This window comes from Choloepus didactylus, chromosome 21, assembly GCF_015220235.1.
Source record: "Choloepus didactylus isolate mChoDid1 chromosome 21, mChoDid1.pri, whole genome shotgun sequence".
Classification (NCBI taxonomy): Eukaryota; Metazoa; Chordata; class Mammalia; order Pilosa; family Megalonychidae; genus Choloepus; species Choloepus didactylus.
In genome coordinates, this window is record NC_051327.1 from 9,124,083 (window position 1) to 9,196,171 (window position 72,089).

The 72,089-nt window shown below is 38.7% G+C and overlaps 1 protein-coding gene and 1 pseudogene across 1 annotated transcript; both read right to left on the minus strand.

The window, feature by feature from the left end:
- Nucleotides 1–11,673: 11,673 nt before the first annotated feature.
- On the minus strand, nt 11,674–25,206 carry LOC119518110 (annotated as a pseudogene).
- Nucleotides 25,207–38,526: 13,320 nt separating this feature from the next.
- LOC119517532 (twinfilin-1-like) lies at nt 38,527–39,762 on the minus strand. The gene has a single exon (XM_037814334.1). The coding sequence runs from the start codon at nt 39,760–39,762 to the stop codon at nt 38,608–38,610; it is 1,155 nt and encodes a 384-aa protein (XP_037670262.1). The 3' UTR covers nt 38,527–38,607.
- Between the last annotated feature and the right edge of the window lie 32,327 nt (nt 39,763–72,089).

Here is a 72,089-nt window from a genome sequence, read left to right on the forward strand (position 1 = left end):
ATTTTTTTGGCATCCTTGAGGTACAGTACACAGAAGAATGCTAGGATAATGCTTGATCTTTTCTCTTAATTTAGTTTTTTTCAAAATAATGGATTGGCTCCTTAGCATCCTTCAAAGCTGATGGAGTTATCGAAGTGCCATTATCTATGCATGAATTTTTGTATGCATGATTTAACCCACTACAATTGTTATGTAAATGATGCTAAAATTTTAGCAACAGTGAAAGGTTCCAGTTTGCCTGAGTTCTTAGGAACCAGTCATAGAAGTCTTTGAAATCTTCTTTGATAGGATTCTTTTGTGCATTTACCAAACCTGGTATCAGCCATTACTCTAAAGCATCTTGATTCCTTTACTGGGAAATAATATTTGAAGATTACTACCTGAGAGCTAGGGGTGCTTAATGCTACTGGGTAGGTCAGTGGATCTAGAAAATTCATGTTCTTTTTTTTTTTGAAAGTTAAAATTACCATCAGTTCATGTTTGTCATATTTATACTCCAAATCAAATTCAGTACTACAGGGTTTTTATTGACCTCTTGGACATCTTCTGCATTTGTTTTTCTTTGATGCTAACAATTCTAGTTCCCAATCACACCAACATACATTCTTACTCCTTTATTCCACAATACATGTACAACTCTCTCAGAATAATAATACTAATATTTTACCAGCATTTTCATTACAGAAAACAGTTTAAAATCCTTTTTAAAAATTCTTTAGTACCTAGGGTATGTTACATTTGGAAAATACAGTCCAATTACTGTATTTTAAAGCCATTCAAAATTTATTTCTCTTTTTTGTCAATATGCCATCAACTCTATCATTGGTTCATTATTTCATTTGATTTTCAAGTTTTAAAGTTTGCTTTCATCAACTAAATTTGGTTTTATCATTACATAAAATACTTAACTGGCTCCAATAAAATATCTATACCAAAAGAAAGTATATTCTGAGAGACCTAGCATTCCCTGACCCTCTCTTCCACTCTATTTTGAGAACTACCTTAAACCAAGTTGAAGATCTGTGGTCCATGGGGTTATCAAGTTCCCCACTTTTGGCAGCCCCAGACTTCACTCTTCCTCTATAGCCCCATGAGACTGTCAAGAGCACAGTGAAATCTTGCAATGACTTCCTCCAGGCCCACAAATGTTGCAGAGTAATATTTGTAGACCTTTCCCTGGTGGTGCCTAGATCACTAGTTAGCTCTTTGAAACTCCTAAAATGATTTTTTTATCCACATTTGAGTTTCCTCCACTGGGAAGGCTGGTCTGAATCACTTAGTTCTCCATGCCTGAAGCGGAAGTCACCACTTTGGGCTTCCCTGGTCCCATGTGTTCCTCATGGATGAAGCCTTTGTCCGAAAGTCCTGTGGGCCTTTGGTTACCCCTAATGCCCCAACTTGCAGCTGAGTGCACCCAAAGAAATGCCTGTGACCTACAGGGCATCACAAAGTATAGCTGGCCTAGGAGAGTGACATGGTTCACTGAGTACCAAGTTAGGATTACCTCAGAAGCAGCAGCAACATTAGGTGAGGCTGGTTCAATGGGGCAGCAGTGTGATTATTCTGCAGGTGGGTAGGAGAGTGTCATGGTTCCTGACCTTCACCTTCATCAGGCTGCAGAGTCAGACACCTGCCCCCAAGGCCATCCCTAAGGCCAAGTATCTTCTCAATTTAATGCCTTCTATAGAGACTCTGGAGATGAATTGGGAGTATGGTCATGTGCCAGGTCCCAGGAAGAGACTCTGAGCTATGAGAATCCAACCAGGAAAACAGAAACTAAGTATTTCAGCAGAGAAATTTGTAGTAGGGAATTGCTTACCCAGGTGATGGAAGAGCTGAGGAGCCAAGCAGGGAATGGTGTGATAACCAAGGTTAGATGTAGCAGAAGCCACCATGCCTAAGCTGGCAGACACTTGGAAGAAGTGGTGTTACAGGGGCCCAGGCACTGGGGTCATGTGGTGGTAGATAGACTTCTAGTGGGCCTGTCCAGTGGGTGCTGGAGCCATGGAGGCCATTCAGGAGCTGCCAGAGATGCTGATACATTCAGCATGCAGGATTCAAAGGCACTTTCCCAGCAAAAAACAGTGTTGTTAATTGCTCTATAGCTGATGGTTATCTTATTTTCATTACATCACTTCATTGACTGTTGCAAAGTTTGTGTCTTTTTCAGTTGTACTGGTCTGCTAAAGCTGCCTTTATGCAAAATACCAGTAATGAAATGGCTTTTATGAAGGGACTTTCTTAGTTCATGAATGTCAATAAAACTGTCCAAACTAAGGCATCAATAAGAGGATGCCTTCATGGAAAAAAGGACGATGGCATCCGGAACACCTCTGTCAGCTGGGAAGTCATGTGGCTGACATCAGCTGGTCCTTTGCTCCCAGGATGTGTTTCAAAATGGCTTTTTCCTGAATGTCTCTGGGCTTCTGTCTGTCTTGGCCTCTCTCAGCTCTCTGCTTGGTTCTTCTGGGGAATTTCTCTCTAAGTATCTGGGAGCCCCCTTTTAGCTTCTCCAGGGAAAACTTTGACTTCCTCTCTTAGCTCTTGTGCATATTTGCTTGTTCTCCCAGGGAAAACTCTGGATTTTGTATCTTAGCCTCTCCCCAGAATGTCTCTCTCAGCTTCTCTCAGCTTCTCCTCTCCATGAGCTGCCTTAAAGTACTCCAGTGAACTAGTCACTGGATGGGTGGGGTCACACCTCCATGGAAATTATCTAATCAAAATGTCTCCCCTACATTTGTATGGGTCATGACTCCATGGAAACAACCTAATCAACAGGTTCCACCTAACAGGATTGGATTAAAAGACCATGTCTCTTCAGGGCCGTAAATTTAAAGCCTGCACACCAGTCTACAGATGAACCTTTGGGTTTTTGAAAAGAAGTTGAGTAAGTGTCCCAAGGTCACTCAGCTAGAATCTGAGGCCAGGTCCACCTGAATGCAGGACTTCCTCTCTTCTCTCTATACTAATCAGAGATGGAAAAGTCTATTCAGTTACTTTGGGGTGGCATGAAAAAGGGCATAATTATCACTCTAATGGGATATCCAGTCTTCATGAGCTGTTAATACAAATTAACTGTTCTTTCCTTCTATGAAAAACAATTGCAAAATCCCAAACTTTAATCTTGAAAAACAGTCAATGTCATCTTTTAATAGTTTTTAAAATAATTTCCCTGATTTGTTGGTTTTAAAAGCAAGCTGACATATTCAATGCCACCCTCACATGTGGAATTTTGCTATAATATTTAAAAATTTGTAAATGAAATTCCCTATATTAACAAACTAAAAAAGGAAAAGCAATATGATCATTTCATTAAACATAGAAAATATATTTGAGTAAGTCCACATTCATTCCTGATAAAACTCTAAATATTTACCATACTAAGAGAAAGGTACTTTCTCAAGCTGATAAAGGACAGCTAAGAAAAACCTATGGTTAACATCAGACTTAATGGTGAAAGACCGAATATGCTTTCACCCTGAGATCAGGAAAATGACAAGGATGTATAGGCTTTTGCTACTTCTATTCAACATTGCATTGTAGGTTCTAGCTAAGTGATAGCAGGTGTAAACAAGTAAACAAATGAACAATAAATCAAATACATATAGATTGGAAGGGAAGAAATAAAATTATGCCTTTATGCCAATGACATGCTTATCTATGTAAAAAAATCCAATGGAACCTACAAAAAATCTACAAAATCTAATAGATTAGCAGTTTCTTTTAATATTGAACATATATCAAATATATGTGTGTATGTTAACTGTGCTTAGTTGCATAATATTTATAAGAAATTGATATATATTTTTCATATAGGATATGTATTAGCATATACTGTATAAATCATACACTGTACTCCTAAATATTTCCCAAGGCCCAAGAAAGCATCTATCCATACAAGGTCTTATACACACATCATAGCAACTTTTTATTGTAGCCCATAACTGGAAAGAACTCAAATATCCATCAATCTGAGAACTGATGAACAAAGTTTAGTTTACTTGTTCAATGGAAGGCTGCTCAGCAATAAAAAGTAAAGAAATACTGATACTCACAACATGATAAATCAATCTCAGAATAATTATGCTGATTGTGAAACCTGGATGACAAAATGCATTTTGAATGATAGTGTTAGTACAAAATTGTAGAAAATGTAAACTAATCAATGGGGACAGAAGGAAGGAAGAGAATTTGCCAGGGAATGGGTTTTGGGGGCAGGTTGGGAGGAAGAAATTACGAAGTGAATCTAAGAAATTTTTTTAAAAGACTTCTTATTGTAGTAACATACATACAACTCAAAATTTCCCATTTTAACCACACTCAAGTATACAATACATTGTATTAGTTACATTCACAATATTGTGCTATTATCATGTAAATCCATTATTCCAACTTTTTCATCACCTCAAATAGAAGCTCTGCACCCATTAAGCATTAATTTCTTCTTCCCACTCCGCCCCCTCACCATGTCAGTGGTAACCTATAGTCTACTAGCTCTCTGTATGAAATGTGCCTATTCTAGGTATTTCATTTATGTGAGATCATACAATATATTTGTCTTTGTGTCTTCAAGATTCTTCCATGTTGTAGCATATATTAGAACTTCATTCCTTTTTATGAGTACATAATATTCCATTATGTGTACAAAACAAATTTTCTTACCCATCCATCTGTCAATGGACATTTAGTTAACCTTAGTATTTAATTGGGCTCAGTGCTTGAATGACACTATAATGTTATATCTGCCAAACACTGTTTTTAGCTCTGCATGGTCCCTCTGATACACTTTTATGTCAAATGTTAAAAAACTGTGTTCAACACAGCTAAATGTGTAAATGAAATACAATGGTGTTATATCTGTGAAAAACCCTTTACAGAGCTGTGCTGTGAATCTACTAAACTCTACTGAGAAATGTGGAAATTCTGTGATTAAATGCAGAACTGGATGTGATAAAGCTTCACTATTATGCTAACTATGTCAAACATTATTTTTAGCACTGTTTGGTAAATCCAAAATATTTTCAATTAACAATTATTATTCTTTTTCATTTTTATTGAGATTGTTCAGATACCATACAATTATCCAAAGATCCAAAGTGTACAATCACTTGCCCCTGGGTACCCTCATACATACAGTGCATCCATCACACTTAATTTTTGTTCAATTTTTAGAAACTTTTCATTACTCCAGACAAGAAATAAAGTGAAAGATGAAAAAAGAAAAAAAGAAAAGGAAACTCTAATCCTCCCCTATCCCTAACCAACCCCTCTCAATTGTTGACTCGTAGTATTGATATAGTACATTTGTTACTGTTTATGAAAAAATGTTGAAATACTACTAACAATAGTATATAGTTTGTAATAGGTATATAGTTCTTCCCTATATGCCCCTCTATTATTAACTTCTAATTGTATTGTCATACATTTGTTCTGGTTCATGGAAGCGATTTCTAGTATTTGTACAGTTGATCATGGACATTGCCCACCATAGGATTCAGTTTTATACATTTCCATCTTTTGACCTCCAGCTTTCCTTCTGGTAACATATATGACTCCGAGCTTCCCCTTTCCACCTCATTCACCCACCATTCGGCACTGTTAGTTATTCTCACATCTTGCTACCAACACCGCTGTTCATTTCCAAACATTTAAGTTCATCCTGGCTGAACATTCTGCTCATACTAAGCAACCACTCCCCATTCTTAAGCCTCATCCTATATCTTGGTACCTTATATTTCATGTCTATGAGTTTACATATTATAATTAGTTCCTATCAGTGAGACCCTGCCATAATTGTCCTTATGTGTCTGGCTTATTTCACTCAGTATATTGCCCTCGAGGTTTTGTCATCAACCCATTTTTTTTTAATATGGTTTTGTTCACTCACCATACATTCCATCCCAAGTAAATAATCAATGGTTCTCTGCATGGTCATACATTTATGTGTTCACCACCTTCACCACTATCTATATAAGGGCATCTACATTTCTTCCACAAGGCAGGAGGGAGAGTCAAAGAAGGTAGAGAGGCAAAAGAAAGAGGAAACAAAAAAAAAAATAACAGCTAGGAAACAGCAAAAGGAAAAATAACCTTAAATCAAAGTAGAATAAAGAATCAGACAATACCACCAATGTCAAGTGTCTAACATGCCTCCCCTATCCCCCCCTCTTATCTGCATTTACCTTGGTATATCACCTTTGTTACATTAAAGGAAGCATAATATAATGATTTTATTAGTTACAATCTCTAGTTTATGCTGATTGCATCCCTCCCCCAATGCCTCCCCATTTTTAACACCTTGCAAGGTTGACATTTGCTTGTTCTCCCTTGTAAAAGAATGTATTTGTATATTTTCTCACAATTGTTGAACACTCTAGATTTCACCAAGTTACACAGTCCCAGTCTTTATCTTTCCTCCTTTCTTCTGGTGTCTCACATGCTCCCAACCTTCCTCTCTCATCCATATTCATAGTTACCTTTTTTCAGTGTACTTACATTTTTGTGCTACCATCTCCCAAAATTGTGTTCCAAACCACGCACTCCTGTCTTCTATCACCCTGTAGTGTTCCCTTTAGTATTTCCTGTAGGGCTTGTTCACAAAGTCTCTCATTGTCTGTTTGTCAGAAAATATTTTGAGCTCTCTCTCATATTTGAAGGACAGCTTTGCTGGATATAGGATTCTTGGTTGGCGGTTTTTCTCTTTCAGTATCTTAAATATATCACACCACTTCCTTCTTGCCTCCATGGTTTCTGCTGAGAGATCCGCACATAGTCTTATTAAGCTTCCTTTGTATGTGATGGATTGCTTTTCTCTTGCTGCTTTCAGAATTCTCTCTTTGTCTTTGACATTTGATAATCTGATTATTAAGTGTCTTGGCGTAGGCCTATTCATATCTCTTCTGTTTGGAGTACGCTGCGCTTCTTGGATCTGTAATTTTATGTCTTCCATAAGAGATGGGAAATTTTCATTAATTATTTCCTGTATTATTGCTTCTGCCCCCTTTCCCTTCTCTTCTCCTTCTGGGACACCAATGATACGTACATTTTTGTACTTTGTTTCATCCTTGAGTTCCAGGAGACATTGCTCATATTTTTTCATTCTTTTCTCCATCTGCTCCTTTGCATGTAGGCTTTCAGGTGTTTTGTTCTCCAGTTCTTGAGTGTTTTCTTCTGCCTCTTGAGATCTGCTGTTGTATGTTCCCATTGTGTCTTTCATCTCTTGTGTTGTGCTTTTCATTTCCATAGATTCTACTAGTAGTTTTTTTGAACTTTTGATTTCTGCCGTATATATGCCCAGTGTTTTCTTTATAGCCTCTATCTCTTTTGCAATATCTTGTCTAAACTTTTTGAATTGATTTAGCATTAGTTGTTTAAATTCCTGTATCTCAGTTGAAGTGTACGTTTGTTCCTTTGACTGGGCCATAACTTTGTTTTTCTTAGTGTAGGTTGTAATTTTCTGTTGCCTAATCATGGTTTCCTTGGTTATCCAAATCAGGTTTTCCCAGACCAGAACAGGCTCAGGTCCCAGAGGGAAGAAATATTCAGTATCTGGTTTCCCTGTGGGTGTGTCTTAGAAAATTGCTCCACCCTTTGATGCCTCAGGTCACTGTGCTTTTCTACCCAGCAAGTGATGCCTGTTAGCCTATAATTTTTGACTGGTGTGAGGAGGTATGGCTGTGTTTCCCCAGGCTCTGGGGTCTGGTTCTGAATGGAAAGGGCCCAACCCCTTTCCTCCTAGAGAAGACAGATCCCCCAGGTGGAGGTCATTAGTATTTCAGTGGTCTCGCTCTCTGCTTGTGCTGTCTCCACCCTTCCCCAAGTCACAGCCCTAGAAACTGAAAATGACTGGGGCTTTCTCCATTGAGCCAAAAAAGAAACAGATAGTCCCCTTCAGACCCAGTCCAAGGCAACCCTCCGGCTCTCCAAGGTCAGTCGTCACCCAAAGCTTCTGTCTGTTTTTGGGGGATGCATACCTGTAGTGAGCAGTTCACACTCGCTACTTAAAACCCCAGTTGGAGCTCAGCTGAGCTATATTCGCTTGCTGGGAGAGAGCTTCTCTCTGGCACCACGAGGCTTTGCAGCTCAGGCTATGGGGGAGGGGGTCTTGCAACTTGGATCCGCAGGTTTTACTTACAGATTTTATGCTGTGTTCTTGGGCATTCCTCCCAATTCAGGTTGGTGTATGATGAGTGGACAGTCTCGTTTGTCCCTGTCCTAGTTTGCTAATGCTGCAGAATGCAAAACACCAGAGATGGACAGGCCTCTATAAAACAGGGGTTTATTTCACTACACAGTTACAGTCTTAAGGCCACAAAGCGTCCAAGGTAACACCTCAGCAATCGGGTACCTTCACCGGAGGATGGCCAATGGCATCCGGAAAACCATTGTTAGCTGGGAAGGCAGCTGGCGTCTGCTCCAAAGCTCCGGCCTCAAAATGGCTTTCTCCCAGGACGTTCCTCTGTAGCAAGCTTGCTCCTCTTCAAAACATCACTCCCAGCTGCACTTGTTTCCTCCCCCTGAGTCAGCTCATTTATGTAGCTCCACTGATCAAGGCCCACCCCGAATGGGCGGGGCCACGCCTCCATGGGAACATCTCATCAAAATTATCTCCCACAGCTGGGTGGGGCACACTCCAAGCAAATCTAACCAACACCCAAGCGTCTGCCCCACACAAGACCACAAAGATAATGGCATTTGGGGGACACAATACACTCAAACCGGCACAGTCCCCCTCCCCCGCAGTTATTCTGGATTATTTCCTAGTAGTTTCTGTTTTTTTGTAGTTGTTCCAGGGGGACTACTTAGCTTCCACTCCTCTCTATGCTGCCATCTTGCCCCACCTCCTCTGGACTTCAATTAACAATTATTTAAATAGTGTGTTTAGCAGATGAAACTGTGTGAATAAAACACTATAGTGTTATCTCTGCCAAGCATTCTCTTTAACACTGTGATGTGCGTGTGATAATTTCTATAGTGAGCAATGTTGAAAAACTGTGTTTAACAGACCCAGTCATGAGATTGATTCACTATAGAGCAACCAACACACTACCTAGTGTTAAGAGCTAATATGTGTTTAACAGAGTTAATTGCAAAGCTGATTCACTAAGATGTGAAATGTGATAAACCCTAAATTTAGCCATAAATTGAGTATATTCTAAACTTGGTGGTAAAAATTTTGAGAATTCTCTTTTTAACAGTGCTTCTTTAAAGAATAACATTAAAGTCTTAACTGTCAATTACCCTGTTCAGGTATGCTCTGAACTCTTGTGAGTAATTTGGAAATTCTCTGTCTAATTGAGCTGGTTGCAAGTGTGAATCACTAGAGTGTTATCTGTCAAACACTCTGTTAACACTGCTTCAGGCATGTAATACACAATTCTTGAATTATCCATTCACACGACTATTTATTGATGGGCTTTCACTACCCAAAGATGGGACAAATTTGATAATAATAATAATTATATACAATAACTTCAGTAGATTGAAATACATTAAAAACTTCCAAAGTCATGGAGTCATATCAACACTCAAAAGCAAAAAAGAGCTAATTAGGCACCATTAAAGGATGCTGACCAAGTCTCATTCCAGACCATTTAATTTGAAAACTGATAAATTAAGGGAAAGAATCAAACACCTTTGTAGCATTTTCTATAAATCTGTATTAAAGTTAATAAGGTTAAGTTATGCATTGTGAAAACATACCAGTCAATAAATGAAGAAAGAATTTTAGAATTTGAGTACTAATATATTTTATGGCCACAGAAATGGCAGCTGATATCATAAAAATAGAAACCTCCTGACATTATATGCTTCCTACTGCAAGAATATCTCACTATTAAGTGGTTTTCTACAAATTGGACTGAACTTTAGACAAAACTACCACTTGACAGAAAAGACAGAGGACCGTATGAAAGACTCCATGGGAATGTAATCACCAAAATTGAAGGCAATTCATCCAGTTTCTACAATAAAAACATACAGTAAAGGTGATAAGAAATGAAACTATAGATGAAAATAACTCAAGGAGTATATCAACTGATTTCATCATGAACACCTTATTGGGATCACAATTCAAACAAACTAGAAAATTTTAGACAATTATGGAAGTCTGAACTTTGGATATTTGAAAATATTAAGTAACTAATGTTACATTTTGGGTTTTATAACTGTATGTTGGGGGTGTCTTTTAAAAAGAAACATAGGAGTTACCCTGCTGGGAATAATGGGGTAGCTCCTATCACTCCAACCATTCAGAAGAGAACTATAATTCTAGCAAAAATATTAATTATTAACAGCATGAGAAAATGAACAAAAGCAGACAGACACAGGAAGGAAGTCAAAACTTGGATGAAGGTAAAGGCACTGGGTAAATATTCAGATTTTACAACTTTTGGCCTGAGGGCAGACCCCAGTTGCTGCCATGTGATGGAGTGGCTAAAATTCAGACAGCAGCTCATCAGCATGTTGGTTTGAAGAAGTAGAGGAGAGAACACCTCAGCAGATGGAAAATGAGGGAAATACTACATGTAGATATATGTGTATTTATAGTATATGCATTACACAAACATATACAATTAATTTTTTGAGAACTTTACAATATAAATCCAATTACTCTTCTACAGAGAAACTTCTTAAAGCATGGACATGATTTTAAGAAGATTGAGAAAACACATCAATAGTTTTCATAAAACTTCAATAAATACTCCAAAGCACTCCAAAACAGCCTATTCATTAAAATATCACAGTGTTTTACTTTTGGAGGTGCCAGTGTGCTATACTTGCAGTGGGAGGACACGTAATGCATCCCTAGTTAAAAGCACCATGTGTCAAGTTCAGTAGTTCGCCTTCCATTTACTCAGAATGCACCAACCATCCATATAAGAGTGAACAGTTCAAGTACTACATTTCCCTCATCTTTACCTTTTGCTATTTGATAAGTCAGCACTGAGACACTTTTGCCTGTAGGTCAGCAGAATATTTTGAAAGAGGCAAGACTGCTCGGACTATGGTCTTGAAATAATACAGAACCCTTCTACAAGTGCTCATGGGACACTTAAATAAAAGTTAAAAAAGGGAATAAAGAGAAATTTTGTAGTAATGTAAAACTGACTAATAGGCTAAAATACTTTGTAAATAATGTCAAAAATTGCCAAGATTATTGATACACATTTTGGTAAGGAAGAAAATCACTATATTAGCAAGGATATTTGTGTGAAATATACCATTTCAGATGACTAATGGAAGAAAATCCACAGCAAAGGAAGCATTTAAGGAAGTTCATCAAAAAGGAAAATTTAGTAGTGTTATGATACTTCAACACACTTTTCCACAGAAATATTTCATTTTTTAAGATACAGTGCTTTAATATACTTCTATTCACAACCCAATCTAAGGAGGCTTAGAAAAAAGACCTATCCAACAACATGCTGTGTTTCTACTGTAGGAGTGAATTAAATAATAGTTCTGTAAGAAGGACCTGAATCACCTCAGCTTCAGTTTAACAAACAGACTTTTTCTTTTATATGGGAACTCATAATTTGAAGACTTGTCCCTTCACAAATAAGGCAGGAAAGGAAACAAGCTGACTGGTCAAACCAAGAAACAATGTTTTGATAAACCACAGTCACTCAGCTCATGGATGCTCAATAATCCGTAGAAAAGTTGCTTGACTTTTTATTGCATTCTTCCCATCTGTAGTGGAGTCCTATACAATAACTTTTCTTTATCAGCTTTAAGCTGCGTAGAGGCAAAGAGATCAAAAACTGCTGGGAGGCCATAACTATCTGGGGAAAGTTATGTTCCTCCAGCAGGGGAGAAGTAAGGAATACTTCCTGGGCCTTCTTTCAAAGTAACCACTTGTCTTCTCCAGAGCACTGGCTAAGATTTCCTGTATTCTTTCCTGGCAAGACCCAGTCAACTGTATTAAAAGGATACCAGGAAGAAGCTGTGGGGATCACAAACATTTGTTTGCTTGGGGATACCACTTCCTAGGCAGCTCTCTCCTGAGTCCTAGACACTTCCCTGAGACTTTCTTCTTTGTAAGAAGATCTGATGAGCCCTTCTGACAAGGGACTGTTCCTTATAACTTGGAAGGAATCAGCAATTCTAAAAGGTTTTGTGCTGGTTTGGATGTAATATGTCCCCCCAAATGCCATGTTCTTTAATGCAGTCTTGGGGGGGGGGCAGACATATTAGTTTTGAATCCCTGGATTGGGTTGTTTCCATGGAAATGTGACCCACCCAACTGTGGGTAATACCTTTGGTTAGATTATTTCCATGGAGGTATGGCCCTGCCCATTCAGTATGTGCCTTGATTAGTTTACTAGATCCCTATAAAAGCTCAGACAGAAGGAGCTTGCTGCAGCAGCCACAGCTTAGAGAGACATTTTGGAGAACACCATTTTGAAATGCAACTAGGAGCAAGCAGACATCAGCCATGTGGCTTCCCAGCTAACAGAAGTTTTTTGGACACCATTGGTGGATATATGAGACTTTACTCTGCTTGCCAAGATGCTGACAGTAATTGTCAAGGTTAAAAAGAATTTGGAGATTAAGGTTTCTGCTTTCTATCCAGGTTGATTGTGGCCATGCAGAATTGTAATAGAAAATGAGCCTAATGATGGTAAGGACTAAGGAGAAATTCCAGCTTTTAAGCTTAGGAACAATTGAGATGGCATCCCCCTTCAGAGTTCCTAAGCTACAGTACAGTGATGGAGGAGTGGATAGTGGCATCCCACTGTCCTACTCACTTCTAGGGTCCCAGACCCAGTTGGGGCAGCTCCCACCTAGTGCTAGTATTCCCAGGAATGTTGTCCTGGATAAAACAGAGAGTGCCAGAGAGAGAGAAAGTGCTTTCTCCTTACCTGGAGGTGATATGCCAGTGTTGGTGCTGAAGTCAGGCAAGTGGGTTCTGATTCTTTTTTTTTTTTTTTTTTTTTTTTTTTTTTTTTAAACATCATTTTATTGAGATATATTCACATACCACGCAGTCATACAAAACAAATTGTACTTTCGATTGTTTACAGTACCATTACATAGTTGTACATTCATCACCTAAATCAATCCCTGACACCTTCATTAGCACACACACAAAAATAACAAGAATAATAATTAGAGTGAAAAAGAGCAATTGAAGTAAAAAAGAACACTAGGTACCTTTGTCTGTTTGTTTGCTTCCCCTACTTTTCTACACATCGATCCATAAACTAGACAAAGTGGAGTTTGGTCCTTATGGCATTCCCAATCCCACTGTCACCCCTCATAAGCTACATTTTTATACAACTGTCTTCGAGATTCATGGGTTCTGGGTTGTAGTTTAATAGTTTCAGGTATCCACCACCAGCTACCCCAATTCTTTAGAACCTAAAAAAGGTTGTCTAAAGTGTGCGTAAGAGTGCCCACCAGAGTGATCTCTCGGCTCGTTTTGGAATCTTTCTGCCACTGAAGCTTATTTCATTTCCTTTCACATCCCCCTTTTGGTCAAGAAGATGTTCTCCATCCCACGATGCCGGGTCTACATTCCTCCCCGGGAGTCATATTCCACGTTGCCAGGGAGATTCACTTCCCTGGGTGTCTGATCCCACGTAGGGGGGAGGGCAGTGATTTCACCTTTCAAGTTGGCTTAGCCAGAGAGAGAGGGCCACATCTGAGCAACAAAGAGGCATTCAGGAGGAGACTCTTAGGCACAAATACAGGGAGGCCTAGCCTCTCCTTTGCAGCAACCGTCTTCCCAAGGGTAAAACTTATGGTAGAGGGCTCAACCCATCAAACCACCAGTCCCCTATGTCTGTGGTCATGTTAGCAACCATGGGGGTGGGGTAGGCGAATACCCCTGCATTCTCCACAGGCTCCTCAAGGGGGCACAACACCGTTTTTTTTTTTTTTTTTTTTTTTTTTTCCTTGTTTGTCTTTTTTCTTTTTTTTTTTTTTAACTTTCCCTTCTTTTTTCAAATCAACTGTATGAAAAAAAAAAAGTTAAAAAGAAAACAAAAAAAAACAAACATACAATAAAAGAACATTTCAAAGAGACCATAGCAAGGGAGTAAGAAAAAGACAACTAACCTAAGATAACTGCTTAACTTCCAACATGTTCCTACTTTACCCCAAGAAAGTTACATACTATAGCAACATTTCAGTGAACTTGTTCCTACTACATCCATCAGAAATTAACAGACCATAGTCATTTCTGGGCATCCCCAGAACGTTAAATAGCTTATCTGTTCTTCTTGGATTATTGTTCCCCCTTCCTTAATTGCTCTCTACTGCTAGTTCCCCTACATTCTACATTATAAACCATTTGTTTTACATTTTTCAAAGTTCACATTAGTGGTAGCATATAATATTTCTCTTTTTGTGCCTGGCTTATTTCGCTCAGCATTATGTCTTCAAGGTTCATCCATGTTGTCATATGTTTCACCAGATCATTCCTTCTTACTGCCGCGTAGTATTCCATCGTGTGTATATACCACATTTTATTTATCCACTCATCTGTTGATGGACATTTGGGTTGTTTCCATCTCTTGGCAATTGTGAATAATGCTGCTATGAACATTGGCGTGCAGATATCTGTTCGTGTCACTGCTTTCCGATCTTCCGGGTATATCCCGAGAAGTGCAATCGCTGGATCGAATGGTAGCTCTATCTCTAGTTTTCTAAGGAACTGCCAGACTGACTTCCAGAGTGGCTGAACCATTATACAGTCCCACCAACAATGAATAAGAGTTCCAATTTCTCCACATCCCCTCCAGCATTTGTAGTTTCCTGTTTGTTTAATGGCAGCCATTCTAACCGGTGTTAGATGGTATCTCATTGTGGTCTTAATTTGCATCTCTCTAATAGCTAGTGAAGCTGAACATTTTTTCATGTGTTTCTTGGCCATTTGTATTTCCTCTTCAGAGAACTGTCTTTTCATATCTTTTGCCCATTTTATAATTGGGCCGACTGTACTATTGTCATTGAGTTGTAGGATTTCTTTGTATATGCAAGATATCAGTCTTTTGTCAGATACATGGTTTCCAAAAATTTTTTCCCATTGAGTTGGCTGCCTCTTTACCTTTTTGAGAAATTCCTTTGAGGTGCAGAAACTTCTAAGCTTGAGGAGTTCCCATTTATCTATTTTCTCTTTTGTTGCTTGTGCTTTGGGTGTAAAGTCTAGGAAGTGGCCTCCTAATACAAGGTCTTGAAGATGTTTTCCTACATTATCTTCTAGGAGTTTAATGGTACTTTCTTTTATATTGAGATCTTTGGTCCATTTTGAGTTAATTTTTGTGTAGGGGGTGAGGTAGGGGTCCTCTTTCATTCTTTTGGATATGGATATCCAACTCTCCCAGCCCCATTTGTTGAAAAGACCATTATGGCTCAGTTCGGTGACTTTGGGGGCCTTATCAAAGATCAGTCGGCCATAGATCTGAGGGTCTATCTCTGAATTCTCAATTCGATTCCATTGATCTATATGTCTATCTTTGTGCCAGTACCATGCTGTTTTGGCAACTGTGGCTTTATAATAAGCTTCAAAGTCAGGGAGTGTAAGTCCTCCCACTTCGTTTTTCTTTTTTAGAGTGTCTTTAGCAATTCGAGGCATCTTCCCTTTCCAAATAAATTTGATAACTAGCTTTTCCAAGTCTGCAAAGTAGGTTGTTGGAATTTTGATTGGGATTGCATTGAATCTGTAGATGAGTTTGGGTAGAATTGACATCTTAATGACATTTAGCCTTCCTATCCATGAACATGGAATATTTTTCCATCTTTTAAGGTCCACTTCTATTTCTTTTAGTAGAGTTATGTAGTTTTCTTTGTATAGGTCTTTTACATCTTTGGTTAAGTTTATTCCTAGGTACTTGATTTTTTTAGTTGCTATTGAAAATGGTATCTTTTTCTTGAGTGTCTCTTCAGTTTGTTCATTTCTAGCATATAGAAACATTACTGACTTATGTGCATTAATCTTGTATCCCGCTACTTTGCTAAATTTGTTTATTAGCTCTAGTAGGTGTATCGTTGATTTCTCAGGGTTTTCTAGATATAAGATCATATCATCTGCAAACAATGACAGTTTTACTTCTTCTTTTCCAATTTGGATGCCTTTTATTTCTTTGTCTTGCCGGATTGCCCTGGCTAGCACTTCCAGCACAATGTTGAATAACAGTGGTGACAGCGGGCATCCTTGTCTTGTTCCTAATCTTAGAGGGAAGGCTTTCAGTCTCTCACCATTGAGTACTATGCTGGCTGTGGGTTTTTCATATATGCTCTTTATCATGTTGAGGAAGTTTCCTTCAATTCCTACCTTTTGAAGTGTTTTTATCAAAAACGGATGTTGGATTTTGTCAAATGCTTTTTCAGCATCTATTGAGATGATCAATTGATTTTTCCCTTTCGAGTTTTTAATGTGTTGTAATACATTGATTGTTTTTCTTATGTTGAACCATCCTTGCATGCCTGGAATGAACCCCACTTGGTCATGGTGTATGATTTTTTTAATGTGTCTTTGGATTCGATTTGCAAGTATTTTGTTGAGGATTTTTGCATCTATATTCATTAGGGAGATTGGCCGGTAGTTTTCCTTTTTTGTAGCATCTTTGCCTGGTTTTGGTATTAGATTGATGTTAGCTTCATAAAATGAATTAGGTAGTGTTCCATTTTTTTCAATGTTTTGAAAGAGTTTGAGTAAGATTGGTGTCAGTTCTTTCTGGAAAGTTGGTAGAATTCCCCTGTGAAGCCATCTGGCCCTGGGCATTTATTTGTGGGAAGATTTTTGATGACTGATTGGATCTCTTTGCTTGTGATGGGTTGGTTGAGGTCTTCTATTTCTTCTCTGGTCAGTCTAGGTTGTTCATATGTTTCCAGGAAATTGTCCATTTCTTCTACATTATCCAGTTTGTTGCCATACAGTTGTTCATAATATCCTCTTATAATTTTTTTAATTTCTTCAGGATCTGCAGTTATGTCACCTTTTTCATTCATTATTTTGTTTATATGGGTCTTCTCTCTTTTTGATTTTGTCAGTCTAGCTAGGGGCTTGTCAATCTTGTTGATCTTCTCAAAGAACCAACTTTTGGTGATATTTATCCTTTCTATTGTTTTTTTGTTCTCTATGTCATTTATTTCTGCTTTAATCCTTGTTATTTCTTTTCTTGTACTTGGTTTAGGATTGGTTTGCTGTTCATTTTCTAGCTTCTTCAGTTGATCCATTAGTTCTTTGATTTTGGCTCTTTCTTCCTTTTTAATATATGCGTTTAGTGCTATAAATTTCCCCCTTAGCACTGCTTTTGCTGCATCCCATAGGTTTTGGTATGTTGTGTTCTCATTTTCATTCGTCTCTATATATTTAGCAATTTCTCTTGCTATTTCTTCTTTAACCCACTGATTGTTTAGGAGTGTGTTGTTTAACCTCCAGGTATTTGTGAATTTTCTAAGTCTCTGATGGTTATTGACTTCTAATTGTATTCCATTGTGGTCAGAGAATGTGCTTTGAATAATTTCAATCTTTTTAAATTTATTGAGGCTTGTTTTATGTCCCAGCATATGATCTATTCTGGAGAAAGTTCCGTGAGCACTAGAAAAGTATGTGTATCCTGTTGATTTGGGATGTAATGTCCTGTAGATGTCTGTTAAATCTAATTCATTTATCAGGTTGTTTAGGTTTTCAATTTCCTTATTGGTCTTCTGTCTGGTTGATCTATCTATAGGAGAGAGTGTTGTGTTGAAGTCTCCCACAATTATTGTGGAAACATCAATTGCTTCCTTTAGTTTTGCCAATGTTTCTCTCATGTATTTTGTGGCACCTTGATTGGGTGCATAGACATTTACGATTGTTATTTCTTCTTGCTGAATTGCCCCTTTTATTAGTATGTAGTGGCCTTCTTTGTCTCTCAAAACATCCCTGCATTTGAAGTCTATTTTATCTGAGATTAATATTGCTACACCTGCTTTCTTTTGGCTGTAGCTTGCATGAAATATTTTTTTCCATCCTTTCACTTTCAGTTTCTTTGTGTCCCTGTGTCTAAGATGAGTCTCTTGTATGCAACATATTGATGGTTCATTTTTTTTGATCCATTCTGCGAATCTATATCTTTTAATTGGGGAGTTTAATCCGTTTACATTCAACGTTAAAACCGTGAAGGCATTTCTTGAATCGGCCATCTTATCCTTTGGATTATGATTGCCATATTTTTCCCTCTCTCTATTAATATCCTTTATTGTACCCATACCGAATCTCTTTAGTACTGAACCTTTCTCCAAGTCTCTCTGTCCTGTCTTTGTTTCTCTGTCTGTAGGGCTCCCTTTAGTATCTCCAGTAGGGCAGGTCTCTTGTTAGCAAATTCTCTCAGCATTTCTTTGTCTGTGAAAAATTTAAGCTCTCCCTCAAATTTGAAGGAGAGCTTTGCTGGATAAAGTATTCTTGGCTGGAAATTCCTCTCACTCAGAATTTTAAATATATCGTGCCACTGCCTTCTCGCCTCCATGGTGGCTGCTGAGTAGTCACTACTTAGTCTTATGCTGTTTCCTTTGTATGTGGTGAATTGCTTTTCTCTTGCTGCTTTCAGAACTTGCTCCTTCTCTTCTATGTTTGACAGTGTGATCAGTATATGTCTCGGAGTGTGTTTTTTTGGATTTATTCTATTTGGAGTTCGCTGAGCATTTATGATTTGTGTATTTATGTTGTTTAGAAGATTTGGGAAGTTTTCCCCAACAATTTCTTTGAATACTCTTCCTAGACCTTTACCCTTTTCTTCCCCTTCTGGGACACCAATGAGTCTTATATTCGGACGTTTCATATTATCTATCATATCCCTGAGGTCCATTTCGAGTTTTTCAATTTTTTTCCCCATTCTTTCTTTTATGTTTTCATTTTCCATTCTGTCATCTTCCAGGTCACTGATTCGTTGTTCAACTTCCTCTAGTCTTGTACTATGAGTGTCCAGAATCTTTTTAATTTGGTCAACAGTTTCTTTAATTTCCATAAGATCATCCATTTTTTTATTTATTCTTGCAATGTCTTCTTTATGCTCTTCTAGGGTCTTCTTGATTTCCTTCATATCCCGTACTAGGGTCTCATTGTTCATCTTTAGTTCTTTGAGTAGCTGCTCTAGGTGTGTCTCTTCTGGTCTTTTGATTTGGGTGCTTGGGCTTGGGTTATCCATATCGTCTGGTTTTTTCATATGCTTTATAATTTTCTGTTGTTTTTGGCCTCGTGGCATTTGCTGACCTTGATAGGGTTCTTTTAGGGTTTGTAGACCAGTTGAAGTCCTTATCTCTAATTTATCAGATCTACAGCTTCGTGGAGTACACTTTCTCTAACTAACCAGCAGGTGGCGTCCACGAGCCACCTGTTCTCCACAAGCCAGATCTCCCCTGCTTAGCCTTTTTGGTGAGTGGGGGAGTGAGTCTTGTGGGGCCCAATTGGTGTCCCAAGCTTGCGTGTGTAGTTGGTGTTGCCTGCCCTGTATGTGGGGCGTGTTTCTGGGCAGTCGGGGAGGGGGGGTGGCCCTAACAATCAAATCTCCCTGATGATCCTAGAGTTTTAAAGCTACTGCAATAGTCTAATCCTTCAGTTCAGTCCTGCCGCAGTTTGTCTCTGCCACTGACCCACAAGTCTTTGGTATTGGCGTATGGCTCCTGAGACTTGCAAGTGGGCCCCTCTTCCAGGCTGTGCACCCCGGGTCCTCTGTTGAGGGATGACTGTGCTATGTCGCAGGTGAGTGCCGTCCCCCCAGGGCAGTTCTGGGCTGCTGGGCTGTGTTGGGAGGCTCCCAGTCTGCTCAAATGATGGCTGAATGGGGCTCTGTTAATTCACACTGCTCCCCCTTCCCAGCTCTGGGACATTCAGCTGAGGTTGCAGGGAAGGCTAATGTCCACGCCCAGTTTTGTGGTGTGTGCCTGTTATTTGATGCACTTCCGTCACACTGGGTTGTCTGGGGCAGCTCTGGGCTATGGGGCTGGCGATGGGCAGGAGTGTTTCCTGTCCACCAGGATGGTGGCTGTGAGCGGACACCCCCCTTTTCTTGGGAAGTTGTGTTGTTTAGTGAATTTTCTCAGCCACTGGATTATTGCCTTTTGTCTCAGAGCTCTCTTAGTTCTGCTCTTGACTTGACGTGCCCAAATTTCAATTCTTTGAAGCTTTCTGTATTGAGCTTGTTAGAGTAATTGTTTTAGAATAAGCAAAAAGGATTTAAAAAAAAAAAAAAAAACGGCCCTCCTCAGAGATCTAATGGGTTATTGAAATGCTAATAGACAAAGCAACCAGGGCCATTAAGGAAAAGTGCCCAGGGCAGAGAGATCAGCCTTGCTTCGGGATTTGCATATGCGCCTCAAGGCCTGATCTCCGCCCTTCCCCTTTCTGTGTTCACCAGAACTCCAAAAATCCTCTGTTTTTATTTTGGAGTTTTTCGTGTTGTTTTTTTTCTATGCCTGTCTCCTCTCTGCTGGGCTGGCTGCTCTCAGAGTCTCTGGTGTCTGGCCTCAGTCTATCTATGGTTGGAGTTTGAATCAGTAGAATGAGTTTCCGGTAAGAGCAGCCACTGCAATTCTCCCTTCTCCTTCCTGGAGCTGACAGCCCCTCCTCCCCCGGGACTGAGCCTGGCAGGGAGGGGCGCGGGTCCCCTGGCCGCAAAAACTTACAGATTTCGCTGATCTCAGCAGTTCCACGTTTTCATGAGTGTTGTATGAAGTATGCCCAAAGACAGATTGCTCTGTGGTGTCCAGTCCACGCAGTTCCTGGCTTTTTACCTACTTTCCTGGAGGAGTAACTAAAACATACAGCTCACCAGTCTACCATCTTGCCCCTCCTCTCGGTTCTGATTCTTTTGATGGAAATTTTGTCTTCTCTCATGATTCCAGTTTTCGACATCAAAATGTTAGGTTTTTCCACTGGGAAGAGAAGAGATTAAAGGAGCTCTATTAAAGAAGCTACATTATGTGCCTGTGTGCAGGCAGGCCGGAGACTAAGGTGGCAACAGCCCAGAACAAAGGTGTGAGTACAGTTTTATAGCTTTTGGGAGGGGGTTTGGGGTAAGATAAAGAAGTAAGGAGTTGTACAACCCAGAACCCATGAATCTCGAAGACAGTTGTATAAAAATGTAGCTTATGAGGGGTGACAATGGGATTGGGAAAGCCATAAGGACCAAACACCACTTTGTCTAGTTTATGGATGGATGTGTAGAAAAGTAGGGGAAGGAAACAAACAGACAAAGGTACCCAGTGTTCTTTTTTACTTCAATTGCTCTTTTTCACTCTAATTATTATTCTTGTTATTTTTGTGTGTGTGCTAATGAAGGTGTCAGGGATTGATTTAGGTGATGAATGTACAACTATGTAATGGTACTGTAAACAATCGAAAGTACAATTTGTTTTGTATGACTGCGTGGTATGTGAATATATCTCAATAAAATGATGATTAAAAAAAAAAAAAAAAAAAAAAAGAAGTAAGGAGTTGACATCAGGGGATTGGTTTGCTCAGGGTAAGATGAGATGACATCAGAGTTAAGATGAGATGATGTCAGGGGTGTTTAGGGTAAGATAAATGGGAATTATGATGGGGGTGGGAAGTTTTGCATAACAATACCCTACTGTTGATGCCTTTGGACATTTGCATCACCATAAGACTGTAACTTTGTCACCAAATAAACTATGTTTATAAAAGCCAACCATATCTGCTGTTTTACAAAACAGTGGCATTAGCAAAGTGGAACAGGTTCCATTGTCTTTGGTGCCTTAGCCTTTCTGTTGCCTCTTTTCTGCAAAGACAGAGTCACATATTCAGGGAATCTTTAAGCTTCTCAGGCTCAGGTTTTGTATCCACAGGCATCCCATTTTTATCCTTTTTTTCTTTCTTCAGAATCTACTTACACAGAGCTTCCTTCCCACAATTCTCATAAAACACACATTCTGAAATACTTGGGCAGGGCTCATTGGCTTTGCATACCTCCTCTACTTTATATGGTTCTGGATGCATCTGGACAAGCCAATCCTCAGTAATCTTGCTGGGGATAGATAGTGGTTTCTTGGCCTTTAAGTGGTCATTCAGGCACTTCAGATTGCCCAAGTTTTCAATCTTCACACCTTTGGTCTGGATGCCCCAACAATTAGTATAGGAATTGGGCTCGACAAGACAATCACTCACACTGTATGATTCCTGGAAAATCTTGAACAAGAGCTTAGACTTCTTACTGGTTTCACAATTGCCACTCTCAGGCTTCTCAGCTTACAGGGTTCCTGGAGAGTCATTAGCCAATCAGAAAGATCCATCTCTTCTTCCTCAAGAAGCTCTAGGTCACTGACTGTGCCAGTCTGAATGTATTATGTTCCCCAAAATGCCATTATCTTTGATGCAATTTTGTGGGGGCAGATGTGTCAGTGTTGATTAGATTATAATTCTTCGAGTGTTTCCATGGAGATATGCCCCACCCAACTGTGGGTGATGACTCTGATTGGATATTTCCATGGAGGTGTGGCCCCACCCATTCAGCATGGGCCTTGATGAGTTTACTGGAGCTGTATATAAGCTCAGACAGAAGGAGCAAACTTGCTACAGCCAAGAGGGACACTTTGAAGAATGCACAGGAGCTGAGAGAGGAACTGCAGTTTACAGAGACATTTTGGAGACAGTCTTTGAAAGCAGACTTTTGCTCTAGAGAAGCTAAGAGGGGACAAATGCTCCAAGAGCAATTGAGAGTGACATTTTGGAGAGAAGCTGAAGCCTAGAGAGGAACATCCTGGGAGAAAGCCATTTTGAAATAAGAACTCTGGATCAGATGCCAGCCACATGCCTTCCCAGCTAACAAAGATTTTCAGGACACCACTGGCCATCCTCCAGTGAAGGTACCCAATTGTTGACACTTTATGGCCTTAAGATTGTAACTGTGTAACCAAATAAACCCCCTTTTATAAAAGCCAATCCATTTCTGGTGTTTTGCATCCCAGCAGCATTAGCAAACTAGAACACTGACCTTTTCAATTTCAATAGAGAAAGAACTAGCAGTCAAATAGATGTTACACTTTGGTTACTTGTTTTTTCAGGAACTTCTTGCTGCTGACTCCTGAGCCAGTTTTCCAAATTCTTTAGGTTGCACCAGATGTTACTGAAGAAATTGCAGGCTCTGGGGGGCAGTTTGGCTATTCTTTCATGTCTACTTTGGGGAAAGCCAGTCCTGGGATGGATACTGGGCATGTGAAGAGCCTGGTGACCATTGGTGCATTTGATTCCAAGGAGCCACTCACCCAGGGGGACAACTGTGGTGCAGACTAATGACTTCTTTTCTGGCATTGGGATATAACCACTTTTCTACAGGAAGGGCCAGCTATTGATGAACTAGCATGATTCATCAGGTACTCAGGGATTTGGATGGTCTTCAAATGTGGTGATGGTCTGATGCAGAGCAGTTATATTTGTGTCAAAGAGCAGGACAGTGGAATCTTCAGATTTGAGGGTCAAACTGCCCAGTCTCTCCAAACACGCAGAGACTTGGATGGCTAGCTCTTTGTAGTTGATGAATAAGACAACTGAACTGATACAATAGCCAGTAGAGCTGTTGGGCTTGCTGCTGAAGTGTCTCCTCTTTAGGTTGATAGATGAGATCTAACTGTTCATAAAACCACACATCATGGCTTTGAAGGCATTCCAGGTGATGGCTTATGCAACTGTGAATCTGAGCTTTACCCAACAAGATCTTTCTTCTCGCATACTGGTCATGCCACACACATCTGTCACCAAGCAGGGGGCCCCTTTATCCTTTGCCTTGGCACTGAGGTTGCCTGGAGCCAACTGGCAATGCCCTGCACCACCCCAGCTGCCCAGTGCATCACACACCTGCCACCAGCCATGAATTCTTTAAAATATTCAAAGAGGAAAAAATACCAATCCTACACAAACTTTTCCAGCATATCTTCTGAAGCCAGTTCAACTCTGATAGTGAAGACCTTCAAGCAAAAAAATTACACAACAATATCCTTTAGCAAGTTTGTTAATTTGCTATTTCCATTATTCTTTTTACCTTCATTTCTTGGTAATCTCCCGTACAAAAGGAATTTCTCCTCTCTCAACCTCCTATTTAAACATTTCTTTATGGGTATGGGTGACTCCTGGATACTTTTATTTATTAGCATTCAATGTGTTATAAGCCATTCCTGCCATGTTTCATTTTGATGCTCAGATTGTCCTGATTGGGTCAGTGGCAGCCCCTTCAAGCTGGCTCCTGCCTCCTTTTGATATATCCCAGTCAGCTCTTGAGTTCCTCACTCTCCAGTAAGGTCAGAAGTTCAGACTTGGAAATGAGAGGAAGACTCTGAGCAGAGGCAAGACATGACCACATGTTTATGCTAGAACAGTCACAGGGGCTACAGGAGTCCATTTACTTAGGGGATCCAACCAAGGGGTTTCATTGATCTTTGAAGTTGACTGTTAACCTCAGCAGATACTACAGTGTGGAGCAACTGCCTCTGGGTAAATGCAAATTTCACTGTAGCTAACCTTTCCTGGGGTGGCTGTTTTGATTTTTATACTTGGGAACTCTCCAGTGGAAACTTAGCAGAAAGACTGACTTTGGAAACATGGGTGGAAAACAAGGGAATTCAGTAGAGGAAGGAGTGATCCATCAAGCTGGAGGTATGGGCTGGGTGGACGGAATGAGCTGGGCTGGGAAGGACCAGAAGTCAGAAGGCTGGAAAGGCTCCAGAGAGGAGCTATCATTGGGATGGTGTGTGGTGGGGATCAGGTGGAGGTGGGGGAGGGGGCTTTCTAAGAATGCGGTTGTGTGGGGGAGACAGCAGATAATTGGATGAAGGAGAGGGTTTAAAAAGCCACGTTGCCAAGGAAGCCATCAAACAGGAGAAGACTCAGAGGAAGATGGAGCTATTGTCCTCCTCCTACTCCTGTGAGTCCCTCTTTCCTGCTACTTGAGCTCTGCTGACCTGTTAGGAAGTGCTGAGCTTCTAACCTGCTGACTTATCTCTGAACCCACTTCCATCCTCTCCAGCATCTCCACTTCATCTCATTCCTTCCCAGATCCCCACCCCCAATTCTGCCCCACCCTCCACCCCCCTCCCCCTCCTCCAGCCCCCTTCCCCTGCCATTGCCCCTCCTCTGTCTGGCCTCCACCTCCAGCCCAGAGTCCTGGTGGCCCCGACATGGGGGCCCTGGGGCAGCTCTTCTGGCTGCTCCTGCTCAGGTTGCTCTGGCAGGTGCAGGGACACCCAACTGCCGGTGTGAGTAAACATTGCACAAGCCTAAGGCCCTTCTTTATCATTGAGCTGTTTATATACTGTGTTTTAGGAATTTGGTTTTTCTAGAGGTTTTGGGGTTCTAGGTCCTCCCTTGCATGTCTAGGACCTCAGCGCAGTTTTCCTAACCAGCCTGAACTGCTGTCCACATCTAGCTAGGGGTCCTGCCTGCTTGTTCCAGGCACAGGAAAGGTTGAAATGGTGAAAACATGAAAAGTTTAATCCTGGCTTCAAAAAGTAAGGTACTTTATTTACTAGGAAACATGGGCAGTAACTTCTTGCTCCTGGAAGCTCTGGGCAAGATCTTGCTTCAGGCTCATCCAGTTTAGACTTCATCCCATGTGTACTTTGCTTTTTTTCTAGAAGTAGATTATTCCTGAAAGTGTGGTATCCCTAGGAATGGTGATACTTCATCACGGGTGTTACTGCTTGTCTATTAAACAAAGCCAAATGTCCATCTGTACTCCACATTTTCTTATTTTTTTGTTGGCTTTTAACAACTTCTGAGTCATCACTTTCCTTCTGCTCCTTCAGATGACCTTTGTTGCTGCAAATTTCCCACAGGGGATAAGTGTCAACTGGTTTGATGGGAGCCCTGAGAATTCCATCAGATGTGGAGATAAGTAGCTGTAGCCTGGTTGGATGTTTATAATAAGGAGAAAGGGGCACTGATTGGGAGGGGGAGGAGTTGATGTTCTTTCTTAAGTAAAATGTGTCATATGCAGACTGCTGATTTACCCAAAGTAGAAGTCTTTCCTTAATGTCCTTAGGTGGTTTGTCCAAACAGAGAAATACCTAGTTACAACTGTAAAAGTTTCACTCTTTAAAAAACTAGCATACCCTTTACAAAAACAAACAAAAACAAACAAACAAGCAAAGGGATTTGGAGAAACCACACAAGGAGAAGTAGATATTGTTTTTTGGACTGGCATGTCCCAGATTCCCAGGTGGGGATCTAGAGAGACCCAACAGAGAGTTACCTATAGGTAGAATCACACATGAATCACTACCTGCTAAGAAGAATCTGATTTCTGTGGAGCCTACCAATGGAGGAGATTTCTTGACTATCTCTTGGAATTTTTATTGGTGGGGGGAGGGGGCTACCTATGCTTCATTTTTCACAGAGAGGTTAAACTCTCTCTCCCTAACCTATCTTTGAGCTTCTGGATAAATTCACCTGTCTTGCATTTCCCACCATCACCCTTGTTTATGGCCATGTCACCTCTACAATCCCAGTGGCTGATTTGAGGTCAACTCTTGTCCCCAATTTTAGGAAGTGCATCCTCCAGGACAAGCCACAGGAATCCTTATTCTAAAACTGTTTCCAAGGTGCTTTGCTGGCACTGCTTAGAAGGCTATTGTTTTTACTGCCTTGCTTTCCTATTAGTTTGTTCACCTGGCTTTGCCTCCCCTTGAAAGTCATGAGCTCTGTAAGGCCTTGTCCACTCTCTTCCCTTCCAGGACCATTTCTTTACAATGTAGAAGTGATTCTTATTTACAAGTATCCTGTAATTGCTTATACAGAATTTGTTCAGTTGAAGCAATGTGATACTTGCTTTTTCAAATCAAATAAATGACTCCTTGGCAGAGATAATATAAGGAGATAAAACCAAGCATTGGAGAGGTGGTTGGACATCAAGATTATTTCCATTCCCATGATCTCAGGGAATAAGTCTGAACAGAGGTGAGCATCTTTGCTGTCTTCACATATCTCTGATTTCTTTTCCTTTCCTGGATTCTCTCATTTAGATTTTCCCCAGAAGGAAAAAGTCTATTTTCCCTCAATTTCCTCTCTCATTTTCAAGTCTTTTACATGGGAAACTTAAAGTTCCCTTTCTTAGCTCTCAAAATGATTCTTATTTCTGTGTCTTCTTTTGAATTCTGCACAATTTATTGATTTCTAATGGTCCTGGATATGAACCATCTTTACTGAAGCTTTTAGTGGCCTGTAAGGTCTAATTGCACTCATGGTCCACTTCTGATACTGGCTGTCCAGACAGGAAGCAGACAGAAGGAGAAGGCCCATGGCTGGGATATTTTACCAGTATGTGACTAAAATGGCAGTTTTCCCTTTTATTCTTTTGACTCACATCTTTAGTGATCACACTGAGAGCTGTCATTCCCTCTCTGACCTTGGCTACCAAAGCCAGTGTGTGTTTTCCAAGAGTGCTCTCTTTCCACCCCTCAGCTGCGGGGCTGAAGATGACAGTGTTATGTGGCTCAGAGGGTACTTTCTAGAGTGGTTTTAATTCATGTGGAACTGAAGCTTGGTGTGTGGATTATTATGAATACACTAAATGTTTATTTTCTCCAAGAATATTTGTAAAATGTAGTTTTTGAAAAAATGCTTTCTTTGCCTTTTTTTTTTTGTGTTGATCATACATTCAAGAAAGTTAAAGGTAAATTCTTGCCAGTGGTTATTTGGAATTAGGCTTCTAACCAGATTGGGTTCTGATAGTTTTAATCACACAATAGATAATAGTCCCCTGTTTTGCAGCTCTTTTGTTTTCTTAAAAAATCTGATATAATGTGTCCTGTGTTCAGAATGAAGCTGAATGCTGAAAGGAAACTTCAATCATTTTCTCTTAATATTCTGTACTTGATTTCATTGCAATAATTAAATAGTTATGTAATTATAAGGGCATCCATCTTGCCTCTCAACCATGTCAATATTGACCTGTCTTACATGTCTCCTCACTGGTCTGCATTCTGTCATGTCTATCTGTTGTACAGAATTGTAATTTTGCTTTTTCCCTTTTACCCATCCTTTCTATAGGTTGGGTACATTTTTAGCTATTTTTCAACAGATTTGACCCAAGCAGTTTATGAGTTCACTCAAGGAAAGCTAGACTTACTGACTGATGTAAGTTCTGGATTTCTCTTTTTTATTCCCAAATATAATCTGGCATATAAGTTCATAAGTTGAATTCTAACAATTTTTGGAAGTCTCTGAGTGTTTATTTGATCACTGATTTTTCTACTGCTCTATTTGCCTCCAAGTAATACATACAAAATGCATCTATTTAAGTTGTACAATTTACTGAATTTTGACATATGTATCTACCCATGAAAATATCTTTTCGGTCAAGATAGTGAACATAGCCATCACCCCCAAATGTTTCCTTGAGATCCTTTGTAATCTATCCTGCCATCCCCTCCCCTCCCCCTCACTGTCCCACACGAACCTCATCATTTACTAATTCAGTGGCATTGGATACATTTACAATGTTTTTTAACCATCACCATCACCACCATCTATTACCAAAACTTTACACCCATAACAGAAACTCTTTAACCTTGAAGCAATAACTCCCAATTCTACCCCCACCCCTACTCTCCCACCCACTCAGCTTCTGGTAACCCATGTCTACTTTTAATCTCTGTGAATTTACTTGTTCTAAATAATTTCATATAAATGGAATCATACAATATTTGTCCTTTTTTGCCTGGCTTATTTCACTTAGCATGATGTTTTCAATGTACATCCATATTATAGCATGTATCAGAGATTCATTCCATTTATGACTGAATAATACGCCATTCTACATATATATCACATTTAGTTTATCCATTCATCTGTGAATGGACACCTGGGTTGTTTCCCTTTTTGGCTAGCATGAATAATACTGCTATGATCATTGTTGTACAAATATCTGTTTGAGTCCCTGCTTCCAATGTTTTTGGGTATATACCTATGAGTGGAATTGATGGGTTGTATGATAATTGTATATTTAGCTTTCTGAAGAACCACCAAACTCTTTTCCACCTGTAAGACAGGACAATATGGCTGCAACATTTTACACTCACACCAGGAATGCACAAGTGTTTCGATTCTCCATATCATTGTCCACACTGGTTATTTTCTGACTTTTTATTAATAGTCATTTAGTGGGTTTGAAATGGTATCTCACTGGTGTTTTTGAATTCCATTTCCCTAATGGCTAATGATGTTGAATGTCTTTTCATGTCGTTATTGCCCATTTGTTCGGAGCTGCCTACTCAGCCTTCCTGCTCTCAATATCCCCCATTATTAGAATTATTGAAACCAAGGTCAAAGAATTGTTGTCTTGCAGTCCTAAATGACCTCCATGTTGCCACAACTGGGACTTTTGAAGCAAAGCTGAGGTCATCTGAATCCCAAGTGGAGGAACAGCTGAGATAGCAAATGGCCTGGCTTTGACAGGAAACTCTAGCATAATTGTTTTGAGATTTATCCATGATCTTTATTGTATTAAAATTTATTTCTTTTCATTGCTGAGTAGTAATGCCACAACTCATTTATCCTTTACCTTGAAAAGATAGTGAAGCTGGTTTTCCCATATGGCCATAACCATATTACATAAACCCCCAAAGCAGCTTCTCTTTGGGATTGTTCCAGCATTTACTTGTAGTTTGTAATACCATGATACAATGTTTTGGAATAAAAATGCATTTAGGATTGTGACTAAAATTGTACAAACATCTAGTCCAATAATAGCAGTCATTTTTGGAACAACTACTACTGTCGTTCAAAAGAATTGCCATTTACACAGTATTTTGATTTTGCTTAATATCAACATTTTCAAACACAATGAGGTTGAATGTTTAACAGTTTATATGTGTGCTTAATCACAAACCTGTCTGTTCATGCCTCCATCCATCCATCCACCCATCCATCCACCCATCAATCCATCTTATTTTTCATGCTTTTCAAACTAAATTTCAGAGATCTGTGCACACTTCCCCCTAATACTATGGCAATCCTTATAAATTACAAAATTTCTTATAAATGGAACCATGCCATTTGTACTATGTTATGTCTTGCTTCCTCTGCTTAGAATAGTATTTTTTAGATTAACTCGTCAAGTTGTATGCTCCCTAATTTGTTCCTTTCCACTGTTGTCATATTCTGCTGAAAGAGTTTCACTATTTCATGCTGTCTTCCAAGAAACATTTGGTGTTAAGGTATCAAATTTTGAAGAACATACAGTTAAATCCAAACTAGTCTATCTAGATCAGTTATCAGGAGCAGTTTGAACTTAGAGGAAGTCTTTGTCTTCATTCACGTAAGAGTGTACTAGAATGAAAATGAAGAATTTGGAGAAATCACACTTTATTAGTGTCCTCTTAATATGATCATATTGATTCTATCTACAGACTTGACAGCTGATTATGTCTAAATCAAGTCATCTCTCTATTGCATTAAATTTTTTTTCTTATGCTGATCTTTAAGTGATAACAATAAGCTTATCCCAGAAAAAATGTCATTCAGACAGATTCCAGTATAGAGTTAGACATAGAACCAGGTAGGACCCAATCAAACTAGAAACTGTTTCCTACTTAAAGATTCCCGGTTTTGCAATATATAACATCACAGTGACCAAACACACAAGCACATACACAAAAGCTGCCAACTTCAAATTTTTCTTCAGTAGCACAATCCCTTGGAGAGTATTTCAGGGGTGTAGTTATTGCTTGGGAGCAGATTTAGAGTATCTATCAATGATGCATTGTGTCTCCTATATTCTATATTTCTTTAGGCTTCTCACTATTTCAAATATTATAATTTCAGCTAATTGATGTTCTGCCTTACAATCTTCTATCGGGAACTGATGTTTATGGAATTTCTCTGAACATCTCTGCCTCCATAGGAATTATCTCAGTGGCCATTTTATTGTGGAGAGTCATTCTAATTGTGAATATATTAAATTAACATATAGGCACACTGTAAGTTATAAAAAGCAGCACTTTGATAGTCATGGTTCCTTTGTTTCCTTTTAGATTAATAATGTGAATACACATTAATGTTTGAAATTGAAGCTAACCTTGTAAAATAGCTGTTTTATTGAAGAACACAAGCAACAAGACACCTGTGTACTCTATGGGAAAACTTCAATATAATTTTTTTTATCCAAAGCTATGTATTAAATATTAAGCAGGCACTTTCATACACTGTAGACTTTTAAGTTCTTACAACCATCCTGAATAACAGTTTCATAAATTATCTTAAACCTTAAAAAAGTTTATATCTTTTTATTCATTATAAGACCACTTCTAGAAATCTAGATTGAAGAACTAGTCAGACATGCATTCAAAGGCCTTGTGTGTGGATATTTAATGGAAGAGTATGTGTTAGAGTGAAAATGTGGCAAAACCCAATATGCACAATGGTTCGGGAATTGCTAAAATAATATACCTATCCAGGTAGTCACATAAACACATCTGTTTTTGACTTATAGAAGAAGTAATAAATCACTTTGCAATGAAAGCATTTATAGTGTTTATTATGCAGTACAATGGTATAAAACTCAAAGTCCTGGTTAACAGACAGAGCCTAACTGTAGGGCCAAGTTAGTTGAAATTTATAACTCACCTTTATGGAATGAAGTGATTTTAGATTCCAGTTAAAAGTAGTGTCTTCTGTTCATGTTCTGTCATATTGACTTATCTTTCTACCACATTCAACAGAGAGGTGACTTTGGACTCGGTGTATACTTTAGGTTCTTTTTATTATTTTAATTGAAGAGGGAGTAAGTCCTTAGTATAGCTGATGATGGCCCTAGTGCCTCAGATTTACAATACAGTTAGGAACAAATGATTCTGCATAAAATGAGCTTTGCAGATGACTGAAGCTTACAGTTAAAATGGCCAGGAGCTTTAGACACAGATCTTTCTTAACTTGAGTGTGCTTTTCCTGTTTTCTTTATCATAATGGCCCTTTCATGGTAAATGAATTTTATTCCTTGTACGTTGTTTGGAAAATTCCTTGGAAAGCAAAGGTCTTTCCCCTCACTTTCTGAAGGGTCCATTTTCCCTTTGCTGTCCATGGGGATTTCCTTCAGAGGAAGGAAAAGGTCAGAGTCAAAAGGAGAATGAATAATAGGAAGGGGAGAGCATTTCCTATTTCCCACTCTTATTTTCATGGGGCTCTTCTGTCTTTGTTTTGAGCTTACTCCCTGGCTGCAGTGCTTGGTTCCTGGAACCCTTGTCCTTTCTCTCAGCTGCCTGTCCATCACCCCTCCTTATCTTCCTTGCATGTTTGGGTACTGTGAGATGTGGAAAAAGATGACCATCTCCTGAATGCATTCCCCTACAGCCCCATTATTATAAATTGCATTTAGATACACAATAATATTACAACACCTCAGCAAGTGTTTTGGACTAGCCTTAGCATCTCACCACCATTTGTAACATTTGAATGAGGAACTATGTTCCAGATGACAAGGATGTTTATCTTTACATGGTATTAAATGGGATCCTGCCTGGATTTATTGAACTCTAATGTAGTGATGTCTTCAGGGGATTATTGCAGTTTTAGAAGCAATTTTGTCCATTCAGGAAGATGTTAGCTGATGCTTCTGTGGTGGTTTGTGCATTTTCCATAGCACATGGTTTGATGACATCTGATTTCAGTGGTCTGGGAAAACCATAGGAACTGGCTGGTGGAATTGTTTGTCAATTCAGCATTTGCCAATTCTGATTTAGATGTCTATGTTGCTTTCTGTTTAGATAAAGAGGTGTATCTCAATCCAAAGATTTATATTCATTTTGTTGTGTGGAGCATTTTGAAACAATTCCTAGTTCTGGATCTCATTGTGGCTGAGTTGAGAAATAAGTGATCAGGTAACTGAAGCTTTAGCATTTTTATTTTACGTTTTCCTACATTTCCATTATGAAAGATAAATAGATTTGTGCTTGTTTAAGGGATGAGTAAACAGATTTGTTATAGGATAACATCACAAGAGGTGCAGGTCTTAACAAAATCCTGGATGACATAAGTCAACCTACGCATCTGTCCTCAGAATCTAAGGGACATCAAAATGTCAAAAATTCAGACTTGGTAAGAGTTTTGCTGCTGTCACCATAATTTGGCTTTAGAGTCTTCTGTTCATTGGGTTATTTGTTCCCTACATTTTCCCATACCATTGATAGCAGTCATAGTGGGAGTTTGGTAAACTCAACCTTCTGAATCTAGAACTTCCAGTACTAATACCACAATGGCTTTTTTTTTAAATAAAATTTAATTTTTTTTGAGATTGGTCAACATACCATACAGTCATCCAAAGTGCACAATCAATTGCCCATGGTACCATTATACAGCTGTGCAACCATCACCACAATTAATTGCTTTTCAATTTTTAGAACATTTTCATTACTCCAGAAAAGAAGTAAAAACACAAAAGTAAACTCAAATCCTCCCATTCCCCTAACAAGCCCCTGCATTATTGACTCACAGTATTGGCATGGTGCACTGGTTACTGTTGATGAAAGAATGTTAAAATACTACTAAGTGTAGTACATAGCTTGCAATATGTACATTTTCCCTATATACCCCTCTATTATTAACTTCTAGTTATAGTGTTGTACATTTGTTCTAGTTCATGAAAGAGATTTCTAATATTTGTACAGTTAATCACAGACATTTTCCACCACAAGGTTCACTGTTTTATACATTCCCATATTTTAACCTCCAACTTTCCTTCTGGTGACATATGTGGGTTTAAGCTTCCCCTTTCCACCACATTCACACAACATTCAGCACTGTTGTTATTCTCACAATAACATGCTGCCATCTTCTTTGTCCATTTCCAAACACTTAAGTTCAGCCTAGTTAAACATTCTGCTCATAAGAAGCAACTGCTTCCCATGTTTTAGCCTCGTTCTATGTCCTGTTAACATATATTTCATATCTATGGATTTACATGTTATAAATAGTTCATATCAGTGAGACCATACAATATTTGTCCTTTTGTGTCTGAATTCTTTCACTCAATATAGTGCCCTCAAGGTTTCTTCATCAACCCCCTGCTGTTTATAGATGGTTTTGTTCACCCACCATACATTCCATCTTAAGTGAACAATTGGTTCCCTGTATAATCACATATTTATGCATTCACCACCATCACCACTGTCTATATGAGGACATCTCCATTTCTTCCACAAAAAGGAGGAAGAGTCAAAGAAGGTAGAGAGAGAAAAGAAAAAGAAAAAAATGACAGTTAAAAGGCAACAAGAGGAAAGATACAATTAAATTAAGTACAATAAGAGAGTCAGACAGCATCACCAATGCCCAGACTCTCATTTCCCTCCCTTATATCCCCTTCCTATTGGCATTTAGTTTTGGTATATTGCCTTTGTTACATTGAAGGATGCATAATAAAATGTTTCTGTTAACTGCAGTCTCTAGTTTGCATTGTTGTATTTGTTTTTTTACCAAAAACCGCCCCATTTTTAACAGCTTGCAAGTTTGACATTCATTTGTTGTCCCTCATGTTAAAACATATTTGTACATTTTATCGCAACTGTTGAACACTGTAGGTTTCACTAGTTATACAGTCCCAGTTTTTATCTTTCCTCTTTCCTTCTGGGGTCCCATATGCTCCTAACCTTCTTCTTTCAACCATATTCACAGTCATCTTTTCTCAGTGTACTTACATTGTTGTGCTACCATCACCCAAAAATTATGTTCCACACCTCTCACTCCTGTCTTTTTCTATCTGTTTGTAGTGCCCCCTTTAGTATTTCCTGTAGAGAAGGTATCTTGTTCTCAAACTCTCTCACTGTCTGTTTGTCAGAGAATAGTTTAAACTCTCCCTCATATTTGAAGGATTGTTATGCTAGATATAAGATTCTTGGCTGGCAGTTTTTCTCTTTCAGCATCTTAAATATATCACACTACATACTTCTTGCCTCTATGGTTTCTACTGAGAAGTCCACACATAGTCTTATCAAGTTTCCTTTGTACATGATGCATTGCTTTGCTCTTGCTGCTTCCAGGATTCTCTCTTTGCCTTTGACATTTGATAATCTTATTGTTAAGTGTCTTTGTGTGGGCCTATTCAGATCTATTCTGTTTGGGTTATGCTGTGCTTCTTGGATGTGTAATTTTATATGTTTCATAAGAGATGGGAAATTTTCATTGACTACATCCTCTATAATTTCTTCTGCCCCTTTTCCCTTCTCTTCTCCTTCTGGGACACCCTTGACACATGCATTCATGTGTTTCATGTTGCCATTCTGTTTTCTGAGACATTACTCATATTTTTCCATTCTTTTCCCTATCTGTTCTTTTGTGTGTAGGATTTCAGGTGCCTTATTCTCCAGTTCCTGAGTGTTTTTTTCTGCCTCTTGAGATCTGCTGTTGTATGTCTCCACTATGTTTTTCATCTCTTGTGTTGTGCCTTCCATTTCCATAGATGCTGCCAGCTGTGTTTTCAAACTTTTGATTTCTACCTCATGTTCACCCAGTGTTTTCATTATACTCTTCATCTCTTTTGCTACATCTTCCCTAAACTTTTTAAATTGATTTGTCATTAGTTGTTTCAATTCCTCTGTCTCAGTTGAACTATAAGTTTGTTCCTTTGATTGGGCCATATCTTCATTTTCCTTATTGTAGGTTGTATTTTCTGTTGTCTAGGCAACTGGTTTCCTTGGTTACCCCAATCAAGTTTTCCCAGACCAGAACAAGTTCAGGTCACAGAATGGTGCTATATTCAGTGTCAAGTCTCCCTGAGGGTGTGTCTTAGAGTTTGACAGTTTCCTGTGAGGTCTCTACCTGCTGTCCTTTTCCTAACCTGCCCAGCAGGTGGTGCCTGTCAGCCTGTCACTCCCAACTGGTGTAAAGAGATGTGGCCCCTTTAATTGTTTCTGTTTGACTACTTTCCCCAAGGCCCTGGGGTCTGAGTTCTGAAGGGAGGTCCAGCATGAGAGCTGGACCCTACCTCCTTCCTCTTAGGGGAGCTACACTTCCTAGAGAGCTATCGTCTGCATTTGAATTACTCCTTTGTCTCTCTGACTGTGTTAAAACAACCCCTGTCTGGGTCAGAGCACTGCAAACTGAAAATGGCTGAGGCTGTCTCCACTGACCCACTCAGGTTGAGAGAGAAAAAGGGAAAAAAAGCCCCCTTTCAGAGCTAGTCCATGACCCCCCAGTTTTGCCCATCAGTCAGAGAGAGCACTCAGTCTTCTGGGCTTCCTTTCCTGGGGCACAGGCATTTTCTGGCTCTCTCAGGCCAGTCATCTTTAAAACCTTCTCTATTTTTCCTTCTTTTTTTATTTTTTTATTTTTTCCATCAGTCCCCCCTCATCTCCACTGCAGGCAACCTCAGGGTACTTTGCTGCATATTACGGGTTTGTCTGTGTTTGTAGCTTGTATTCAGCAGCCCACATTTGTTAATTAAAACCCCAGTTGGAGCCAGTCTGAGCTATATTCACATGCTCCAGGGATGCTGCTTTCTCCCACAGTGACGACTTACAGCTCAGCATGCCATGGAAGGAAGGGGCTCCCAGTGCAGTCCCACAGATTTTACTTACAGATTTTATGCTGCGATCTCAGCCATTACACCCAATCCAGGTTTATGTACAATGTGTGGACAGTCATGGTTGTCCCTCAGCAGTTGTTCCAAATTATTTACTAGTTGTTCCTGGTTGTTTATTGGTTGTTCCAGGGGACTCACTAAATTCCACACCTCTCTATGCTGCCATTTCCCCCCTCCAACCACAATAGCTTTTTTTTTTTTTTTTTTTCCAAAGAGAAAAATCTTTATTGTAATATAAAATGCACTTATAAAATGTCCACAGAAGGCATGTAATTCTTTACTGCTATCTAAATTTATCTGGAATACTTTATTCACCATCTAGATTTAGATGATGCCACCTAAAACATTCTGTAAACAATCAGTTATAATCTATAACAAATGCATCACTGATTTTCAGCAATCATTGGCTTAATAATAATTAGTTTAAGACTGTATGATCACATCTATATTCTGGAATGTCCATTTACCTTCTTGTAGTGTAGTGGAATTTAAAAGTATAATTGCACATGGATGGTGCAGAACATTCACTACTGAATTATTTTATACCCTCATGACAGGTAATATTCTTCCTGACTGCAAATAACAGCTGCAGCTATGGTCTGCAACATAGCTTCAGGCTTCTCAATGCAATAATTTGTGCATATGTCACGTCTAATGAGTGTACCCATGGAACAACTTAAAGTGTTTATCTTGAGTAAAAAAGTGCAACATTACTGTGGATTATTTTGCATGTTTAAATATTATAGTCTGATTATTTGTAAACAAACAAAACCCCACACAAGTAGTTATTTCTACTTTTAAAAAAATCTGTCAACCCATAATTATTCTAATACGCTTTTTTACTTGAACACACATTGAATGTCAGAAAGGTGCATAAACCTTAGATAATAAGGTTTAGAAATGAGTGCTTCATATTTTATACTATGAAATGTACATGTCTGATATTCATTTTATGCAGCATAAGGTTTAGATAAAGAATTTCCAAATCCTGGATCCCTCAGTTCATTTAGAAAACAACTCTTCAAAATTATGGCTCTTGGAGCAGGTTTAGCAGATTAAACATGAAGTGTCTTAGTTCCCTCTATTTCAAGTATCAAAGAAAAATGAGGCTCAACATGTCTCTAGAGTTAAAACTGAAAATGCAATGATATTAAAAAAAACAGTTGTGTGTTTTGAAATAAGATCTAAATTGAATTAAAACAAAATTCTTAAACCAAATTTATAATCTTTGTTAGGATGATAAGTACTTAAACCTTAAAATGATTCTATTAAATCTGAATATTTGTTCTAAAGTGATAAAGAACACATTGTGCCTATAAATATATGGTTTCAGAGGAAAAAGTCAATCTTGATATTTAAAACTTTTTCAACATTTTTGGCTTTAGTTTTGTTTGCTTTAAACATTAAATTTCTATCTGAACATAAATATTTGGTCTCATGGTACTTAAAATTAAGTGACTTTAGATATGGAAAATTTTTAATGCACTATAAAGAGAATTTACTAAGGCTGTTTAAACGTTGTCTTTCAATATCAGAAAATCTGCAGTATAGAAAATATATGGGACCCTTAAGGTTTCAGAGTGAGCTGATCTGACATTTCAATGCCATTTAAAAAAATGTCAAATAGAAAAGACAGCTGCAATAGAGCACTATGTTTTTAAAAACTGCAGACATGATCCCACAATCTGAAAGTTAGCACTGCTCCTCAGAATAAGCAACTTTCCACCTTTTCCTAGGCACAGGAAATTCTGAGCTTAGAAAATAATCTAATCTGGTCCTTAACATATTCACTAAACAGTATGAATATTTTAAGGTATTTCTCGTTTAAGAATTACATGAATCATGTGAAAGTGTTGAATCATCACTCTATGAAAAGTGTGCCAAAATTAAATACTACTATGTTGAACCATTTTCTGGCTTTAACTCAAAAATAGAAATCATTGAATCTTCTATAACATTAATTTTAAAAACACAGAAGTGAAAAGTGCTATTTTTTAAAAATTACAATTTTTCCCTACTTTATATCAACATGGAATGATTTCAGGTATCCTGTACTAAAAGCTAGACTTTTATAAAACTAGTAATGTTTAATATAATGATTTCAATCAGTAGTTGCTTCAGTTTCAGCTGGACCGCGAATTAGTCTTCGAATTCCTCTTTTTCCTGCAGGACCTTTTGGTTTCGCAAAACTTTGCTTATGAGCATGTTGCTTGGGGTGTACTTCTTCATAAAGGAAGTCTGCAGTCAATTCATCCCCATTATCTATCTCAATCTTTCCAATTACATCCATTTGTAGTTGTCGTTCTACAATTTCTAGCAGAGGGCTCTTGCAGCTAGAATACAACATCCGTTCTCTTATACTACATGTATATCCAGGCATTGAATAAATAAAAACTATGGACTCCAAATAGTCTCCTTCATGGGAATGTTTATACAGAAAGAAGTGATAACGTGCTGAATCTCTGGGAATCCTCTTTGGCAAATCTTTTAGTTCTGTATTTGTTGTGTTGGCCAAAATTATAATTTCATTTTTTATATCTATTTCCAACTGCACATAGTTGAGCTGTCTGTTATTCAATTTTTCCAAAGCCTGAAAAGCTTCCTGAGAAATAGGAAATGCTACCCCTTGTAGTGTTTGATGCTTAGTGTCCACACTCACATCAGTTTGTACCTCATTAATTTTAATTTGTCGTAATTCTTCCTCTGCTGCAGTCAACGGGGCAGGGGAAGATTGTGATAGCAAATATTTTTTATATCCATGTAATGATACATCTTCCTTTACTGTTCCAAATACTTCATCTTTAATGTGGCCACCTCCAAACTCCTTCTTTAGAGTTGCTCTTGTTGCTGCATACAACATTTTCTGACGAACATGAGAATGATCTGGAGACCATGCAATGAATATCCATTCATATCCCTGGGCATTCTGGGAATCTAATCTGAATAATATATAGCATGGTTGTTTGTCCTCCAGGAGGGGTAGAACAAAGGAATCATAATCCTTATCCCAGGAATCTGAAGGTTGACTACATGACCCAATCACAAGTTGCTCATTTTCAATAGATATTTTCAGAAGTCTGTATTTTCCATTTCTTGCTCTGGCAAAGATATCTTTAACATCTTCACTAGCTTGGATGCCGGTCTGGTGGGACATGGCGGCAGCCGCGGGCTCCGGGATCCGCCACTGACTGCAGCCAGCGGCCCCGGCCGAGGGTTCCAGGAAGTGGAGGCTCCTCTGCCGGCCTCCGCGCGTCATCTCCACAATAGCTTTTTATATTTAAAGGCTTAGGAAGTAATTTTTTCCACAACCATGGATAATTTTCACATCACTCAGCACTGTTCTCCTAGAAATGCTCAAGATTTCAAAAACTATAAGAGAGAAGCTTTCTGGTTAGGAAAAGAAGTGTATCATAATGCAAATATTTTACCTTTATTTTGTAATTTAGATCCTATTTAAACAATTCCTAGTTGGATCTCATTATGGCTGAGTTGAGAAATAAGTGATCAGGTAACTGAAGCTTTAGCATTTTTATTTTACATTTTCCCACATTTCCATCATGAAAGAGAAGTAGATTTGTGCATGTTTAAGGGATGAGTAAACAGATCTTCAGTTCCAAAACAAGACATTTGCCTTAATTCACCATGCTAAAATTAGAAGTAAATGTAATGATTAATTCTTACAGAACTCAATATGATTTGTTGTAGGATAATATCATGACAGCTGTAGGGCTTAACCAAATCCTAGATGACATAAGTCAACCTATGCATCTATCCTCAGAATCTGATATATGTCAAAGTGTCAAAAATCTGGGCTTGGTAAGGGTTTTGTTGCTATGTATTATCATAATTTGGCTTTAGTCCCTTTTTCTTCATTGGGTCATTTGAGCCCTATATTATCCCTTCCTGTCAACAGCAGTAAGAGTAGAGGTCTGGGAAGCTCAACCTTCTTCTGAATCTAGAACTTCCAATATTAATACCACAATGGCTTTTTATATTTAAGAGCTTAGGAAGTAATTTTTTCCAAAACTGTAGTTAATTTTCACATTACTCAGCACTGCTCTTCTAGAAATGGACAAGATTTAAGAAACTATAAGAGAGATGATTCTTGGGAGTTCTTTCCAAGTTGAACAGTCCTAGCCCTCTTAATGAAGAAGGGAGAATTTTATAAGTGAATTTACAATGTTTTCAATCTGCCATTTAAAAAATTCAGTTGTGCTGTTTTAATTGAAAAAAATTGCTACCTTCTTTCCTTTCTGTACATCATCTATTCAGCTAGCACCCTGCCTTAGAAGGAGGAAGGCTGAGGATGCCGTGAAATATGTATGCCTTCAATTGAAGTTGACCCTGTAAAATAACTGTATTAGTAAGGAACAGAAGGTACAAGGAAACAGTATTAACTGAGAAAAAGTCTATGTATAAATTCTATTTATCAAAAACTATATTTTAAGTATTTGGTAGGCACTTTAATGCACTTTAGAATGGTGAGTTCTTACAAACATCCTGAATACCAGTTTCATATTATGTATCTGAAACATTAAAAATGTTCATAACTTTATAATCACTGTAAGTCCAGTTCTAGAAATCTAGATTGAAGAACTGGTCAGACATGCATTCAAATGCCTTGTTAGTGGCTATTTAATGGAGCAGTATTTGTTAGAGTGAAAATGTGGCAACAACCAATATGCACAATGGTAGAGAAATTAAGTTAATATACTTATCCATGTAATCATATAAACCCATGTGTTTTTGACCTATAGAAGAAGTAAGAAATCACTTTGCAATGAAAGCATTTTTAATGTTTATTATGCAATACAACAGTATAAAGCCTGAAATCTTGCTTAACAGACAGAGCCCAACTGTTGGGGCAAGTTAGTTGATATTCATAAATCATCCTAGGGTGTGAAGTGATTTTAGATTCCCAGTAAAAGCAGTATCTTCTGTCATGTTCTTTCATATTCACTCATCTTTCCACCACACTCAATGGAGAGGCGACTTTGGACTTGGTGTATAATTTAGTTTCTTTTTTTATGTTAATTGAAGAGAGAGTAAGATCTTAGTGTACTTGGTGATGGCCCTAATGCCTCCATTTTATAATATAATTTGGAGCAAATAATTTTGCATAAAATGAACTTTGCACATGACAATCTTACCAGTTAAAATGGCTGGAAGCTTTGCACACAAATCTTTCTAAACTTGGGTGTGGTTTTCCTGTTTTGTTTTTTGTAATGGCCCTATCATGGTAAATGAATTTTTTTCCTTGCATATTGATTGAAATATTCCTTGGAAAGCAAATGTCTTTCTCTGTTGCTTTCTGCAGTGTCTGTTTTCCCTTTGCTGCCCATGGGGATTTCCTTCAGGGGGAGGAAAAGTCAGACTCAAAAGTGGAATGTATAGGAAGAAGGGGAAAGCATTTCCTATTTCCCATTGTCTTTCTCTCATTTCAAACACCCAATCAAGGTTCATATTTTCATGGGGCTCTGCTTTCTGAGTCTTGAGCCTGCTTCTCAGCTGCAGTGCTTGGCTCCTGGAACCCTTGTCCTTACCCTTAGCTGCCTGTCCATTGCACCTCCTTCTCTTCCTTGCCTGTTTGGGTAGTGTGAGATGGGGAAAAGGAAGATCACCATCTCCTGGATGCATTTCCTTATAGCACCATTATTATAAATGGTGTTTATGAATACAATAATAATCCATCATCTCAGCAAAATTTGGACTAGCCTCAGCATCTGATCACCATTTATAATATTTGAGTGAGGAACTCTGTTCAAGATGACAAGGATGTTTGTCTTTTTATGGTATTACATGGGTCTTGTCTTGCCTGGATTTTATTGAGCTGTAATGCAGTGATCTCTTCAGGAGATGATTCGATTTTTAGAAGCACTTTTGTCTGTCCTGGAAGATATTGGTTGACATTTCTGTGGTTGATTATGCATTTTCTCTAGCACATGATTTGATGACCTCTGATTTCAGTGATCTGGAAAATCTGTTGAAGCTGGTTGGTTGGAATTGTTTGTCAATTCACTATTTGCCAAATCTGAGTAAAAGTTCTATGATGCTTTCTGGTTAGGGATAAGGTGTATCATAATGCAAATATTTTACATTTACTTTGTTATTTAGAGCCTATTTAAATGATTCCTAGTTGGATCTCATTATGGGTGAGTTGAGAAATAAGAGATTTCAGGTAACTGAAGCGTTAGCATTTTTATTTTACATTGTCCCACATTGCCATCAAGAAAAATAAGTAGATTTTTGCATGTTTAAGGGATGAATAAACAGATCTTTAGTTCTAAAATAAGACAGTTGTCTTAGTTCACCATGATAAAATTAGAAGTAAATGTAATGATTAATTCTTAAAGAACTCAATATGATTTGTCATTGGATATCATCACAACAGCTGTAGGACTTAAGAAAGTATTGGATGATATAAGTCAACCTATGCATTTGTCCATGGAATCTGAGAGACAACATAATGTCAGATATCTGGACTTGGTAAGAGTTTTGCTGCTAAGTGTTACCAGAATTTGGCCTTTGAGCCTCTTTGTTTATCGTGTTATTTGAGTCCCATGTTTTCCCATGCTGTCTAGAGGAGTAAGAGTGGGAGTCTGGGAGGCTCAGCCTTCTTCTGAATCTAGAACTTCCAGTAATAATACCACAATGACTTTTTATCTTTAAGGGCTTAGGAAGATTTTTTTTTCCACAACCATATTTAATTTTCACATCACTCAGCACTGCCCTCCTAGAAATTTATAGGAGCTAAAAGTATAAGAGAGATGATTTTGAGAGTTCTCCCAGGTTGAACAGTCCTTCCCCTCTTAGTGAAGAAGGGAGAATTTATAAGTAAAATTAGTGATGTCATTTAAGAAATTCATTTGTGCTGTTTTACTTGAAAAAATTTCCATCTTCTTTGCCTTCCCCTTGTCATCTGTTCATCTAGCACTCTGTCTTGTAAGCAGAAAGGCTAGGATGCATGAAATATTTATGCCTTCAAGTATTTCCTTCATTGCTTATTTCTTTATGCACTTCACTTTTCTCCTAGGTCCAAGCTGGGTAAATTGCATTTACTTGAAATTTAGGGGTTAGGAATGGGGTATGAATTGATGCTTCTTCTTTTTAGTCTATCACTCCATGTTTCCTTTGAAATTCTAATATATATATTCTGTCTATCCTATATGCAATTGTTGGAAAAAGTAAAAATTAGAGAGAAATTACAAGATATTCATTCAACAAATTGCTTCAAATTTGCACAGGCAAAGTTGCCTATACTTCTTGCAGAAATTTCATCATATGCCTTTGCTTTCCTCAGGAAGAAGTGTTTGGTGTCTTATAATATGAAACCTGCATGATGTCTTGTTGGAATAATGCACAATGTTTGTTATACTTCCTGGGAATTAATAGGAATTTTTGTTTTAATTTAAAAGTACCCTTTGTGAATCTCATGGTAGTGAAACAAAGATGAAACTTGAAGCACATGGGCTCAGAAAGAAAGTGTTCACCTTAAGATTGAGAAGGACCAGATAAAGAAAATTAATTCCATAGATTATATAAATCAGAGTCCTGAAAAGCATACCATCTTTTCTCAAATCTATTTAGTCAGATGATATAAGTGCAAGATTCTGATTCAGATCAGCAGATTAGCAAAGTTTGAAATGTGACCCCAGGATCAGGGCATGTGCACATTGCTTAACTCTTCTGCATTTCTTGTGCAAAATTTCTTGTAGTCTTCAGTCATACACCATGTACTATCCTAAGTAGCCATCAGGTGGTGATGCACAGGCTAAATAGGCCAATGAATCAGGTGTCTGTTGGACCTCCTTGAACAGGTACTGCTTCAATGACCAGATGGTGTGTCATCATGTGATGTTATAGGCCTGGCACAGATTCTTTGTTTTTTTTTTTGTTTTATTTTGTTTTTGTTTGTTTGTTTGTTTGTTTAGCACAGATTCTTAATGGGAGACACTTACAGACCCCTCTACTCACACTGGAAGATAATCATGTGAATTTCCTGTTTGTTAAACAATTACTTGTGCACAATAGCATTTTCTGAAGATATTCTAAACTGTCCCCATTTTGCTAAATAATTGTTATGGATTGAATTGTGTCCTGCAAAATGATATGTTGAAGTCCTAATCCCCAGTACTTCAGATGTAACCTTATTTGGAAACAAGGTATTTACCAATGGATGTAGGCAAGTTTAAATAAGATCACACTGGAGAAGGTTGGGACTGGTGTCCTTAGAAGAAGAGGAAGTTTGGGTCCAGAGAGAGGGGTGTAACACCATGGGATGACTGAGGCAAAGAATGCCATGGATTGTCAGCAAACCACCAGAAGCTAGAAGAGACATGGAACAGATTCTTCCCTGTGGACTTGGAAGGAAGCTGGTCCATGCCAACATCATGATTTTGGACTTTCAGCCCCAGAACACTGAGATGATAAATTTGTTTTAAGCCACCCAGTTGGTTGTATTTTGTAAGAGCAGCCATAGCAAACTGGGACAGTTTTTGGTACCAGGAAGTGGGTTGCTGTTGTAACAAATAACTAAAATTTTGGAAGTGACTTTGTAATTGGGTAGTGGTTAGAGGCCAGAAGAATTTTGAGGAGCTTGATAGTAAAAGTCTAGATTGCCTTGTAGAGACTCTTAGTAGAAACATGGATGCTAAAGGTGATTCTGGGAATGGCTCAATAGTTAGGAGAGCTGGGGAAAGGTTGTACTGTCTTCAAGAATATGTAGATCATCATGAACAGAATGCAGCTGGAAATATGAATGTTAATGGTGCTAATGGTGAGCGCTTAGAAAAAAATGATCAAGGTATTGTTGGGAATTGGAGGAAAGGCATTCCTTTGTATAAAGTGTCAGAGAACTTGGAAGAATTGTGTTCTGATGTTGGAAGGAAAGCAGAACTTGTAAGCAATGAGCTTAGATGTTCATTTAAGATGTGCAAGCAAAGTGTGGAAGGTATAGCCTGGTTTCTCCTTACTGCTTGCAGTAAAATGTGAATGGAAAGAGATAAATTGAAACATTAACTTTCAAGCAAAAAGGAGTCAGCAATTGATTTGGAAAATTCTCAGCCTATCTATATACCTTACTCTGAAAACAGATCCATGGATGTGGTTGGACAACCATTTATTTGCTAAGAAGATTATTTGTGTCTGATTTGTGGATCCAACCAACCATATCTACAGAAACCAGGAATGAGACACAGTTATCCAGGAAATATCTGTGGAGTATGCTCTCATCTAATGGCTTAGACCCTGCCAGTATGACAGTAGATCAACAAGGTTTTTGAGAATTTTGTATCAGCAGAAACACTGCCATCCTGGATTGAAAGGGACAGAGATGGGGTGAAATAAAGGAAGAGATGCCAAAGGCAGAACCAGGAATGCAGAGGTCTGGGATGAAGGCAGATCCTTGGCTGGAAAGGAAAGGTCCTCTGCTCTAGTATCTGAAGTCTGGACTTGTTTTCAGAGAAAGTGTGGCTGTTGTCCCAGGGTGCCCAGAGGATTGAGCATCAAGCTACGGAATATTGTCCTGAGGCCTTGAAATTTAATGAGTTTCAGACTTGCCTAGGACCTGTGATCCCTTTTTCCCTTCCAGTTTCTCTTTTTGGTATGGGAATGCCTGTCCTACATCTGCCCCACCATTTTATTCTTGAAACAGAGGACTTGTTCTTTAGGTTTCACACCCATCCTAATTAGATGTGGGGTTGCACTTAGAGTTGATGCTGATGCTGATGCTGGATGCTGGATTGTTTACACTTTTTCTGATTTTACACAGATGGGGTGATTTATTTTACATGTATGAATGATATGAAATTTGGGGGCCAGAGGGCAGAATGTTATGGATTAAATTATGTCCTCCAAAAAGCTATTTTGAAGTCCTAAACTCTAGTACCTCAGAACATAACTTTATTTAGATATAGGGTCATTACCAATGGAGGGAGGCAAGTTAAAATAAGCTCATAATGGAGGAAGTTGGACCGTTAATCCAGGATGACTGGTGTCCTTATAATAAGATGACACCATGGCACGACAGAGGCAGAGAACACCATGGATTGCTCACAAACCACCAAAAGTTAGAAGTGGGATGAAACAGTCTTCTCTGTAGACTTGGAAGGAAGCTTGGCCCTGCTAACATTTTGATTTTAGACTTCTAGTCTCCAGAAATTTGAGACAGTTTCTGTTGTTTAAATCCATCTAGCTTGTGATTCTTTGTTATGGCAGCCACAGCAAACTAAGGCAACAACTTCTTCTTGGGCTGAAAACACCCATTTCTGTCCCCACTCCAGTGCTACAGTGTGATGGTTAGGTTTATGTGTCAATTTGGCCAGGTGATGGTGCCCAGGTGTCTGGTCAAACAAGCACTGGCCTAACCATTACTGCAAGGACATTTATGGCTGGTTAACAAACCAGATCAGTCAATTGACTGCACCTAGGGCTGATTACATCAATGTCTTCCACAATGAGAGGATTCAATCAGTTGGATTTCATCCAATCAGTTGAAGACTTTTAAGGGAGAAGAGAGAGAACTTTCACTTCTTCTTCAGCTAGACAGAGTCTCCTGAATAGTTCACTGGACATCTTATTTAGAGTTGACAGTTTGCTACCTGCCTTACAGAATTTGGGTTCATGCATCCCACCCTAGGGAATTTGAACTCACGCATCCCCATGGTTGCATGAGACACTTTTATAAAATCTTATATTTACAGATATCTTTTGTTGGTTCTGTTTCCCTAGAGAACCCTAACTAGTACAGCTTGATACTTGGAGTAGTTCTTGAGAAACAGAATCTTAAAATGTTGTTTTTTTTTAATTTTATTGAGATTGTTCAAATACCATACAATTATCCAAACATCCAAAATACACAATCAATTGTCCATGGTACCATCATACAGCTGTGCATCTATCACCACAGTTAATTTTTTTCCAATTTTTAGATCATAGTATTGGTATAGTACATTTGTTTCTGTTGATGAAAGAATTTTAATACTGTTAACTGTAGTACATAGTTTGCAATAGGTATACTTTTCCCTATATACCCCTCTATTATTAGCTTCTAGTTATAGTGCCATACATTTGTTCTAGTTCATGAAAGAGATTTCTAATATTTGTACAGTTAATCATGGACATTGTCCACCATAAGGTTCAATGTTTTATACATTCCAGTCTTTTAACCTCCAACTTTCCTTCTGGTGATATATGTGACTCTGAGCTTACCCTTTCCATCACATTTACAGACCATTCAGCACTGTTAGTTATTCTCACAATAGCATGCTACCATCACCTCTGTCCACTTCCAAAAACTTAGGTTCAACGTAGTTGAACTTCTGTTCATAATAATCAACTGCTCCCCATTCTTTAGCCTTGTTCTATATCCTGTTAACTTATATTTCATGTCTATGTGTTTACATGTTATGATTAGTTCATATCAGTGAGACCATGCAATATTTGTCCCTGTGTGTCTGGCTTATTTCACTCAGTATATTGCCCTCAAGATTTCTTCATCAACCTGTTTTTTTAAAGATGTTTTTGTTCACCTACCATACTTTCCATCCTAAGTAAACAATCAGTGGTTCCCTGTATAGTTACATATTTATGTATTCACCACCATCACCAGTATCTGTATAAGGACATCTCCATTTCTTCCACCAAGAAGGATGAAGAGTCAAAGAAGGTAGAGAGAGAAAGGAAAAAGAAAAAGAAAGAAGAAAAATGACAGCTAAAAAGCAATGAAATGAAAGATAGAATTAAAATAAAGTAGAATAAAAAGGTCAGACCACATCACCAATGCCAAGAGTCCCATACCCCTTGCCTATAATCCCCTCCCACAGGCAGTTAGCTTTGATACACTGGCTCTGCTACATCCAAGACAAAGTTTCTGTTAACTATAGTCTCCAGCTTGCATTGATTGCATTTTTCCCCAATACCACCCCATTTTCAACACCCTGCAAGGTTGACATTCATTTGTTCTCCCTCATGTGAAAACATATTTATACATTTTATCACAATTGTTGAACATGCTAGGTTTCACTGAGTGACACAGTTCCAGTCTTCATCTTTCCTCTTTCCTTCTGGTGTCCCACATGCTCCTGACCTTCCTCTTTCAATCATATTCATAGTCATCTTTGTTCGATGTACTTAAATTGCTATGCTACCATAACCCAAAATTATTTTCCAAACCTCTCATTCCTGTCTTTCACTATTTGTCTGTAGTGCTCCCTTTAGTGTTTCCTGTACAACAGGCATCTTGTTCACAAATTCTCTCATTGCCTGTTTGTCAGAGAATATTTTAAACTCCCTCTCATATTAAAAAGTGTTTTTACCATTGGTTTTCTACTCTGATTAGATTCAAAGGCACTAATGACTCCATTTTCAATAATCAAGATGGCACTGACAGGAGGGGATGAGCAGTGCCTCATAGGCAGATTGGCAAATAATCTGATTCCTCTCAGAGCTTCTGTTCCCTAAAATTTACAGCAGGATGGTCATCCTTGTCTTGCTGAGTTCTGAAAATCAGAGACAAGGCATGATAAGATACATGAAAGGTTTCTGAAGAGTATCTAAAAATCCCATGGACATTTCCTTTCTTTCTCTGGGTTGTTCATAAGTCAACAACCATTTGTGTGGTGCTGGTAAAGGGATGGCTGGGAACATTCTGAAAATGATACCTGTCTGCATGGAATACACTTTTGTATTATATGTGGACTTCCTCTACAAATCCTCTAGGCATGCCCTTTGTCCTGGGTTACTTTGCAGGCACAGGCTTAGCCATGTATGGTGGTGTCCATCCACTGCCCTAAGCTGACAGTGGAACTAATGGGGGGAGCATGGTTTCTGGCAGTGATTCTTCTCTTTTGGAAAATGATGGTGGGGTTGGTGGTGGGTTTGTGGATCCTCACACCTGCTTCAGTGTGTTTTGGCTTTTGGGGGTGATGGTGCTTTTGTCTGTGACATCAAAGTATTTCAAAACTTTAACCGCTTCTATTGTGCAGAACAAAATGGATGCAGGAGGATTTCCATTTTTTCCAGGATTCCCCCAACTGCACTACCCTGTGGGAGGCCCTCTCTCACCACTGTTGCAATATGGGCCACCTCCTCCACCCTGGCAGCCTTTAGGGCCTCACCCAACACATCCACCTCCACCAACTGGTGAGAAAGATCTGGACTGCATGAATGGACTTGTAATGTGTACCCATCCTTTCTCTCATCCATTCCACAGACTTTGCAATGAAGGGGTGAACCTGGTTGAGGACACTGTGACTCTCCTAAGGTTTTTAGGACACACACTGGGCTTCATCATCTCCCCACACTGAGCTGGACAGCAGGTTTCTCTTCTAGACAAGGAAAGAGTTTGTTTATAGAAAGCCAGAAATGTCAGTTTTGCAGATGTGCATTGAACATCTTGTGGGTGCCCAGTTTGGAAGGGATATGACAAGCCCCTAACTTCAAGAGCTTAATATGTCCTAGAAGAGAAATACATACATTAAATGGCACAAGGCTCATGATCACTAGCAATGCAAGCACCAGAGAAGGGCTCCAGTGTACAATAGAGAAAGAATTTCTGTAAAGCCTACTAAGACCCACAGTTTTGTTGTCTAAGAAACATGTATGACATCGGTTATATGAGGTCATTGTAAGGATTAAAAGTCAGAGTAAATAGAGAAAGTATCTGACAAAATGTCTGGGTTGGGTAATCAGTCTTCTCACAGTTTAAATAAATATGTTTGCACACAGATTATCCAAAGATGTTCACCGAACTACATTAAACTAAACTAAGGTTATATACAGTGTAGATCCAGAGATTTGCAATCAGTGTTTCAAAAGATAAGGGAAAGTCTTCCTCTTTTATTAAAATTCAGCTTCCACCAGTTAAATAAAGGATAACTGTACACAGTTAATTAAATTCAGAGATCTTTATCAGAGGTCTGAAGACAAGTTTGTTTTCATTACATAGAGACACATAGAAGCAGGCAACAGTAATACATTCATGAGGGGCCCTGGAAATATCATAGAGGAGAAAATGTATATAAGAAAAAATATGATCAGATTGAAATAAATGAGATGTTTTTGCTTTACAGGACAATCAGCTTGAGATGAGGAGTGGACCTTGTTAAGCAAATCTCAGACAATAAATAAAATTTAAATTCTCAGGCAATACATAAATATTTTTTCACATAAATGAAATCATTCAATATGTGGTCTTTTGCAACTAGGTTCCTTCACTTAGCATAATGTTTACAAATTCCATTCATGGCATAGCATGTATCAGTACTTCATTCTTTTGCTGAACCATATCCCATTGTGTGGATACACCATATTTTTAAGTCATTTCATTAGCTGATGGACAGCCACATGCTTTTTTGGCTTGCTTTCTATCCATTGACCCTTTCTCTACACCTTGGACCATATCACCCATAACATAGTCCCCATAAATTCCCAATTTTATTCATTTCAGTCTTGGATCACTGCCTCCCGTTTTTTTTTAGATCACTTACTCTACTGTCCCCACCATTGAAATTCTTTTCTTAAGAGACTGCCAACACAAAGTTCTCCCCAACTTCCTCACTCTGCCTGTGTGCTCTGGTATCTTCATTTCTCCCCATACATAGACTCCATATTCCACCATCAGCACTCCCATTCAAATAGCCTCAAACTGTTTTTTCTTCTCTCTCACTCTCCACTCTCCTTGCTTCTTAAAATATAGCAAGCTGGGTGAGTTATAAGAATTTACTGCTTAGGAGTCTGTACTTAAACAGCAAAATATCATACACCAATGGATTCCTATCCACATAAAACCAAGATCACCCATATCAAATGGGCACTCAATACTTTCTATCCATTATTACCAGCTCCTGATTCTGCCTAGGAAGAGTCCTCTCTCAGGAAACTGACTACCTAATGGAAAGAGACCTAGCACCATTCAGTGAAAAATTTGGTTTTCCTCCAGTAAAGTTCACCAGCTGACAAGGCTGCTCTTAGAGGTTCTATTCAGCTTTTTTATTGCCTAATGTGCCAGTTTGAATGTATTGTGTCCCCCAAATGCCATTATCTTTGTGGTCTTGTGGAACAGACGTTTTGGTGCTGGTTAGATTTGCTTGGAATGTGCCCCACCCAGCTGTGGGTGGTGACTTTGGTGGGATACTCCCATGGAGGCGTGACCCCACCCATTCAGGGTGGGCTTTGATCAGTGGAGCCATATAAAGCATGCTGACTCAAAGAGACTGAACGCAGTGCAGCTGTGAGTGATGTTATTTGAAGAGGAGCAAGTTTGCTAGAGGGGAATGTCCTGGGAGAAGCCATTTTGAAACCAGAACTTTGGAGCAGACGCCAGCCATGTGCCTTCCCAGCTAAGAGAGGTTTTCCGGACGCCATTGGCCGTCTCCAGTGAAGGTACCCGATTACTGATGTGTTACCTTGGACGTTTTGTGGCCTTAAGACTGTAACTGTATAGCCAAATAAACCCCCATTTTATAAAAGCCTATCCATCTCTGGTGTTTTGCATTCTGCAGCATTAGCAAACTAGGACAGATTTTGGTACCGAGAGTGGGGTGTTGGTGCTGCTGAGTTTGCAAATACCAAACATGTTGGAACAGCTTTTTAAATGGATAAGGGGAGGACTATGGAAGAATTGTGAGGAGCTTGATAGAAAAGGCCAAAACTGCTTTAAAGAGACTGTTTGTGGAAATATGGACTCTAAAGATACTTCTGATGAGGCCTTGAACAGAGATGATCAATGTGTTGTTGTGAACTGGAAGAAAGGCAAACCTTGTTTTAAAGTGGCAGAGAATTTGGCAAAATTGAGTCCTGGTATCAGATGGAAGGAAGAATTTAAAAGTGACAAACTGGAATACTTAGCTGAGGAGATCTCCAGACTACCTGTGGAGGATATACCCTGGCTTCTCCTTGCAGCTTATAGTAAAATGCGAGCAGAAAGAGATAAACTTAGAACTGTACTCTTGGGTTCAAAGAGACCAGAAGCTGAAAATTACGAGCTTCCAGGGGGTGGAATCCCAGAAGCTACAGACCAACATGAGGATGTAACCAAACATGGAACCCAGCCGCCATTTCAGTACAAGCCAAGATTGGAAAAGGAGTTAAGCAGAAAGGATTTGTGGAAAGTCCTATTGTCTGATGGCTTTGACCCCTGCGTGCTTCATGCAAAGCCAACAGAATTTTTGCAAGATCCTTATAGACAGAGGCATTGCCAGTCTGGACTGGAGGAGACAGACAAGGAAAAAATTAAAGGAAAAATTTCTTCAAAGACAGAGCCATGGAGGTTGAGGTCTGGAGTCAGGAGGTCTCGGGCTGGGAGAGCGGAGGAGCCCACATCCATAGAAAGGGTGAGTTTGCCCTGGAGGTTGAGGGTGGGCTTTCCGCCTCGATGCTCTGGAAGAGTTTTGCCACCTCAGGTCACAAAGAGGTTGGAGCACATTCCCCGGGAATTGGGGAGAGCCTGGCTGCCACCCCACTGTTCTGAAGGGGTTGAGCGTGTACCCCGGAGATGGAAGGGAATCCGGGAGCTGCCCCGATGTTTGAGGAGGGTGGGGCCAAGAAGGTGGTCTCCCCAATGTGTGGATATGTTGGAGTACTCACCTAAGCGTTTGGAGAGGAAAGGGCTGCCGAAAAGGCCCTTAGGAAGGGTTAGGCTCCCGCTCTCTCAAGCCCCAAGGATGCAACGTTGTTCTGTTAATGACTCTCAGACTTTGAAATCTAATGGAGTTTGTCCTGCAGGTTTTAGGAACTGTTTTGGTCCTGTTAACCCTGTTTTCCTTACTGTTTCTCCTTATGGCAATGGAAATGTTTATCCTATGAATGTCCCTCCTTTGTATATTGGAAGCATATAACTTGTTCTAAGTCCACAGATCCAAAGCTAAAGGAAAAGTATGCCTTAGGACTGACCACGCCTATATTTGATTTTGATGGGATCTTGTACTTAACTATTGTTACTGAAATGACTTAAGTTTTTGTGATATTGTGATGAAATGAATGTATTTTGTATTTGGAAAGATAATGTCATTTTGGGGTCCAGGGGGTGGAATGTGCCAGTTTGAATGTATTGTGTCCCCCAAATGCCATTATCTTTGTGGTCTTGTGGAACAGACGTTTTGGTGCTGGTTAGATTTGCTTGGAATGTGCCCCACCCAGCTGTGGGTGGTGACTTTGGTGGGATACTCCCATGGAGGCGTGACCCCACCCATTCAGGGTGGGCTTTGATCAGTGGAGCCATATAAAGCATGCTGACTCAAAGAGACTGAACGCAGTGCAGCTGTGAGTGATGTTATTTGAAGAGGAGCAAGTTTGCTAGAGGGGAATGTCCTGGGAGAAGCCATTTTGAAACCAGAACTTTGGAGCAGACGCCAGCCATGTGCCTTCCCAGCTAAGAGAGGTTTTCCGGACGCCATTGGCCGTCTCCAGTGAAGGTACCCGATTACTGATGTGTTACCTTGGACGTTTTGTGGCCTTAAGACTGTAACTGTATAGCCAAATAAACCCCCATTTTATAAAAGCCTATCCATCTCTGGTGTTTTGCATTCTGCAGCATTAGCAAACTAGGACACCTTACTATTATTTTTCTTTTTTAATGTAATTTTATTGAACTATACTCAAATACCAAATAATCCATCCAATGTATACAATAAAAGGCTGGTTTCTTTGAAACCAAGAGCTCATTTCTCAGCTTATCTCTGTCCTCTCGCATTTTACTGTAAGCTGCAAGGAGAAGCCAGGGTACATCCTCCACATTTAGTCTGGAGATCTCCTCAGCTAAGTAATCCAGGTTTTCGCTTTCAAATTCTTCCTTCCATCTGACACCAGGACTCAATTTTGCCAAATTCTCTGCCACTTAAAAATAAGGATCTCCTCTTTTCCAGTTCACAACACATTCATCATTTCTGTTCAAGGCCTCATCAGAAGTATCTTTAGAGTCCATATTTCCGTAAACAGTCTCTTCAAAGCAGTTTAGGTCTTTTCTATCAAGCTCCTCACAATTCTTCCAGAATATTCCCCTTATCCATTTAAAAAGCTGTTCCAACATATGTGGTATTTGCAAACCCAGCAGCAAAAGCAACCCACTTCCCTGGTACCAAAATCTGTTCTAGTTTGCTAATGCTGCTGGAATGCGAAACACCAGAGATGGATTGGCTTTTATAGAAGGGGGTTTATTTGGTTGCACAGTTACAATCTTAAGGCCATAAAGTGTCCAAGGTAACAATCAACAATTGGTACCTTCACTGGAGAGTGGCCAATGGCGTCCAGAAAACCTCTGTTAGCTGGGAAGGCATGTGGCTGGCATCTGCTCCAAAGTTCTGGTTTCAAAATGGCTTTCTCCCCAGAATTTCCTCTCTAGGCCACAGCTCCTCTTCAAAATGTCACTCTCAGTTGCTCTTGGGGCATTTGTCCTCTCTTAGCTTCTCTGGAGCACGAGTCTGCTTCCAACAGCCATCTTCAAAATGTCACTCTTCTGCAGTTCCTGTGCTTTCTTCAAAGTGTCCCTCTTGGCTATAGCAAGCTCACTCCTTCTGTCTGTGCTTATATAGTGTTCCAGTAATCAAGGCCCATGCTGAATGTGTGGGCCATGCCTCCATGGAAATTGTCTCATCAGAGTCATCACCCACAGTTGGGTGGGGCACATTCTCCATGGAAACACTCAAAGAATTACAATCTAATTAAAATTGATAGGTGTGTCTACACAAGATTACATCAAAGATAATGGCATTTGGGGGGACATAATACATTCAAACTGGCACACTCCCCCTCCCCATTTTCCATTTACTTTTTTTAAATACAGTTTTTTTTTTTAGATATTTTCACTGACCCTAAGTCACCCACAGTGTACAATCAATTATTCACAGCATGATCATACATTTTTGTGTTCATCACCAGAATCAATTTTTAACCTTTTCCTTACTCCAAAATAAAAATAATAGCAAAAAGAACACCTAGATCTTTCCATCCCCTCCATCCCACCCTATCCTTCATCTAATTTCTGTCCCCATTTTTCCACTCAGCTGTCCATACACTGGATAAAGGAAGTGTGAGCCAAAAGTTTTTCGCAATCACACATCACACTGTGCAAGCTACAAAGTTATATAATCATCTTCCAGAATAAGGTCACTGTATTGCAGTTCGATAGCTTCAGGTATTTTCCTCTATCCATTCCAACAAACTGAAAGGTGATATCTATATAGTGCATAAGAATACACTGCAGAGTGTCCTCTCAACTCCATTTGAAATCTCTTAGCCACTGGAACCTTATTTTGTTTCATCTCTCTTCCCCTTTTGGGTCAAGAAGATCCTCTGAATCCCACAGTGCTGGATCCAGACTCATCCCCAGGAGTCACTTCCTGCATTGCAGGGGAATTTACACCCCTGGGTGTCATATCCCATGTAAGGGGGCAGTAATGAGTTCACCTCACAGGTGAGCATAGAGAGAGGAGGGCCACATCTGAACAACATAGAGGCTCACTGGGGAGGATTCCTAGGCACAATTATAAGTAGGCTCAGCATCTTTGCAGCAACTAGCTCACAAGGGAGATGCCCACTAAATTGCAATTTTCAATGTTTGCAGTAAAATCCACAATAACCCAGGAGGGGAGGTCCAACATTCCCACATTTCTCCCCAGTTCCTCAGGGGGCCTCACAAATACACTTTTACTCTCTGTCCATATCACTCTGGGATGTATCAGAATTTCACCCCAGTCTGTACTAACTCATCAAGTCCCACTTCCCTGTCATAGCTCCATGCACCTATGGTGTTCATACAAGCTGATCCTACAGGTTAAATCATCTAGTGTGCCACAGAAAATATAGATCCTGCACCAAATAAATATCTCCTCCCTTGGTCTCACACAAAAGTTGTAGTTTCAAAACCCAGTCGGTATCATCCTTTACCCTTGGGCCTGATTTGCCTTAGTCCTAACCATATCTGCTTAGTTCATATCTAATTGGAGTCTAAACTTTTTCAGCTCTCTCAACAGTTGCCTTATGGGGTAATATTGATATTCATAGATGCCAAGCTCTAGCTCCAAGTTGCAGATGTCACACAGATACCCAAAGTACCAGAGATTGACCAGGTTACACACAAGGAGCTCAGCATCTAAGGATTTAGAGATAACCACTACAACTCAGAAATAGATGTGGCTACTATAAAAGCTTACAATCTATGGACCATTACAATAAGCATTCCCCTGATAAGGTGTCCCTTAAGATTTAGTTCTCAGAGTTTACACATTGTCATTAGCCCATATTAATGAGGCATTATGTTTGTCCTCTCATTTCTGGCATGCTTCACTCAAAATGCTGTACTCAAGATCCATTCACTTAGTTGCATGTCTCACAGCTTCATTTCTTCTTGTAGCTGCTCAATATTCTATTGTATGCATACACCACAGTTCACCATTCTGTTCATCAATGTACCCCCAAGTGACCTCCATCCACAAGTACACAAGTACAGATTTCTCAGTGGAAACAAAGGAGGTTAGAAGGCAGTGGTATGATATGTTAAGACACTGAAAGAGAAAAACCACAAACCAAGAATTTTATATCTGGCAAAACTGTCCTTTAAATATGAGGGAGTTTACAATATTCTCTGACAAACAGTCAATGAGAGAGTTTGTGAACAAGATATCTGCTGTACAGGAAATACTAAATGGAGTACCACAGACAGGAAAAGACATGAGAGGTTTGAATTACAGTGTTGGGAGATGGTAGCGCCATAATGTAAGCACACTGAACAAAGTTGACTGTGACTACCATTGAAAAGAGAAAAGTTAGGGGCATGTAGGACACCAGAAGGAAAGGTAGAAGATAAAGACTGGGACTGTGTGGCTTAATGAATCCTAGAGAGGTCAATGATTGTGACAAAATATAAAATATGTTTTTGCATGAGGGAGAACAAATGAGTGTCAACTTTGCAAGGTGTTAAAAAGGGGTGGTATTGGGGGAAAAACACAATCAATGTGAACTAATTTCTACAGTTAACAGTAACATTGCAACATGCCTTCTTTAATTGTAACAGAGGCAATGTACCAAGGCTAAATGCATATAGGAGGGGGACATAAGGGAGGGGTATTGGATTCTTGGCATTAGTGTTGCTGTCTGACTTTTACTGGTATTTTATTTTATCTTAACCTTTTCTTTTGTGCCTTTTTGGTTGCCTTTTTTCTTTCTTTTTTCCTTTCATTTGTCTTTTTAGTTTACTCACTCTTCCTCTTTCTTTGTGGCTGTGTTTTATCTTATTTTTACTTTTTTTTTATCCTTTTTATTATTCTTTTGTTTCAGTTCTTTCTCTGAGTAATGAATATATGTAAGTGCTAATTGTGGTGACAAATGCACAACTATATGATGATACTGTAAACAATTCATTGTACACTGTGGATGATTATATGATATTTGAATATATCCTTATAAAATTGCAGGGAAAAATATAAACAGAGGGACACAAGTACAGAGCTTGGAGAGAGAGATGTATGCATTCATTGTTGGTGGGGAGTAGAATGATGTAGACTATCTGGAAGACAGTGTGGTGGCTCCACAAGAAGCTAGGTATGTGGGTGTCGCAAGGTCCTGCAACCCCCCTATGGGGTATATGCTTGGAAGATCTGAGAGCAGGGACATGAATGGACATTTGCACACTGGTGTTTATGGTGGCAGTATTCCCTTGTGTGTTGTGGATTGCTTTTCTCTTGCTGCTTGCAGAATTCTCTCTTTGCCTTTGACATTTGATAATCTGAATATTAAGTGTCTTGGTGTAAGTCTATTTGGATCTATTCTGTTCGGAGATTGCTGCACTTCTTGAATCTGTAATTTTATGTCTTTCATAAGGGATGGGAAATTTTCAGTGACTATTTCCTCCATTATTGCCTCTGCCCCTTTTCCCTTCTCTTCCCATTCTAGGACACACATGACACTTACATTCATGCACTACATGTTGTCACTCAGTTCCCTGAGAAGTTGCTCATATCTCTCCATTCTTTTCCCCATCTATTGTTCTGTGTGTAGGGTTTCAGATATCCTGTTCTCCAATTCATGAACCTTTTCTTCTGCCTCTTGAAATGTACTGTTTTATGTCACCACTGTGTCATTCAACTCTTGTGTTTTGCTTTTCATTCCCATAAGTTCTGCCCACTGTTTTTCAAATTTTCCATTTATTTCTAGTGTTCACCCAGTGTCTTCTTTATATCCTTCATCTCTTTTGCCATATCTTCCCTCAATTCATTGAATTGACTTTTGAATTGATTTAGGAGATTTGTTTGATTAATAATTAGTTGTTCAATTCCTGTATCTCAGTTGAATTAAAAGTTTATTCCTTTGACTGGACCATATCTTCATTTTTCCTACTGTGATTTTGTTTCCTAGGCATCTGATTTCCTTGAATGCCCCAGTCAGATTTTCCCAGAGCAGAGGGGCTCAGGTCTCAGGAAGAGGCTGTGTATTCAGCATTAGGTTTCCCTGAGGGTGGGTCCTAGAAGATTGACAGACATTCCTGTAAGGCATCTAGACTCTGTGCTTTCCCTTTGCAGCCCAGCAGGTTGCAGTTGTCAGCATGTAGCTCCCCACCAGTGTAAAGATATGTGGTCCCTTTAATTCACAGTGGCCCCTGACCTGGTGAGGGTCTGAGAGTTTCAGAATCCAAGCTTAAGTTGTTTCTGGTTTGTTTTCCCACAAGCAGTAGGGTCTGATTTCTCTGAGGGAGGGTAGCCACTTGAGTTTGTCCCACTCCCCTTTTCATAGGGAAGATATGCCCCCAAGGGAGTTATCTTCTCTGTTTGAATTCCTTCTTTGTCTTTAACTCCACTGTTGTCTAGGTCAGAAGAGAACTGAAGGTGCCTGAGGCTTCCTCTAGTTGGCTGCTTAGAGTGAGAGAAAAAAAAATGGGAAAAGAGTAAAAGTCCCTTTACAGAGCCAGTCCCCAGTCTGTCAGCTTTCATGGGACACAGTCACCTTCCAGTATTCTGAAAAGTCTCTGTTTTCCTTTATTTATGTATTTTTCCCATCATCCCTGCCTCCTCCCAGATGGAAAGAATCTCTTTCCCTTCCTCCTCCATGTTTATAGCTTGTGTTCAGTAGTCCAAATGTGTTAATTAAAACTGCAGTTGGAGCTTGGTTGAGTTACTTTCCCTGAAACCTGTTTCTTTTTTCACATGGCAGTGTTTCAGCTCTGCCTCCCCTGTCTGAAGGGGATGGGGCTTCAGCTCTAGGTTTACAGAGATTTACTTATGATTCTGTGCTTTAATCTCAGCTGCACCACCCATTCCAGGCTCATGTACAATGTGTGCCCATTCATGGATGTCTCCCAACAGTTGTTCCAGATTATTTACTAGTTGTTCCTGGTTGCTAGTTGATCTAGAGGACTAACTAAATTCCACACCTCTCTATGCAGCCATTTTGCTCTGCCCCTCTATTTGCAGAGTTTTAAGGACTTACTTTTAATACAGACAGCAAACATCAATAGACATTTGAAAAAATATTGACTGGGAATGAGCCATCAAAATAAACAGAAAGAAAAAAATGGAACCAGGAGAGAAAAAAAACAATGCAGTATGCCTTCAAGTTTTTTACAGAAAATAATTTCCTACCTAAAAAGGCATAACCAGCAACATTATCAAATAGGAGTGTAGACTAGAGATGCCAGACCTATAAGGACAAAAACATTTGCTTTCCATGTACTCTTTCTCAGGATGGCCAGAAAAAAATGAGGTAGTAAACTAAGAAAGTAAAAGCTATGGCTTCTAGGAAAAGTGGAACCTGTAGGATGATATGAAGGCAATTCTGGGTAATACAGCAGTGCAGCAGCCCAAGAGTTCACCCAGTGAAGTTGGCAGCAGTTGGGCAGAGCTGCAGGAGGGATATCACCAGAGAAACAATGGAACTGATACTTACTTGATGTGTTTTGACCATAATCAGAGGAATTTTTCAGCTGTGGCATAGATGTTCTGAGGCATCCAGTATAATATATTAAAAAATAAGGAAATGAAAACAAAAGCAATTTTCAACTCCAGATAAAACTAAATTTTCTTTAGAATTGTAATCCTAGTAATACCACATTGTGCATTGGTGTGCAGTATTTATGTAGACATGATAATGCAAGTGCCAATTATTTAATAAAAAAATGATCATAGGTAATCTGGAAGAAAAGGGGTGGAAAGTATGTGGGTAGAAGGGAGGTGGAATAAAAGAGAAATATCCTCAACTTTCAAAGTAGTAGAAAATATCATAAAATAGAAATATCAATAAATAGCAGTATAAGAATGTTATTTAAAAACATGGAGGTAAATGGCAGGAAGAAGGCTTTTACATGGTGAACACAAATCAGTGGTTTGGAGAGGTCAGACAGGAAGATTCCTGTTTTTCAGTATAAGCCTTATATTGTTTGACTTTTACACTATGTACCTTTATTATTTAAAAAATTCAATTGTTATTTTCAAGATAAAAGAACCAGAATTGGAAATGTAATTAGTGACAACTACTGAGAAACCAACATTTAATTACAGGAAAATAAAAAGGGACCATTGATGAGGAACTATTATCTCATTACTGCCAGAAACTGCCTAAAAATGAAAAGAAAAAAATTATCAACACACACAGGGAAATCCTGTAGTTCAACTTGGAAATGTACATGAACCAAGGCACACATCAAATTTATATAGGAATTTTCAAATAAATGTTTAAGGATTTCACATTCTTATGTGCATTACATTTATAGTTAAGGGTCACTATTTGAAATGGAATATGAGCATTTTAACTGTGTTATTTGGGTTTGCTTGCAGTTGGTTAATCAGTGGAGCCTATGAACTTGGTGTATTCATTTTTTATTTCTGTTGTAACAAATTACCACAAACTTAATGGCTTTAAACAACTCCTAGGTGACATGGGGCGGGGGACTCTTGAGGGGATGGAAAATGTTGTTAATTGAATTCTATACCCCAGTCTGGATATGTTCTTTGTCTTGGCCTGCATTCTGGTGGGTGTGGACTGATTGCAAATAAGAGCTATTTGAGATATTAACTTCAGTTAAGATGTGGACCTTCTGAATCAGGTTGACCCTTAACCTGGATTTCTGGGTCTTTTACAGGGAGAGGGAAAGTCAGATGCAGAGAGAAGTCAGAAGAGGCCACCATATGTATTGCCCTCTGACACAAATGCCAGGACCAAGATTTGCTGGCAGCCTGTCCTAGAACTCCATAGTCTTTGGGAAGATAGCATTGCCTTGCTCATTCCTCGATTTTGTACCTCCCTTAGCCTCAGAACTGTAGTCAGTAAATTCCTATTGCTCAAGACAAGCAAACATATGGTTTTTGTGTTAACAGCTGGGAAACGAAAACAGAAATGTTCTGGGTCTTCATTGTATCAGTGTGAATATCCCTGTTGTGATATTGTACCATAGTTTTGCAAGAAGCAACCATTGGGGAAAATCATGTAACTGACATATGGGGTCTGCCTGCATTATTTTTTACAACAGCATGGGAACCTACAGTGATCTCAAAATAAAAAGTTTATTTAAAAAAATGTAATATCCAGGAGAAACTTTCTTGGCAGAGTGGAAAAATCACTAGATGATGAGGTGGAAGACATGGGTCTGGTCCCAGCTCTGGCTCAAACTCACTTTGGGGTTTGAGTCATGGAACCTCTCTGAGTCTCAGGAACCACACAGTAAAAATGGGGAGACTGAAGTCAGCCTTACTTAACATCATAGATGTGCCATATGATAATTAGAGAGAGAACTATGTGAAAAAACTTTGCAAAATGCTCTATGCAAACCCAAGGGAACCAACAAAAACAAAAACACTTATTTGTTAGCTCACAGTCCTGTAGGCCAGATGTCTAACATGGGTCTCTCTGGTAAAAATTAAGGTGTTGGCAGGCTGTCTACCTTCCTGGAGGCTCTGGGGAAGAATTTGCTTCCATACGTACTCAGTTTGTTGGTCAATTATGGGACTAGGATACCTGTTTCCTTGCTTGCTGTCACCCTGCAAGTGCCATAGGTCCTGGAGGTCTCTCTCCACTCACTGAACTTGTCTCCTATGTCTCAGAACCAGACTCAGGCTGATCAATTCTCTTGCTGGGAATCTGACTTCTCCTGTTGCATCAATCCTGTCTACCTTTCCTGCTGCAACTCACTGCTGCTACCAGCTGGAGAAAGTTCTCTGCCTTTAAGGGCACATATGATTAGATTGGACCCACCTGGATCATCTAAATTAATCTCCCTATTTTAAAGTCCAAAACCACAAAGTCCCTTTTGCCAATTATGGAAACATATTCACAGGCTCCAGGGATTAGTGGACATCTTTGAGGGCAAATCTGTCTACCATACTTGGCTTCTGACTTTTCGGGAATATTTTTCAGGCTTTTGTTTTCCAATGAAAAATTATTTTCCATGTCTGACTCCTCAGGAATTCAGGTTGTCACCTTAGGCTTTTTCCCCTTTATTTGGTAATCAAGTACTTTAATTTCCCATTGCTGAGCATCATTAATTCTTGTTAAAGCTGACTTATTCATGGTTTACTGTTAGTTTTATGGGCTAGTAGACAACTATATTTGATTCACTAATATTTTGATAAATAATTCTATATTCATACATGAGTGCAACTGGTCTATAACTTTTAATTTTTTGGCTTTTAATTTTTAATGCAATTTTATTGAGATTTATTCACACAACTTACAAATCATCTGAAGTTTACAATTACTAGCTCATAGTACCATCACATGGTTGTGCAGTATTCCCTATGATCAATTTTAGAATATTTTTATTTCTCCAGAAAAGAAACAATAAGAAAAAAGAAAACCCAAATCCTCCCATACCCCTTATCCCCCTATAATTGACCTATATTATTGGTGTGGTACATTTCTTACTGTTGATGAAAGAGTATTAAAGTATTACTATTAACTATAGTCCATAGTTTGCAATAGGTATGCTTTTTCCAATATCCCTCTGTTATTAACTCCTTTTACTAGTGTCAGACATTTGCTCTAGTTCATGAAAGAACTTTTAAATATTTGTACAGTTAATCACAGACATTGTAGACTACAAGATTCACTGTGTTACACATTCCCATGTTTTAACCTCCAATTTTCCTTCTGGTGACACAGATGATTCTAAACCTTCCCTTTCCACCACACTTACAGAATATTCAGCATGGTTAATTATTCTCTTTGTGCTATTTTAAAGATTCAAGTCTGAGCATTTTTAGCTGCATCATCTTCATAATACATATTATCAGGTTTGATTAAGAGTTTGATGTAAGAATTCTGTTTTAGTGTTTTTCCTCGAGGATATACATATATATATATATATTCTGCCTTGGTTATTAGTTTGCTCAGAGTTTGTCAATTTACTTCATTTATACTTTTCTAGGAAGCCGTGATTTTCAAATTGTTTGCATGAAATTACTCTTTATTGTTTTTAACCTGTAGTTATCATCTCTTAATCATTCCTAGCAGAATATTTTGGGAAGACTGGCTAAGGATTTGTTTTAGTTACATTTTCCAACAATATAGGACTTAAGCCTTATTTGGCACTCACTATGTGCCAAGGCAGTGTTCTAATACTTTTCAGGCATTAACTCTTCTACTATCAACAGCCCTATTAGGTAGGTACCAGAATTATCCCCTTTTTCCAAATGAGATACAGAGAGAGAAAATTGTCCATGGTTATGAAACTCATGCCTAGTGGTGCTGGGATGCAAACCCAGGTTGCCTGGTTGTATAGCTCACTCTGAAGCACTGCATGCTTTTGCTTTTAGGTCAGTTTTAATTGCTTCATAGAATGTGATGATAAATTTTCCCATGTCATAATTTACCAATCCCCTATCCTTGTAGAAAATTTTTTAGTTTTCCCCAATTATATATACACCTTTCATGTAGAAATATTTGTACATATTTCTGTTTATTCCCTTAGGACAGATACCTGGTTTTAGTATCAATGTTCTGGGACAACAAACATGTGCATTTTGAAGGAAAAGCCAGTCTGCATGAATGCACAAAGATCTTTTATTATAAGATAGAGAGACTAGTATAGAGGCAGAGACTTAATAAGGTAACCACAGAGACACTTTTTATTGAGATCATATTTTATGCCAGTTGATTTGCAAGCATTATCTTGTGAGATGTATTATTTTTTAATTCAGTTTTATTGAGGTATATTCACATACAATACAAACATCCATGGTGCACAATCAACTGTTCACATTATCATCATATAGTTGTGCACTCATCACCCCAATCTATTTTTGAACGTTTTCCTTACACCAGAAAGAATAAATAATAAAAGTAAAAAAGAACACCCAAATCATCATCCCCATCCCACCCATATTTCAATTAGTTTTTGTCCCCATTTTTATACACTGGATACAGGGTGTGCAATCCACAAGGTTTTCACTATCACACTGTCACCCATTGTTAGCTATAATGTTATACAATCATCGTTGAGTCCAGGCTACTGGGTTGAAGTTTGATTGTTTCAGGTGTTTACTTCTAGCTATTCCAATACATTAACCTAAAAAGGGTTATCTATATAGTGCATAAGAGTGTCCACCAGAGTGACCTCTTGACTCCATTTGAAATCTCTCAGCCACTGAAGCTTTATTTCATTTCATTTTGCATCCCCCTTTTGGTCAAGAAGATGTTCTCAATCCCATGCTGCCAGGTCCAGATTCATTCCCAGGAGTCATATCCTGTATTGCCAGGGAGATTTACACCCCTGGGAGTCAGGTGTAATAAACTTTGTTAAGTTTATTCCTAAATACTTGATTCTTTTGGTTGCTATTGTCCATGTAGCAGGGTGAGCAGTGAGATCAATGGCCAAGGTGGCTTAGTTAGAGAGAGAGGGCCACATCTGAGCAACAAAGAGGCACTCAGGGGGAGACTCTCAGGCACAATCATAAACAGGTTTAGCCTCTCCTTTGCAGCAACCAGCCTCATAAGGGTGAGCCCTGAGATAGAGGGCTTGGCATGCCAAGCTGTCAGTCCTCAATGTTTGTGAGAACATCAGCAACAATCCAGGTGAGGTAGTCCAACACTTCTACATTTTCCCCAGCTCCTCAGGGGGGCCCTGCATATATATATTTCATGCTCTGCCCAAATTACTTTGGGATGTGTTGCTATTTCACTCTAACCTACCGTATCTCACTACCTATTCAAAGTTCCATGTACTTGTGGTGTTTGATCCAACTGACTGCAGAAGTTATAGTGTTTAGAAAATATAGATCTTACAACAAATAAACATCTCTTCCCTTGGTCTCACATGGAAGTTGAAGTTTTAACACACAGTCAGTTTCAACCTTTACTCTTTGGTCCAATGTGCCATAGTTTTAACCAGGTCTGCTTCATTCATATCGCTAGTTGAAATCTAGGCTTTTCTTCAGCTTTTTTTTTTAAATAGTTGCTGTATGCCTTAATACTGACATTCATACCTGTTGAGCTGTAGCTCTGAGTTTCAGGTGTCACACCCAATCGGGTTATACACAAAGTGATCAGCATCTGAGTTTGGAGATAGCCCTTAGAATTCAGGAATAGATTTGACTGCTGTAAGAGCTTACAATCTAGAGACCATTACACTAATCATTTCCCTGAAAGGCTGTGCTTTTAGATTCAATTCTGAGTTTACACATCATAGTTAGTCCATATTGGTGAGACATTATAGTGTTTGCCTTTGTTTCTGGCTTACTTCACTCAAAATGCTGTCTACAGGATCCCTTCACCACATTGCATTTCTCACAGCTTCACTCCTTCTGGAAGTTGCTAAATATTCCATTGTTTGCATACACCACAATTCGCCATTCTGTCCCTCAGTTGGTGTGCTCTTAGGCCACCTCCACCCACTGCAAATCATGCATACTGCCTCTGTAAACACCAATGTGCAAATGTCCATTCATGTCTCTGCTCTCATATCTTCCAAGTACATGCCCCATAATGAGGTTGCAGGACCTTAGGGCCCCCACATACTTAGCTTCTTGTGGAACCACCACACTGACCTCCAGAAAGGCTACACCATTCTGCCTCTTCATCAACAGTAAATAAGTACATCCCTCTCTCCAGGTTTTCTCCAACACTTTTACCCCTATTTATATTTTTCCTACAATTTTATATAGATATATTCACATACCATACAATTATCCACAATGTACAGTACAGTTGTTCATGGTATCATCATATGGTATCATCCTATAGTTGTACATTTATCACCACAGCCAGCACTTGAACATACTGATTACTATGAAAAAGTGTTTTTTTTTTTTTTTTGGTGAATAATAAAAAAGAGAATAAGAAGAAAAATAAAGTGTCATACAATGCAACATAATAGTAAGGACAGAAAACACCAGTACCAAGAATCCCATATTCCTCCCTTATTTCCCCTTCTCATACACATTTAACTTTGGTATATTGTCTTTGTTACATTTAATGGAAGCATACTACAATGATACTGTTGACTATAGACTCCAGTTTGCTTTGATTATGTTTTTCCCAATTACCATCCCTTTTTCAACACTGCAGGGTTGACATTCATTTGTTCTCCCACATGCAATAACATTTTATATTTGTACATTTAGTAACAGTCATTGGCCACTTCACTTTTTGCCAAGTTATACGGTCCCAGTCTTTATCTTTACCTCTGGTGTCATACATTCCCCTATCCCACCTCTCAGTTTTACTCACAGACATCTTTGTTCAGTGTACTTACAATGTTGTGCTACCATCACACAGTATTATGCCATCTATTTCTGGATCTATACAATCAATCCTGCTAAACATTCTGTAGTCCTTCAGCATCAAATGCCTGATCTCTACTCTCTTTCTCTCTCCTGGTAGCCTGTGTTATCAGCTTTTAACTCTCAAAGCTTACTCATTAATATTAGTTCATATTAGTGAGACCATACCATATTTGCCCTTTTTTTCTGGCTAACTTCACTCAACATAATGTCCTCAAGGTTCATCCATGTTATTACATGTTCCATGTCTTTGTTCTGTCTTACAGCTGCATAATATTCCATCATGTGTATATACCACAGTTTGTTTATCCACTTGTCTATTGATGGACATTTGGGATGCTTCCATCTCTTGGCAATCATGAATAATGCCTCAAAAAATATCGGATTACAAATGTCTGTGTCTTAACTTTCAGTTCTTTTGAATATATTCCTAGCAATGGAATAGCTGGGTCATATGGCATATTTATACTTTACTTCCTGAGGAAGCTCCACACTGTCTTCCAGAGTGGTTGCACCATTCTACACTCCCACCAACAATGAATAAGTGTGCCTCTTTCTCCACATCCTCTCCAGCACTTGTAAATTTCTGTTTTTTGGATGACAGCCATTCTGTTAGGTGTGAGATGGTATCTCATTGTGGTTTTGACTTGCATTTCCCTAAAAAACCAGTGAAGTTGAGCATTTTTTTCATGTTTTTGAACCATTTGTATTTCTTCTTCAGAAAAATGTCTGTCCATGTCTTTTGCCCATTTTTTAATTTGATTGTTTGTCTTTCTGTTGTTGAGTTGTAGGATCATTTTATATATTCCAGAAATTAAACACTTATCTGACATGTGGTTTCCAAATATTGTCTCCCATTGTGTCAGCTGCCTTTTTTGTTTTCTAACAGTCCTTTGATTTACAACAGTGTTTGATTTTGAGGAGATCCCATTGTCTATTTGTTCTTTGGTTGCTCATGGTTTGGGTGTAAGGTCTAGTAAACCACCTCCTATCACAAGATCTTTAAGATATTTCCCAATATTTTCTTCTAATAGTCTTATGGTGTGATGCTAATGTCTAGGTCTTTGATCCATTTTGAGTTAATTTTTGTATATGGTGTGAGATAGGGGTCCTTTTTCATTCTTTTGGAAATGGCTATCCAGTTCTCTAAACACCATTCATTGAAGCGGCTGCTCTGTCCCAGTTGCTTTGGCTTTACTACCTTGTCAAAGATCATTTGTCCATAGATGTGAGAGTCTATTTCTGAACACTCAATTTGATTCCATTTATCAGTATCTCTGTCCTTATGCAAATACCAGGCTGTTTTGGGCACTGTAGCTTTATAATATACTTCAAAGTCAGGTAGTGTGAGACCTCCCACTTCATTCCTCTTTCTCAAGATATTTTTGGCTATTCAGGGCACTTGCAGTTTCTTGTAGTTTTCTTTATATAGGTCTTTTGTGGCCTTCGTTAAGTTTATTCCTAAATTCTTGATTCTTTTGGTTACTATTGTAAATGGATTTTTTTTTATTTCTTCCTCTTGTGCACATTACTTGTGTATAAGAACATTACAGATTTTTGCATGTTGATCTTGTAGCCTGCCACTTTGTTGTATTCATTGATTAGCTCTAATAGCTTTGCTGTAGAGTTTTCTGGATTTTCTACATATAGAATCATGTCATCTGCAAACAAAGTTTTACTTTTTCCTCTCCAATTTGGATGCCTTTTTATTTCTTTTTCTTGCCTAATTGCTCTAGCTAGCACTTCCAGCACAATGTTGAATAACAATGGTGACAGTTGGCATCTCTGAGTTCCTGATCTTAGAGGGAAAGCCTTCAGTCTCTCCCCATTGAGTATGATGTTATTGGTGGGTTTTTTATATATTGCCTTTATCATATTGAGAAAATTCCCTTCTATTCCTATCCTTTGAAGTGTTTTCATCAAGAAAGGATTTGAGTTTTATCAAATGCCTTTTTGGCATCAATCAAGTTGATCACGTGGTTATTCTGCTTTGATTTACTGGTGTGGTATACTACATCAACCAATATTCTTGTGATGAACCAGCCTTGCATACCTGGAATAAACCCCGCTTGGTTGTGGTGTATAATTCTTTTAATGTGCTGCTGGATTTGATTTGCGAGTATTTTGTTGAGGATTTTTGCATCTATATTCATTAAAGAGATTGGTCTATAGTTTTCTTTTTTTGTAGTATCTTTGTCTGATTTTGGTATTAGGGTGATGTTGGCTTCATAGAATGAGTTGGGTAGCTTTCCTTCTTCTTCAATTTTTTTGAAGAGTTTGAGCAGCATTGGTACTAATTCTTTCTTGAATGCTTGGTAGAATTCACACATGTGAAGCCATCTAGTCCTGGGCTTTTCTTTTTTGGGAGCTTTTTGATGACTGACTCAATCTCTTTGCTTGTGATTGGTTTGTTGAGGTCATCTATTTCTTCTTGGGTCAATATTGGTTGTTTATGCTATTTTAGAAAAGTTGTCCATTTCATGTAAGTTGTCTAGTTTATTAGCATATAGTTGCCCATAGTATCTTCTCATTAGCTCCTTTATTTCTGCAGGGTCAGTAGTTATGTTTCCTTTCCCATTTCTGATTACATTTATTTGCATCTTCCCTCTCTCTCTCTTTTTGGTGTTTTTGTTCTTGTTGTTGTTGTGGTTGTTAGCCTAGCTAGGGGTCCATCAATTTTGTTGAATTTCTCAAAGAATCAGTTTCTGGTTTTGTTGATTCTATTTTTTTGTTCTCCATTTCATTTATTTATGCTCTTATCTTTGTTATTTCTTTCCTTCTGTTTGTTTTGGGGTTAGTTTGCTATTCTTTCTCTAGCTCCTGAAGATGGGAGCTAATTCCTCAGTCTTTGCTCTCTCTTCTAACATAAGCATTTATGGCAATAAATTTCCCTCTCAGCACTGCCTTTGCTATATCCCATAAATTTTGATGTGTTGTGTTTTCATTGTTTTTTGCCTTGAGGTATTTAATAATTTCTCTTGTAATTTCTTCCTTTACCCATTGGTTTTCCAAGAATATGTTTAGTCTCCACATATTTTTAAATTTTACAATCTTCTACTTGTTATTTATTTCCAACTTCATTCTGTTATGAATCAAGAAAGTGTTTTTTATAATATCAATGTTTTTAAATTTGTTGAGACTTGCTTTATGATGCAACATGTGGTCTATCCTAGAGAATGTTCCATGAACATTTGAGAAAATGTGTATCCTGCTGTTGTGGGGTGTAGTGTTCTCTAAATGTCTGTCAAGTCTAGTGCACTTATACAATTCATAATCTTTGTTTTCTTATCAATCCTCTGTCTAGATGTTCTATCCATTGATGAGAGTGGTGTATTGAAGTCTCTAACTATTATTGTGGAGTTATCTACTTATCCTTTCAGTGTTCTCAGTGTTTGCCTCATGAATTTTGGGGCACTCTGGCTTGATGCATAAATATTTATGATTGTTATGTTTTCTTGATGATTGACCTTTTATTAATATATAGTGTCCTTTGTCTCTTTTAAGAATTTTACTTCTGAAGTCTACTTTGTCTGATATTAATATAGTTACTCCCACTTTTTTCTCTTTGCCCTTTGCATAAAATCACTTTTTCCAACCTTTCACTTTCAGCCTATTTTTGTCCTTGTATCTAAAGTAAGTTTCTTGTAGACAGTATATAGATGGGTCCTGTTTTTTAATCCATTCTGCCAGTCTGTATATTTTTATTGGGTAGTTTAATCCATTAATATTTAGTGTATTACTAAGAGCAGTACTTTCATCTATCATTTTGTCTTTGGGATTTTATATGTCATGTCTTATTTTTTCCTCTCTCTCCTTTTAGCCTTCCTGATAATCTTCATTTATACACTCTTCTCCAAACCTCTTTCTCCTGTCTTTTCCTATCAGCCTGTAGCTCTTGTGTATTTCTTGCAGTGCTGGTCTCTTATTCACAAACTCTCTCAGTGTATGTTTGTCTGAAAATATTTTAACCTCTCCCTCATTTTTGAAGGACAGTTGTGCCAGACATAGAATTCTTGGTTGACAGTTCTTCTCTTTCAGTATCTTAAATATATCATGCCACTGTCTTCTTGCCTCCATGGCTTCTGCAGAGAAATCTGTACATAATCTTATCGAGCTTCCCTTGTATGTGATGGATTACTTTTCTCTTGCTGCTTTCAGAATTCTCTCTCTGTCTTTGATGTTGGACAATCTGATCAGTAAGTTTCTTGGAGTAGGTCTATTGGGGTCTATTCTGTTTGTGGTACACTGTGCTTACTGACTCTCTAATTTTCTGTCTTTCATAAGAGTTGCAAAGTTTTCAGTGATTATTTCTTCTATTATTCTTTCTGCCCCTTTCCCCCTCTCTTCTTCCTCTGGGATACCCATAAAACATATATTTGTGCACTTCATGTTGTCACTCAGCTCCCTAAGACCCTGCTTGTATTTTTCCATTCTTTTCACCATCTGTTCTTCTGTGTGTATGAATTCAAATGTCTGGTCTTCCAATTCACTGATCCTTTCTTCTGTCTGGTCAGATCTACTGCTGTATCCCTTCATTGTCTTTTTCGTCACCTCCATTATGTCCTTCATTCCCATAAGTTCTGCTATTCATTTTTTCAAGTTTATCAATTATTCTTTATGGTCATCCAGTGTCTTCCTTATATCCTTCATCTCTTTTGCTATATCTTCCCTCAGTTCATTGACTTGATTTTTGAATTTTTTAGGAGATTTGTTTAGACATCTTTAATTAGTTCTTCCTTCAGTTCATTGAATTGATTTAGCATTAGTTGTCTCAACTCCTGTATTTTGGTTGAACTATTAATTTGTTCCTTTGGTTGGTCCATATTTTCATGTTTCCTAGTATGGCTCATTCTCTTGAGCTGTCTAGACATCTGACTTTCTTGATTAG

Coding starts and splice junctions, on each gene's coding strand:
- LOC119517532 (XM_037814334.1), bottom strand. CDS start 39,762: ATGACGCGCGGAGGCCGGCAGAGGAGCCTCCACTTCCTGGAACCCTCG.